This window comes from Medicago truncatula, chromosome 7 (assembly GCF_003473485.1).
Source record: "Medicago truncatula cultivar Jemalong A17 chromosome 7, MtrunA17r5.0-ANR, whole genome shotgun sequence".
NCBI lineage: Eukaryota > Viridiplantae > Streptophyta > Magnoliopsida > Fabales > Fabaceae > Medicago > Medicago truncatula.
In genome coordinates, this window is record NC_053048.1 from 2,637,170 (window position 1) to 2,709,258 (window position 72,089).

Below are 72,089 nucleotides of genomic sequence, written 5' to 3' on the forward strand. Positions count from 1 at the left end.
TAACCTTGATGTTAGGGTTATTAGGAGACATGTCAACGAAGTCATTTATTGTTTCGCTCGAGTGGCTCTGTGTCATGCTAGTTTTCGTATTTATATTAAGATTCCATCTTATATCTCTCATATTATTATAAATGAAATACAATAAGTTTTTTCTTGTAAAAAAAAACCTGAACTATAGTGTTTGGTATGTTTTATTAGTTGCAAACTTCAAAGAATAACTCATCAACTAGGGCTATAGATCTTAGTATGTTTTATTAGTTGCATCATCATGATATATTAAAATTCTTAATTCTTTAGAAAAAAAGATGACAAAAATAATAGCAAAGACTTGAACCAAGGTAGTGTTTGGCTCGACTTAATTTTAACTTCTCTTCTACTTTAAGGAAGAAGTTGGGCCAAACACATTTCATAAGAAGCTCTTAATAAAAAAAGTGACTTAATAATAAAGAAGAAAAAACTGAAAAAGTAGAAGTCAATAAATTGAACTTTATGCTAGCTTATTCGCTGACCATTTTGCACGCTTATGTTTCGAATCCTGCCAGCCTCATTCGTTTTTCTTTTTTATTTGTTAATTTGTTAATGAAACAAGTAAAACTTGCTAATTATTACAACTTAGTTTTTTTTTTACCTTTTAACACGTTGAATTTTGCTAACTTTAATTTTATAATGGTAGACAATATCATTGTAAAAAAAATTCTAACCGAAGACTTGTGGTACTTCATGACATCTCAAACGATAAAAAATTTCATTTAAAAATATAACTAGCAAGATGTTTTTTTTTTTATAAATCATAAAAAAAATTATACACTTTCAAAAGAAAAAAAATAATAAATTTTTTTATTTTATTTATGATAATTTGTAATAAATATCAAAGCTCTTTTAAAAATATTTTACCAACTTGTACCAAAAAAAAAATAAAAAAATTTACCAATCAGATTTTAACTTAAAATACTAATTAAGTTGAAAAAAACAACAAATATCAAACAACTTTAACTTCAACTTCAAAGTTTTAATTTTCAACTTTATTCTAAAAGTGACTTTTAGACCTAAAAAAAGTAGGGTCAAACGCACTCCAAGACTATGAGTTATAGAAAAGCACACACTTGACCGTTATACTAATTCATCACATCTAATTATATTTTCAAATTGAATATATATAGTATAAAATTTGGGCTTGAATATAAGAAGAAAAAAAAAATAGTTTTGCGCTGGGCTAGTGTAACAATAGTCACTCCTAATGACATTTATCAAACGAGTCGTTTTTATTAAAATGAGCTTATAAGACATAAGATATAAGTTATAAACTCAAAATTAGGTCTTACCAAACAAACCTCAATACTCCATCCTTTTTAAAATAAGTGTTGTTTAAGATTTTTCACACAAATTAAAAAGTGTAATAATATGTTGTTAAAATATATTATACTTTTACAAAACCAACCTTATTTACTATTGGTGTGCTCTGACCATCACCAATGAAAATTGAGTACTCCTCGATCTCTAATTATAAATATTCAACATTCCAACTATGTTGCACCTTAGAATGCCAATCATTTATAACACACATTCAATAATAATACTATAAAAAGCAAAAAATAAATACAAATGAAATTGGAGCCAAATCTAACCCATTAGAATCAAGAAAAAAAAAACTAAAATTAGGAAGACCTAACTCATCTACAAAAACGAAAATGGGGGTGGGGGGTCGCATGGTTAATTTATCTTAAGAGCCTTACCTCCATGTTTTATTTTAGAAGACTTTTGTCGTAATCGGAAAGGTCTTGTTTCACATGTTTGTTATTTTTGTTCTTGTTTCCCATGTTTGTTATTTTTTTGTTTTAATAATAAATTATTATTAAAAACATAGTGATTAGTTGCATAGGATGGGATGGTCTTTTGGTGCCAACGTAGATGACATAATTTTTTTTCATTGATGCTATGTGATCAACATCAAGTATTATTATTATTTTTTTATTTCGTCGTGTAAGTGCGGTGTTGTATGGTTCGTCGTTTTATGCGATGTTGTTTAATTTTGTGTTTTGTTGCAGTGTTTGTTTGGTTCATATTAAAATATCAACTTTAGTCATTGATTCAATCTATGATTAGACGCCAACGTTGCAGATCCAAAAGCATAAGCATTCTGATGATTTAGATTTTATCAATATTATTTTGACTTAATTGTAGTTTTGGCCCCCTAAGTATCACAATCTTGCGATTTTGGTCCCCTATAAAAAACAATAACAAATCAGCCACCTAAGTTTACCCCCTTTTGCACTTTTGGCCCCCTGGACCAATTTTGACTAGGTCAATGCATACGTGGCGCCCAAATCACCTTATTTATTAGGTTTAATTGCAGTTTTGGTCCCTAAGTATCACAATCTTACGATTTCGGCCCCCTAATAAAATAGAAAGTCACATGTGGCACCTCACTTTAAGTGATGTGGGTGTCACGTATGCATTTACTTGATCAAAATTGGTCCCAAGGGTCAAAAGTGCAAAATTGGGTAAACTTAGGGGGGCTGATTTGTTATTATCTTTTTATAGGGGACAAATCGCAAGAGTGTGATACTTAGGGGGGTAAAACTACAATTAAGCCTATTATTTTTAAGTATTTTGCCGTTGTATGCTACTAACATAGGTGTTGTGAGTTTGTTCGCAGATTCACTCTTTACGTTTTTAACGATGTTGATATTGCATCTGATGTATTCTATCAATTTAAATGAATGAATATCTTTTAATTTTTTGTCAAAAAAAAAAATCTTTGCCTTTGAAATTTGAATATTAGCTATGATACATTTAGATAAAAGTGCGATCATCAATGAATTAGTGGTTAAAAATCAGCTCTAAAAGCCAAACATATGTTTTGTTATTTAAACCAACCAAACTTTTAAGGCGATAAAAAATAGAGGAGCAAAATTTATTTATTTATTTTAAATGCAAACACAAAAAGATTAAAGAGGTCCCCTTAAAAGATTAAAGAGGGAGTATTTTCAAACCTTTCAATTTTCTTCTCCTTAAAAAAGTTTTGTTTATTCAAAAAGGTAATCTTGGTGAGAAAAACCCTAAAAAACATGAATGACAGTATCACTTTTAGATGTTGGGTACCAAGATTCAATGTAGGTTGCTGACTTGGCTTGGACGCTAAATTCGGTCCTTGGTTTTCAAAAGTTCTGACACTTACAAAAGTGTGGCAAAAGATTTTACTTATAGTCAAATTGTGAAGACCAGTTACAGTATATGAGACCCGATTGGAAATACAAATTGGAATGAGATATTATGAGGGTATATTTGAAATCGTTGAAAATCACGATGAACTATCGTAATTTTACATTATAGTTTCGGTAAAATTGCGGTAGATCATACTAATTATGACATCATTATGATACTAAACATATATTGATTTGATTGTTAGCAATTGATCAAAGCTCACGAGAACGAATAACACAATTAATTGAACGTATGTGACAACTTTACATAATCACATAATAATAAAAATAAAAATAAAAAATTAGTGATTAGGCTACCTTATAGACATTAGGGGTGTTCAAAACCGAACATACCCAATAAAAAAACCGCAAATCAAACAAATCTAAATTGAAACCGCAAAAGTGAAATTTATGAAAAGAGACAGTTAAATAAGAACAAATTATCAATATTGTCCTTAATATTGATAAACAACATTTAATGTTGCATTGAACTTTGAAAGTGACAGTTAAATAAGAACAAATTTTTTCTCCAAAAGTGACACTTAAAAAGGAACAGAGGAGTAATATTTTTTTTATCTTATGATAAACCGCACAAACCAAACCAATCCAAACCGCATTGATTTGGTTTAGTTTGAATAACTTTTTAAAAATCAATTGAATCAAACCAAACCGCATGGTTTTTTATCTCACGGTTTGGATGACTTTTATGCTCAAAATTAAACCAAACCGCACTGCGAATACCCCTAGTAGACACCATAGAGTTAACCCTCAAAGGTTAATGTATAAAGGCAGATCTGAATTTTTTTCTTTCATCCACCAAAAAGAAACAAGTTTAATTCTATCAAACAATTTATGTAACGTTATTGTCTAAAACAACTTGAGTTTGGTTATTTTCAAATAACCCAAACTAAAACTAACCAAATAACATGCATGGTGTTCCTTAATCTTCTTATGAAGCAACACAACAAACTAAAATGGAGAGTAAAATCATACAACTGAAAGGGAGTCATTGAAGAAACATCCATCCATTGTAAAATAAGAATCCAAATGCTTCCAAAATGATTACACCTCAACTAATTTATCCCACATAAGTTTGTTAACTTTTTTTAGATTATTACTTTCGGTGACCATGTTAGTTTAAATTTAAATTCACGGACAACTTGGCAATAGTAAGAAAAAAGACAAATGCTTGTTGTCGTTGATAAAAGACAAATGAATCTAACACTGTTGACAATGAAAAAAACGGGTGAAGATAACTATATCGAATGAAGTTTGTGCCCACATGGCAAAGGATTTCATGTGGACGTTAAAAGTTTATAGAAATGGTTAGACATTTCAAATGTACATGTTGGCGATAATATGTACACTTACCTAAAGTGGAAAATAAACGTTTTTCTTGTTAAGTTTTAATCCATCTGTCCCTAATTATAAGTAATTTTTTTAGAAGATAAAAATTGTCCTTAAATATAAGCTCTTATACATAATACTAAATGCATTTATTTTATTTTTCTTAAACATACCTCTAATTAATACTATTAATTTTTCTTGAAATATGAAAAGACAAATTTAATATACATACAAATAAAGGACAACTTAGTAATATTCACATACAACGGAGACTTATATATAGGAACAGAGGGAGTAATTTATTGGTCATGCTAACTAACGTCTCTGAGACACTAGTTAAGCTAACAATAAAAGTAAATTTTGTATTGAAAAGAACATTTTGTATACATCTAAAAGTTTGACTACACAAATTCTAAAATATCTTTATTATATCGGATTTCTTAACTAATATATCAGAGATACTTGTTAATTTTTTCCTTAATTAATAAATATTGTCAATGTGCTTGAAGTGTATCCTTTTAATGGAGGTTTAGCTTTTCTCCTTTGGTGTTTTCTCTCTTTGCTGTTCGAGCTTTCGTCGTTTGCCTAGGTGGCTTTAAGTTGGTTATTTTGGCGTTCGAGATTATATCTCATTAGGAGTTCTTTGACATCTTTGTTGTTGTTTTTTGTGCTCTCAATGGATTCTGTCCTCTGCGGACAGACTTTCATATTGCCCTATATTTGACATCTTTATAGCATATCTTATATTTTGAGATACTTTTTATTTAATATAATAAAAATAGATGGGTGATAAGAATACTATTTTTGTATGAGAATGATAAGAATGATTTGAAGCCTTTAAATTAAATTAAAATAAACAGGTCGAGATTAAAACATTACACATAAAATCTCACGTGATGACTTGCTTTCTTGTTTCCATCTTTTCCAAGATGAGTGAGATTATATGGAATCACATCATAGATTTGTAAGTTTTTGTTTGAAATATATGTCCTTCCTTATCTTTTGGGTGGTATTGGCTAAGTTGTTTATGATTCTTCTACATGTGTTCCTTGTTCACAAAAGAATTCAAATTCAACATGTGATGTTGAATTATATTTTTGAGATTCCTATTTCCCGCTATTCTTTTCATCAAATGTTACATCTTTGCTTGCAGCTATTCTTATATGCACCTGATGCAGGGGCGATTGCTTTCATGTGAGAGGGGTAGCTATGGCTACCCCAAAGAGAAAAAAATTGTTGAATGAGTTGGTATATTTTTATATTAAGCTACCCCTAATAATATATATTTGGCTACTCCAAATTTGATTTTAGATGGATTTATTTATTTTTCTTTTTGATTTTACTTACTTTTCAATTGAACTTCGAATTACTTGAGCCGATCTTCTAAGAATCGAAGGGTGAACATAAAAAATATACATATTCTTTGATTGATAATGAAAATATGACGACAACAACAATAATCTATAACTTTCTCCAACAAAAAAAATTCTATCACTATTAGCCCAAACATAATTTATTAACCCTTTATTATAACAAACCCATTATTAACACTTTGAATTTTTTTCTTTACAGCTAAACAAAGTAATTAGTAAATTATAGCTTTAAGTGCATTTTATGTACGTAATAGTCATTGAGAATTTATTTTTTCTTATTGGTTAAATTTACTAGTTTAAAATATATATATATATATATATATATATATATATATATATATATATGTGGTCACTTCATGAAAATATTGTTAGCTTCGCCGCTGAATTTCAAATGACACCTAAAAGCTAAGAATTTCAAATTTCTTCATTGTTGTTATTTTTTATATTTTGCATTTTGGTCCTCAAATTTTCCAAAAATTTCAAATTGAACCCAATAAATTTCCAAAAAATTGCAAATTGGTCCCTAATTTTTTCAAAAATTATAATTTGACTCCTCAAATTTTTAAAATTTACATTTTGACCCCTAATTTCAATTTTCAAATTTGACCCAAAAAAATTAAAATTTATAAAAGTTGTCCAAAAATGATGACAATGAATTTTTTTATTACTTCATCCAAACAAAAGAATTGAGAAATGAAAGTAATTTAATTGAATCATTTAAATTGCCTAGAATTCTAAATTCTTTAAAATTTCTCAATTACCTCATCCAAACACTCTCTAATATGTTTGACATAATGAGTCTTTTTTTATAAACAAGTTCGAGAACATTTGTCAACTTGTTTGTAGAATTTCTATTTACGACATAGCAAGCAGTTTTTGCTGCTTCTCCCCAAAAACTTTGTGGCAGATTCTTTTCTTTAAGCATCCACCTAGTTATATTCATGATAGGTATATTCCTCCTCTTATCCAAACCATTGTGTTGAGGTGTGTAAGGTGTTGTGACTTCATGTATGATATCATTTTTTGTGCAAAATCTTTTTTAAAAAAACATTAGTGATATACTCACCTTCTCCATTTGGCTGAATCAAACTCTTAACAGCGTCGTCGTTGTTCGTGAGCATCATCCGACTGAACGTCAATCTCCCGACTGAGTCTTTAGGAAGAGGGGAAAGATCGGAGTCATTCACCCACTATCAGAACCAATCTGTACCAATATCTGGGACTGTCAGCTGGTCATGCCAAATCTTCCTCCTGTGCGAGGAATGGTTCAGCTAATGCTCCTTCCGAAACAGAAATACAAAAATATAAACAAACAACAAGCCGTTAAAAATATAAACATTTGAATAACTAAAAAAGACATAGCAATTAATCGTAAAAAAACAAAAGTTAAAATATACATTAAATATTTTAACATAACAATTAAATCGTAAAATTGAAATAAACAATTTACTATGACAATTAAATCGTTAAAAAAAATAAAAATAAAAATATAAACATATCAATTAAAATAAACATATGTATTGAACCATAAAAAAGACTAAAATCAAACAATTAAAAATAACAATTGCATTGTTAAAAATAAAAATACAGTAATTACATAAAATTAAAAAAGTTTACTTACTTTAGCGTTGCTCCAAAACCTTCCAGGCCACGGGTCTACCGAAATTCGGTAGAAGCGACATGTCGGTTGGGCCTATGTGAAAACTCTCTGGTTCGGCCTCCAGCTAAGCCTCATACTCCTAGTGTTGAGGCTGCTCATAATGTTGTGTGGGATCCACTATCTGGGACGGACCCGTCTGGGACAACTTCTCCTCCCCATCCCCACTCCTACCGCCATGTCTCCTTCTAACAGAGGGCATCTAGCCTGCCTATCGGCATGTGCACTCACGTTCATGGTCTCCTGCCTCCCCTCATGCCTCAGCTTGCTTGGTCTCTCAAACATATCTGCACAACATAATTCTAAAATCAATTATTTTTTTCATAGGGACATTGTGTCATTTCTAACTAATCAACATCAACAATTCACATTGCACTCAAACCCTCACATTGTGTCATTTCAATCTCTAAACTATCACATTGCACTCAAACTCACGATAATCAACATTAACGATCCAATTTCTAACTAATTTCATCATTAACATGCAAAATTCGAACAATTTTTCATTGAGACATTTTTTCAAACACCTAGAATTCAACATAAAATTTGGCAATTTCTAACTCTGAACTACCACATTTGATTCAAACTTATTCTAATCAACATCTAAACGAAAATTTCTAACTTATTTCATCATTAATAATAAAAAAAATCAAACATGCAAATCAACCCTAAAAACTAAAATTTCACAATTTAAAAATCTAACATTTAAACAAAAAAAAACAAAAAAAAAAAACAATGATCAAAAACACTTATTTGATGTTGGGCTAGAAGTTGAACTTGATTTGCATGAGTTTGTGAGAATTCGAATTTCGAAGAATTGTGTTCGATTTTGGAAATGAATGGTCGTTGTTTTGAACTTACGTTTTATAATAGAACGCATCGTGATTTAACTTACATTGGTGCTAACGAACGTGACTTAAGTTATGTAGGTGTTATTTTAGGCCGTTTGAGGTGGAAATGAGCAAATTTGAATTGGAAAAAAAAAAAACAATTTTCCATGACATTTGTTAATTTTGATCCTGGTTAGAGTACAACAACAACGTGAGGGAAGGTAAATGGTTCTTACATTTTGTAAGTGCTAACTCATCACATGCTATTTCCCTTATTTACACAACATGCTACGTGGCATGTCTTTAGAATTCAATGTTGTTTTTTTCTATTAAACATCATTACGTGCAGCTTATACAAATTGGACGAACCCTCAAGGAGCTTGACGGGGCCTCTTCCCTTTGATTTCCTGGCTCTGCTACATTATCTATTGTCTCCAAATTTAAGATGTTTGCTAACAACCGTTTTGTATGAATAGTCGAATAGTATAAATTACGACATAAAATAAAAGAGAAATGATATTTATACAACTACTTCGTGACAATTTTTTGACAACTTTATATCTCATACTCACATTATTCTTTTATTTTCTCTCTCCATTGTTTTTAACCAATGAAAAGAGAGAGAAGAAGTTGTCACATAAATTGTCTCAACTAGTTGTTCAAATATCACTACCCAAAGTAAAATAAGAGAAATAATATTTGTATAATCATTTTATGACAATTTTTATAGAGTTCTTTGTTAGGACTTAAACTCATGAGGAGAGTTCAACCCCAAATACTAGTTCATTAGGTGGGAGAGTCTCATGACTTAAATACCACATTAAACAATTTTATTTACCCGTAGTGGAACTCCTGACATTGTCACACCCTTTAAGAATCAACGTCCATGACGACTTTCAATCTATCGACACCGACTTGATGGTAGCCCTATCTTTTTCTGCGGCTTCACCCACCTATCAGTATTTAGTGTCGTGACCCAACTCTCAATGAAAGCAACAATTGTCAGAATTCTTCTAATTACCCATTTAGGTACCAAAATTGCAACAATTATCAAAATCCATAATTGTAATTATAATCGATAATTATAATTTTATGTAATCATAAAAACTAAAATATAAAATTAAATAAGAATATGAAATAAAAAGTGGTGGGGTAGAGTGTTGAATGTTTAAAAAAAAGGCTTAATTGGACTTTTGGTCCCTCAAGTAATTTCTTGTTTTCATTTTGCTCCCATTCTAAAACCAACGTTTTGGTCCCTTTGGTTTTGCTCCGTTAGTCAAAAAGGTCCTTAACCGTTAACTTTAACCCCAAATGTCTATAATGGACCAACCTTAAAAGTGGTCCACCATAGATCCTATTAATTTTCTTAATTTAAACCGTTTGAATTTTTTTATTAAAAGATGCATGTCTATGGTGAACCAACAACAACTAATCAAAATTATATATTTTTTGCGGTAAAAAATTCATATTTAATTCATGTTTTCTTAAAAAAAATTGGAAGGGATTTTTACAATATTCTACACATTTTCCTACAATTTCATTTAAAAGTACAAATACTGCACATGGTTTCACTTAAAAATAGAGACCAAAAATGATGATTGAAAATTTTATATGAATTAAAAGTCGAAGGCAATTTGTAGAGAAACTAAAGCGAAAATTTAATATATTTATAAGGACTAAAAACATTTAACTCAAAATAATAATATTTTAACTTTCAAGATGATGAATGCATGACTTTTAAGACAAATACTTTTCTATTAAATTTATTAACACATTAGTTCACATGTTAGCATTTGTAAGAAAGAAATTATAATGTTTAATTAAAAGTTAAATTCTTTTAGCTAATTTTAAATAAGTTTATTAAATTTATAAAAATGTTAACTTAATTAAACCAAACCAACTTGTTCTTTATTAGTTTAATATTAACTAGGTTTCATGAGAAAAGATTGTAATAAAAAATAAAACAATTAATTTTTACTGATTCAAATTCAGTGTAGAGACTTAGAAGTGTGTTCATTTTTAGACTCTAAGTTCTAGATCTCAAGTTTGAATTCTCCAAAATAAAATAATTTTTTTTGAAGGAACTAATAATTTCTTTATTATGTTAGTCCATACAAATATTTCCTTTATTGGATATATCAAATTAATAAAAATTAAAATGAATCCCTTCAACGTGAACAAAAAAATTAATTGTTTTTGGGTAACAATGGTCCGTCAGACAGAGACCATGAGTTATAACATAAGTTTCTCTTAGGAAACGATAAGTGATTTAGGTTATATACTTAATTTCTATTTTATGTAACATGAGTCAAGATGGCCGAGTTGGTCTAAGGCGCCAGTTTCAGGTACTGGTCCGAAAGGGCATGGGTTCGAATCCCATTCTTGACAAAAAAATTTTTTTTTTTTTTCATTTTTTAATTGATTTGTTAAATTGAGCTTTCTAATTTTGAAATCACCGCAACTACATCTTCGTAAAAAAGTAACAATAACTAATATGACATTTTCTTCTAAATATTCTTCATGCTATTTTATTTCTTATTGCTAAATTGTTTTTTTTTTATTTTCTCCAAATTTTATTTTTTCTAAATTACTTTAAGTCTTATTTGAGATCAACTACTATAAGAAATTTATTGGGCAAGTTATATTATGTATTGAGAGGAAATTATTATAGTTACTGGATTAAAACTTAGATTAATTAATCTGCAGTCCATAAAAATACAAATATAAAATAAAAAGTTTACGCTGATAAGGGGTGTATGCACTTTGTTGATAATGGGGCAATTGAACAAGCTAAAATATTTTCTTTTGGACATATTTAAATAAACTTTTTTAAATGCATGTAAAAAATTATAAAAGATAAAAAAGAGAATAAGGTGGTTCTATATTTATTTCACTAGCCTCAAGTTATCTTCAATATGAGTTATTTTATTAAGTGTTTGAAAAACAACTTAAGTAGTCTGAGCTAAGGGTAGAAGCAATTTAAGGATCAAAATTTTTTAACAAACTAAAAAAAACATTATTTCCAAAAAACAAAACATCTTCAATAGTTTTATAGTAGGTTTACTGAGGTGAACATTGAGATAGATTTGATTTTGTTTGTGATAAGTGCAATAATTGGAAGATGTTGTTCTGCAATGAGTTTTATGAAGGATAAAATGCACAATTGTATAAGAGATGAATGACACTGATGGAATCATTATTTGGCTATGTTAGAGATATTTTTGATAGCATTAATAATGAAAATATGGTACATTTCCTTCACAAAAAAAAATGAAAATATGGTACATTTTCAATAGGACTATAGGTATTTTATGTTTTTTTTTTCCGAGAGAATATGTATTTTTTAAAACAATTCTTCACGAGAATATGTATTTTATAAAGCAATTCTTTATATTTATAGAAAAATATTTATATTATGGAAGACGGATCTCATGCAAGGTTAGAGAGAACAATCAACTTTGTTATAGATTTATAGTAAAATTTACCTATAACTTACCAATTACTTGACGAGGAATGTTAGCAACACATGTTTTAACACATATTCAAACACACTCTCGTTGAATGGTCAAAATTCACATGGATCCATCAAATCATGTGGATCCCATATAAATTTGATGAGTCTCGTGAATTTTAATTAATCAAAGCGAATGTGTTAAAAAATATGTGTTAAAATTTACTAGCATTTCTCATTACTTGACTCTATTATGAACAAATAGTTCAACCATGTTTTAACATAAGAACAACACTAGTTTAGACCGCCTACTATGCGTGAATATTGTATCGGATCTCAAATATAAAAATTTGGAGACACTGTCTTTTTTTTCTTTGGTGATCGAGGTTTGAACTTTAAACTTTTATGCATTATTCATAACAACTGAATTAAGTCCACAACGACGGAGACATTGTCTTGAAGAAGAGGAAGAGGATGCATTGCATTGAATATGGTTATCAATCAATATATACAAATAAAATACAGATTTATTATTAAAAATTGGAACTACTAACGAGTAAGGCACTTTTAAAAAATCAAATATAGTGATAATGTGTTAAGTTGTGTAGTAAACTCTTTAAAAATTTAAAAAACAATCTTTTCAACATAATTTTTTTTCCTAGTATAAAGGATGTCCTCCAAGGCTCTGACACGTGGTATACTCTATCAATTGGATCCTATTCTTCCTTTTTTTTTTCTCCTTCTCTCTTCTAACTTTATATTAATCTTACTCTATTATATTTTTGTTTTTTTTAATGAAGAGAGGATAAGATTAAGAGAGAGAGATAGAGTCAGGAGAGAAAAGAGAAGGAGAAGATTCATTCACTACCATTCAAGAATCAATGCTTTGAGCCAATTTCTCAGATTAATTTTTAGCATTAGGCAAATTTTTTTGGAGCAACTCTACAAGGAACCAAGCCAGACATGTAACCTTGTTGAGTGCAGATTTATGATAACGCTTAAACTAACACCTCTACAAATAGTAACAAAATTTGGTAGGGCACGTTCAATTCTCCTAATTTTCAAACTAAGCAAATAGGTATGTGTTATTTGAAAAATATAGTCAAATTATCTTGCTACCAAATAAAGCATTTGATACATCAGAAAGTGCTAGAGATGGGTGTTAGATAATTTATCAAACAAGTGATTTTCCACATGGCTCTAGCCACTGGTTGTACAAATGAAATTGCGTGGAGAAGGTGTTTGGGACAGAGGTGGTGGTTTTTAGGGGGAAAGGTCAACAGATGGTGATGATGCCGCCGCGTCTCATTCATATTGAGCAAAATAGAAAGAAAAAAAACATGCAGACCTTCACGATCTAAATGGTTAAAACCACTTATGCACCATGGGGGATATGTAAAGCTTGTCCACCCTAGACTGAGCCCTCCACAAACTCGAAGATTCTGTCGTAATATGGTTGGTATGATAGTTTATCTTCATCTAACCATAAATACTTATCTAAAGAGTGAAACTAGCAAAAGAGTAATAACAGATGAGCATTTCAACCAATCATATCTCACTAAATAGCAAAAGAGTAAATAACAGAAACAATTTCAGTAGAGGTTATCCATTTAAAATGTGCACTGGAACAACAGAATCTAATACTCAATGTATAACAAAATCTAGAGTACAAGAAAAACATAAAACTCCATAAAATCAATTGCAAAGTAAGTTCCACATTCATAATTAACATCATTGAAAGTCAAAACTCTTGAGCACAAATCTAAACAAAAGAAATTTTCAACTTTATGCATCCATTGATAAAATCAGCTTAACTCTTAGCTGCTTGCTTTTCTTTTGTTTTCTGGATCTTCAAAACTTTCTTAACTATTTTTTGCTCTTCAACAAGGAAAGCACGGATAATCCTGCACAAAGATTGAATAACATTAAAGTTTACTACCATATTCAAAATTTTGAAATTAAATCTGAAATTATGTTGTGAGCAACATACCTTTCCCTAACAGCTCCTCCGGATAAAACACCTCCATAAGCCCTGTTAACAGTGCGGCGGTTCCTAGGCAATCTGGACCTCTTGTATTCAGTAGGTCTCAAGTGTGGAATCTGCAGGTCAAGTCCAGATCAGAACAGAACAAACATGATCAGAAAACACAGTGATCAACTTGCAACTAAAGAGTAAAGAGTGATCAACTTGCAACTAAAGGGTAAAGAGTGCATGTAGTGACCATCAAGGAGAAAAAGCAATGAAATCTTTGAATGAAAATTAAAAGTAGTAAGTAGGAAAGATTCAAGATTTATGTGGTGTAACACGGAGATAAATTCATTGTATGTTCCTTCCACAATGTTTTTGAATTACATCATTGAAATTATACAATGGACAAAGCTAAAATGCCGTGCGATAGGTACTGCTCTAGTTGTTTGTAACTAAATAAGAAAAACTGTCTCCAATAATTTTGAAAGGGTATCTTTTATTAAATAATACTACAATTTTGTGAGAGACAATAAGAACAGTGTCAATCTAAATAGAATTGCATCTAAGTTTTGTCATTGTAGAAGTAATGATTCTGTGTCAAAGGTCGTAGTTGGAAACGATTATTATATCTATCATGTTTCAAACATAGGCTAACAAATCTTCAATAACAATGTACTTAAAACTCCTTTGCCTAAAAGAACAGATCAACTAGACTAATTCACTTCACAAGCACAGCTGAATTAGTGAATTAAGTTATTAAAGACTTCAAATAAACTGAATCATTACAGAATTAAAGCAGAAAACAAACAATCTAGTCTTTAATAGGCCCATAAACAACACAAACTTCAATCAGAAAAAGCATAAAGGACGGTAAAAGCTAACTATCACTCTCACAGCATTCCCTCAGTGAACCCAAAAAAACACATAGTAATTGATTTTAGGATAAGCTCGAAAATTAACATTAATCACAATACAAGACACGCCTACAATAAACCCAACATTAAACAAAATGGATAAAGCTAACTCTCACTCCCACAACATTTCCATAAAGAACCCACTAAACAAATAATTGATTTTATAATAAGCTCGCCATAGCATTAACATCAACATTAATAATTGCAAAACACTCAACAATCCTAATCTTTTCAATTTTCAATTCTATATTTCACCTATTTTACCTTACACAGACAAATTCACACAGACCATTAGTGAATAATACAAGTCCTATCATAAATACTCACATACCAATCTACATTTTTTCACAACATTCAAATACAAAGAAAATATAACAATAGGAATCAACACAATGAATCACAGATCCTATGTATAACATAATTATTAATCTCTAAAAAAAATATAAAAAATAACATCATATAGATTCATACCCCTTGGATCCTCTTTCCAGTAACAGGACACTTAGGTCCACTAGCTCTCTTCTTAGTTGTCTGATAAACCAACTTTCCACCTAAAACAACACAAACCCATTTTCACAAATTAATCAAAAAACACTTCAACAACAAAAAATCCAATTTTTAAGAAAAAATAAAAAAACATCATTACATAGATCAGAACAAGAAAAAACAGAAGAATTAGACAAAGAAAACATTACCAGGTGTCTTAACAACACGATGCTGGTTGGATTTGGTGGCATAGCTGTGCCTCCTACGGTATGTGAGTCTCTGAACCATGGTGATTGTTGTGATGAAACCCTAGAAAAATGAAAGAGGGGCGTGTAATATTGTGTTTGAGGCTATAAATATGGTGGCGTTTCTTAAAACCCTAGATTTATTGGGCCTTTTCTTTTGGTTCTGTCCTATGAGTTTCGGGTCAAGCCCAAACTATAAGCCTCGTTTGGAAAAATTGCTTTTTCCACTTCAAACAAAGTTAAGAAAACAAGTTTAACCCTAAATTCCATCGATAATTAAGGTTAAAATCCAATGACATGGGGTTAAACTTATCATTCATAGTGATTCTTAGCTTTGTTTGTAGTGGGAAAATCAATTTTCCTCGTTTGGTTGTTTAACTCATGGGTTAGTGTGTGACTTTCATTTAATAGATAATAAATATATTGTTAAAAAAAAATAGATAATAAATATAATTATTAATTTTTTTTCAAAAGAGATTATAGTTTTTTTTAAAGAAAATTTCTTTGTCAAATTTCCTTCACTCAATTTTTTTTTTTTTTTGTTTCTAATGAAACCTACCAACATTAAATATTGAAAAGTGAAGAATTGTGAGTTCAAATTGTATTATTACATAGGTAACCAAAAAAATCGTATTGTTACATATAGAATTTTTCTGCACCATTTTTATCATTTGAGTTGTACTTATGGAAGTCTTCCATCAATTTTTTTTAATTATTTAGTTTGAGTCATATTTGAGATTCATATATTGTGAAAGACCACAATCAATTAAACGACGAGAAAGAAAACATATGAGTTAGTGCAGTGACTCACAAATGTAATTGTATTAGATCCAATAATGTACATATCAATCAATACAACTCTAATGAATTTTACTTGCAATCAATATAAACTCAAAATTGAGGGACAAAGTTCATTCCTTTGTATAATCGATTGAAGAAGAGGAAATCATTGTTGATAACTGTAAGTGATCCTTTAAGACCTATGATATTCAACCTGTTATTTGTTTAAGAGTTGAAGACAATGGACCTCGAACAACAACTTATATGAGGGGGTGGTGTACTTGCAAACACTTCAACGATGAACTATGAAAGTGTCATGAATGTGAGGTTTCAAAACTAAAAAAAAATGTGTATCTGGGTAAAGGTCATAAGTTAGTCTTTATAGTAAAAAGGATTAGGGATTAAGGACCCACAACCTAGCTTGGCAATTGTCTTCTTGGACTGTTGTAGACAAATAGTTTTAGGATTATGATTAAACAGTTATGATATGCTCACAACCCCATATCACTGTTCCACTAGGGCGTGTGTATGTTATGGTCCACTCTAGAGCTAGTCACTTGAGATGACCTAAATCGTTGATGGATTGAGTCTATATTTAGTCCTGAACAATTAGCATTTTCACTAAGATAACTTCAAAGTTCAACAATAACACAAACTTTATCTTTTAATGGAAAATATTAGTATATATAGTGTTGCCGTGTAGTGATGACAAAACCCTAAACTTCCTTATCACTCTACTTCTTAACCCCCTATCTCAAGTCTTCAACCATCATACCAACCTTATCCCTATTCATACTAACTAATTAAACATAAACTAAAGCGGATGATTCCCTTGTTTTTTGGTTGAGCTCAAGAGTCGGAGTGACATATATTTGTGACATGTGGATTCTCCCTCATAGTGTGTTATTAAACTTTTAGTAGTCGGGGTGGGAATTGGTCGTGGCCCTAGACCTCTTTACCTTATTCTCTATATTCTAAGTATTACTTGTTTGGATCCGCGACTAGACCTTTATTATCGCGTCCTGATGCAAAATTGACGTAAAAACTAAGAAGTTATAGCAAAGAGCTTCGAAGTTAACGTGATCATTTGCCACTATTCTACTTACCGTGCCGCACGACCAAACACATAGGTAGTTGGAATCAACATCAGACATCAAGTGATGCGACTCATTTCGAATCCTCGAAATGAGAATATTTCTCGATTAGGGTTACATGTATCTAGTAAGTTGCAGAAATTATTCAATTTTTTTCTTGGAAGTGGTTCTTGAGGAAAACTTTGATGTCCTCGTACATTTTTATGAGTGGGGTAGCAGGACCTTCTTCCAATGGTGCCCTCGTTAGTTAAGTTTACATGTTCTTATAGCATGTCTACATGATATCTTTTTGGATTTCTGGTTTAGGTCTTTGCTCTTTAGTTTTCTTCAGGGGTCTTTTGTTTCCGGTTTGGTTTAGAGCGTGGTTTTTGTACTAAATAACGAAGACAAAAATGAATAAATATTTCTACAACGATCACTTCAAAAATAAAAAATAAAAATCATAAAGAATTAAAACAAAAACAATAGACATGTGACAGAAGCAAAATCATATTTAAATCTCAATATTATCTGAAAATATTTGCATGGCACCACATGGAAATTGTACAACTTAGGCCAAGCAACTAGTTAGACATAGGCCAAAAATCTTGACTATTTCAATTATGACCACCTAAATGCAAAGGATCATATATACTAATCTAGCAATTAATCTAATCATTAATTAATTAGGAAAAAGTAAGAATGATGGTTCTACATGTATCCTACGGTTTACAAAATTGATCTTGTTTAGTTTACTACGACACCATGCTAGTTGATCAGTTGTTATCCTTGACATATTCAACACTCTACAAACAAGTTTCAAATCCACTTGAGAGAAAAAGTAAAGAACTGGATCTGTTTCATCTTCATGCTTTTTGAACTTCTTCAATATGCAACTTCCACTCCTTAATACCTCTCTCAATCTCTTTTCCTTCTGCAAATCCAAAAAACAACGTTTTACATAAGAAGAAGAAAAGGATAATGCTAACAAGTGTCTTCGTATTGCTCCAAAATCAACAGAGATAGATTTTGTATGGAAAAAATAATGTACTTATTATGTTATCAAATGTTTAAATTATATCAAGTATATTTTCATTTTATTGATTCTTTTTTCGATACTTCGAAGTTAGTAAGACCTTTAAAAAATACAAAATTTGCACGACAGTACACAACAGGTTTAAATATGTTTTTTTCCCTAACAAATACAATTAGGATCTTTGATCTCTAGTAGGCGCCCTAAAATATTTCACGGCTTAGACCCGCTATGCGAGCAATCCTCCAATCGGAAACAGACATCCATTTTTCATTTTTATATACGCGATTGGTCTGTCTTTTAAATAGGCAACTCCAAAAATTGAACTCGGATTTTTCTCCTTTAAGGAGAGTCAAGTTACCAACTCTCCCAACACTATTTTGGTGTCCTAAATATGTTTTTTAATCACCAAAATATGATGAATTTTCATTTCCTCCCTATTTTGATCATTTATTTATGAAATTGAAACTTTGGTTCTTCAAAATACAATTTGGATGCACAATAAGATTAGTGAAGTTAGGCACAAGAACTAAAGTTTATACATTTTCAAAAATAAGAGAACAAAAAAAACAAAAAGGTTATAAAGAACAAAATAAAAAAATTACTTATATTGAGAGAATAATTAAAACATTTTTAAGGTTAGAAAATAAGTATCATTTGAAGCTAGAATTACCTTTTGAAGATCCGTTAGAATCTCCACTAGAAGTTGTGAATCAGCAGGGTCTTGTAGCTCCACATGTTGTTCTTTAAGACATTTAATTGTCAAATTTGATGCATCTTCATCACCTCTTATGAAACGCCAAATTGTTCTAATGGATTCTTCTAATATTTCTACTAACATGTCACTTGTGATGGCATCATTGTCAACTTCTCTTTTTCTATACTTCTTTTTATCCTTGCCTTTGTCTTCTGCAACAAATAATTGAAGAATTTTAAAGCCATGAGGAACTATTTTGTCTCATATATAGAACTTCATATGGTCCCCCACATAGTTCAAAGAAAGTGGAGCCAACTTACAAAAAATTTGAATAGTGAATCACTATTTGAGTATATACTCAAATACAGACACAAACCCCGGACACGACACAGACACTAACACGCTAATAATTTGAGAAAATCACATAATTCAGTGTAATTATGTATCGTGTCAGTGTCAAACACGACATATGTCTAACATCAGGACACTGCTAATCTGAAAAGTGTCTGTGTTTCATAGATAGACTAATGCAAATGCAAACTTTCAAATTCAAATATAATTTTTAAAAAAGCTTTAAAGATCTAACCAATGGACTAACCATATTCACATTACTTTTAAAGTTCTCACCTTTTATAACAGGAACTTGAAGAAGTTTCTTCATGGCACAACGATTCCTAGCATAATTTTCAACCCTTGGACCTTGAAAAGGTTCATTCTCTATAAATCTTTGTAGAAGAACTTGGAATTGTTGAAATTCTCCAGCTACTTCATTGAACCTTCTCAATCCATATTGGTCAGATTCCCATATCTTCAAAGCCTTTTCATACTCCCAATGAAGAAATTCCCAAGAAAGACACAAGTGTCCCACATAAACCATTTCCAAGTCACTATATAATTCTCTTATGAACTTCTTCATTGGGTCAGCATCAATGTTCCTATTACGTCTAAAGAAACTATTAATGCCACGTGGAAGAATGCATGTGATTGTTGATGAAGATTTCTTGTGAATTGAAAATGATTTTAGTGGGTCCTTTGACTTCATAAGACCTATAAAAATATACAAGAAACTTAAAAAGATTAATATTATGATGACTATGATTTGAGTCTTAAAAATTAAGCATAATGTAAAAGGCCAAATAGATTATTCAAAGTTCAACATAACTTTCCAAGAGAAAGGAAAATAGCTTTCCAAACTTGTCTTGCATGGTAAGGATTGTTTATATACATTAAAACAAAATTGGGTGGAGCATTATAATCAGTGCTAGATCACAATGAGAAAGTGAGCTAGCTTTTTGCAAGTATATATTTTGTTAATTGGTGTTTAATGTTGGTGCACACATGTTTGAAATAATATAATTTCTTTAGACTAAAATATCATCACTTAATTCTCCCTAATACTTGTCAATTACTATTACAAATTTCTGAGTTTTCTCTCAACTTAGTATATTGTTATATAAAATAATTATGGACTGATGTAGTAGTCCTATGAAGCACGGATACTTCTTGGATTAGCCGTGTCACCGACACATATAGTTCCACTTAATTATGTGATTTTCTCAAATTATTAACGGTGCCGGCGTGTCAGTATCTGTGTCGTGTCCAGTGTCTGTATCTGTGTTTTATAGTGTAGTACTAATTAGATATTGGAGTTTTAAAATATGAATAGTCTTGAAATAAAAGAAAACATGTGAAGATCAATAAATATATGCAACCAAAAGAGTAGTGTTCCTACTTATTATAGTTAACATACAAGAAAAGACTTATATGGCTATCTTTAGGAAAAATGCAAGCTATCAAGTAATGGGGATTGGCATTAATGAGTGCAAAGAGTAGAGCCAAGCATGTGAAATAAAAAAGTTGTTCAATTCCTTAATGTCCAACCTCCATTCCTACCACTTTTTGTTGCAATAACAAAATATATAAGAAATCAATTAAATGAATATTTGAAGGTGAATAAAACTTGCCATAAACAAAACGAATAATAGAAAAGAGTAAAAAGAAAGAGAAAAAGTGTGTCATAAAATTTACTTTTGTGTCACATATAATAGGGTAATTCATGCTTTTTGAATGCTCAACTAACCAGATTTAGTAGGGTCCTCACCTCTATACTTTTTAATGGTTTAGATAAAGTAGGTTTTGATGATCAAGGATGTTAAATGAAATTGTCGTGAACAAGGAAGCAAACAAGTAAAATCAATGGTTTAAGAACCGAACTAGACATCGACATGGCGAGACCTCTAGGTCATGGTTCAATGGCTTTAAAACGTTCGAACTAGGGAAAAACTGCTGTCGAACTGCTCAAATAATCGAACTGTAGACAATGTCGGTTCATAATTCAACCGGATGAAGAGTCGATTCGATTTGATTTTTCAAACATTGAATAAAACTAAAATGTAAATTGCTGAAAAAAGGTAAATAAATTTAAAGCAATGGATAAAGAAAAAACACTTACCTAAAGCATACATCTTTTGATAATTCAAGATATCAAATTTTCTCATTCTTTCTCTGTAACTTCTGTAGAATTTTGGAAGCTCATTTGTAGTACTGCTACCTTGCTGAAATTTTTCATCAATTTTCCATGGCTTCAAATCTTCCATAATCCGTGGCGACTCAGAATCCTCAAAGATAGTAGGTAAACCAGTAGCTTTAACCTTCTTCAATTCCATCTTCAGCTGTTCTATCAAATCCTGATGCTCCCAAAGTGTGTCGAACCGGTTGGACTCATCGAGATCAAAAGCTGTTAAACTCTTCGAATTTTGTTTCAGCGATTCTTCCTGTCTGATTTCTTCTTCTAATTTTCCAAGCTCATTCATTATATCTTCGTCTTCTTCGCCAAAATCATCCGGCTCATAACCAAAATCCAAACTTTCTATGCTCTCCTCATCCTTAAAGTCCAAATCTTCTACATTTTCTTCTTCATTGTTTCCCAATGTATCGAAATCTGTAGTTGTTCCAAAATCTGTGTCTGATAAAAAACCATCATCCAAAGAACTTATAGAATCTGTATCCGAGCTCGAACAAATGAAATCATCATCAGAAAGAAAATTACGCACACAAGGTTCCCTTAAATTCTTGAGTTTATCTGAAACATCTTCTTCGCGCAAATTTTCTGAGAAATTATCATCAATTTTCCCATTGACAACCTCTTGTTCCGAATTCTTGAGCTTCTCCGAAACCTCCTCTATGTGGAAGTGCAATTTTTCTGAGAAACTATCAACAACTTCGCCACCAACAACCTCTTCACAATTCTCAGATAACAAACCAGCTGAATCATCGACCACATGATTTTTCACCAACGGAACATTATCATTGGGATGAATGAAAAACTCTTTGACAGCAAAATTTGAAGCTTTTGGTTCATCCAAGAATTGACTAAAACTCTTTCCTGAGATAAACTCATACTTGTTCACACTTGAAGAAACATCACCCCTTTTGTCAAAATCACTACTTTCACTCAAATTTCCCTTCAATTCCTCACTAAAGTTACAATTCCAATTTTGATATTGAAATTTGAACACCAACTTTGATTTTTCCTCTTCTTTTTCTAGGTCAAAATTTCCACTATGATCATCAACATTTTCAGAACCAAACTCTCTCACCTTTTCATCTTCTACATAGCTACAATTAGACTCAATTTGATTACTTTCATGTGAAACAGTTTTAGAAATTTCCTCAAAACATTCATAAAATTCTTCTTCCTCAGCCTCAATTTTTGACTCAGAAAAATTTGACTCAATTTCATGATTATCAATGGAAAATTCAGCACCGCAAATTGGAACCATTGCTTCAGAAATATACAATCTGAAAACAAAAACCAAAAATTAAATTAAATTGATCAATAAAAAGTATTAATTTTACAGTGAAAATTCAAAACAGAGTTTGCATAACCTTAATGAGAAAAACCCAAAAGTCACAATCGAAAAATTCAATCTTTATATGAAAAAACCCTTCACAAAATTCATACTCACCTAAATTCAAATGGGTTTTTCTTAATTTTCACAACAAAAAAAAAAAACTATAATTTGATCATGAATGAATGAACAAGTTCATTCCTTTTGAAGCAAAACAGAGGAAACAAAAAACAGAGCAAGGTCATGCAAAACATGATTTGTAGTTTGAAAAAATTAATGTTAAAAATATAAAAGAATGAGACTTTGCAACAAGATAGACAAAGATATACGTACAAACTCACCTTTATGTTGTTTGTACTTTGTTTCACATGGTGAAATCTGATTCAGCAGAAGTTGAAGTGTTACCTAATTGGAGAAATTCAATGAGAAAAATATATATAAAAATTGTGTGAGAAGAAGAAAAGAACATGTCAGCGACTTGTGTTTGTTTGTTTTGTGTGTGATAGTACTTTGTTTGTATCAGGTGAAGGGTTTGTTGTTAATGTTGTTGTTGTTGTTGTTGTTCTGTTATGTGATTTGGTTTTATTTTATGAGAGAGATAGAGAATGACAATAAAATTGGGTAAAATTGAAAGATTACGTTTTATTCTATTCTATTTATTGTGAGAAGAAAAAAAATATCATGTCAAAATACGCGTTTTACAATAGGATTTGATTTTATTGTAAAAAAAGAAACAATAAGATTTGATTTAGCAAATATTTCTTTAGAAAAATAAAAGTGTTTCTTGTAATAAATAAATAAGTTTTTCTTTAGGAACGACTAATCCAACGTATCCAATTTCACCTTTCTATTTATGGAGTCACGTTTAAGTATAAGCTAACTAGTTCACTGAAATCGACATTAAGGTATTTAAACATGAGAATTTGAAAGGAAACACACTTCAAGACCTCGAACCAACATGATTGGACTGACACAAATGAGTTTTTAAGTATAATATTAATTCTTTTATTTCTAAATTAATAGTATTATTTTCTTCACTTTTAATCCAGCTAGATTAAAGATCAACAATGTGAATGTGAGTGGTGATGTGATGAGGTTAGTGGACTTGGACAACATGTCTTTCCTCTCATTGAATGGGCAGTGTATCTGCAAACATTTTGACGATTAAATAAGAATTTGTGGAATATTTGAGATTTTTAGGGTAGAAAAATGTGTATATGGATGAAGGTTATGGTTAGCCTTTATAGTGCTAAATTAAGGTTTTGGGTTCCTTCAAAGCTTAATATGATTGTCTTCAATGAACAACTTTGAGTATATTAGATCTAGTTAACCTCAAATTAAAAATGGATGGTCCAGATTACTCTAGGCGGTCCTAATCCATTGTATTTAGGGAAAGTACATGTGATCATCCATGTGTGAGCTAATTATTTGGGAGGACCCAATCCTTTGAGTAAATGTGCCTAATCTCGGTCTGAAACAACTTTCAGTGCTATTTATGGGGAAGTTGTGAGTTTTTCTTTTTGGTGTTTCGAAGGGACACAATTTATAGCATTTTGTTAGATACCAAGTCAATAATACACGGCGGTACATTTATAAAAGTAGGAGGATTAGTTAAAAATTTGGCAACTCTAGCTAACTGACGAGCGACCTCATTCGCTTATCTCTAACCATGATATGAAAGTTTTCATAAAATAAACTACAACGACGTTTACATTCATCCATCAAAACTCCCAATTCTGTAACGTCATTTTTGCCTTTGATGAAATGATCCATAACGTTCTTTGCATCTAGGTCAAAAGTCCACCTTCACAAGTTGTAGATCATGAACCCAATTAATATAATGTGGTAAACTATATGTCTCCCCAACATTACTATGGCATAACGGTGTAACCGGTAGAGTTCTCTCGAGCAAAAATCATCCTTCATCATCGCGAATACACATTCCTACACCGACTCTATTCAAGGAAGACGAGAAGGAAACATCGATATCACATTTTAGTCTTCCCTCTACTTGTTACTTTTCCATGTGTAGTCCTGATTTTGCCTCAGTCCCGTAATTATGGGTCAAAACCCTAGTTTATGAAGGTGAGAGTTATCTGCAATATTATCCACACATAATTTGTAGGCACTCGTTACAAATTATTGACCATTCTTATTTGTTTTTCAAATTAGCTTAACCTCGTTAATTGGTTATAATGGAGTAATTTGAGTAAGTTGAGCGACATTTGGATCGAAAACTTGATGTACAAGGTTCTGACTCCACCTATGAGATTCATGATCCATAAGGCTATACACTCTAGCTTGTTGATGTACCATTTCAAACTGCCTACACCGGAATGATGGTCCCATAAAATACCCGAGGTGCATTAGAAATTGGGATTGCACCATTGTTGTTTACAATGATCTCCTTCAATATGTCTAATTAATACGAACGTAAGCCTTACTAATATAGTGATATCCAACTCAGCTCTGTTTGGTTTGGAAGAGAAATTGGAAAGAGAGAAATAGGCAAGAGAGAGTTTGAGAAGAGAGAAAAAGATGAGAAATAGAGAAGATTTGATGTATTGTTTGGTATAAGAGAAAGAAGAGAGAAATAGAAGAGAAAGAAATGTTATTATTTTTAAAAAGACAAAAATATCCTTAATAAGACAACATTATAATTTATGATTAATTAAAAAATCAATGGCATATTAGACATTTTTGTCTTCTTCCCTCTTTCTTCTCACTTTTGAAGAGAAAACAAAAAGGTATGGGACCCACCATTTATTCTTCTCTCTTCTCAATTTCTCTTCTTACCAAACAAGAGAAATCTCCAACTTCTCTTCTCTTTCTCTCTTCTCTATCTCTCTCTCCTCTATTTCTCTCAAACTTCGTCTTAAACTTCGTATAAGGGACAACCTCAATAGCGACCATCAAATTGTCAAGGATCGCTCGATATGAAACACACACTGATTGGTTATCTAAATACATTTCTGAAAATCACAAAGTACTATAGGCCACAAATCTTTTATTGATTTATGTTCATTGCCCTTAGGAATTAGCACGATATTGGATGTGTTCTGTGATGCTGCGAACTAACAATTCGAGAGCCAAAAGCAGCATTCTTAGAACACATTAGGTTGCACACATTTAAAAAATGTTGATAAAAATCAAGATTAAAACCATCAGGTCCTCCGTATACATCATGGATGTAGGATTATTTGACATATAATAAATGAAAGTATATTAATAAAAATAATATAATTAATGCTTTAACATATTATAAATATTAAAAAAATGATATAAATAACTCGAAATAAAGAATTATTTTTATTTAAAAACACATAATATAAAATTGAAATAGTCATTAGTTAATGGAAATATTTTTTAATTTACTATATTTATAATTTATTAGTATATTTTAATTAATGTGAAGAAAGTAAAAAAAAAAAAAAAAAAAACTTCAAATAAGTATTTTATGTTTCCAAGACTTGCAAGGTAGGGAACCTAGGTGCAGGGCAAAAGTTCATACACTTTCAGACTTATTTTTAGGGTCCGTGTGAAATTAATTAGTTGGAAGGAAAATTAAACCTCGCGTGTTTCGTCGTGACTTTGGAAATGACCAAATAATAGACGTCAAATATACAACAAATTATGGAAATGAAATTTGTCTTTATTGACTATCTGTCCTACAATGTAAACACAAATTAATCAATGTAAATTGATGTAGTAGTATTTAGTATAAATTTCAAACTAAATAGATTAATTTTTAGAGAAATTCTGTGTGGTCTAACACCTCATATTTAGTTTCAACTAATGAAAATAGGACACATCATTTAAATTTAAAAAACTGTAAAATTAAAAAGTCAAATTTTTTTTTTGTCTCTCTATATCATATTCAACCATTTTTTCAAACGGTTCCATTCCCAAAATATGCAACTGAAAGTGCGTCTTCATTAAATTTAACCTCGTTGATTGGTTGAAATAATGGAGTATGAGGATAAGTTGAACAATATCTGGATCGAAAACTTGATGAACAAGGATGCTTCGGCACATAAAACTTGGTTTGTGACCAAGCTTCAATTATAGCAAAGTACTTTGAGGGAAATAACCTGCTTTGAAAAGCCCTGATACAAATGAATCAATCTGTGTTTGGAATTTCCACCGTTGAATATAACTAAGCCTCACCAAATTAAAGGTCGTGAGGTCTTTAAAACCAATACCACCATAATTTTCATGAGCATTAAGCTTCTATCAAGATAGCTAATACATTCCTTTATTCGTAGACGCTCTACGACACATCTAGTACACATTTATCATTTTTTTAGTTACATCGATCGTTGTAAATTTTGATTATATTTCAAAAGTTTTATAATATATTTGTTAGTAAAAATTTATTATCATTTTATTTATGATTAATACAATAGTTGACTTGGTCTACTTCTTTTGACCACATCATTTTAACTTGATTTTGTCTAAGGATATTTACTTTCATATTAAAGAGTAATCAACGTACATGCTTTCTATTTTGTAACCGAAAAAAACAAATTAAAACGGCAGGTTATGTTTGAGTATGGGCGGCTAATATATCTTAGGATTGCCTACTTTTTCTAATGACCTAGCTGCCTATTTTTCAACCATTGTTACGGTTCCTTTTCTTTTCAATATCAATATCACCAATTTTCTTTTATATAAAAACTCATGCACAACCTATAAAAAATCCTCTCTTCTATGAGTCTAGTACATAATATAAAAAATCCTCTCTTCTATGAGTCCAGTACATAATCTTAGGTTACATCTTCCTGAAAATATTTCTTCTTGCTAGTTATGTATCCTTGATTTTAAATCAAGAAATGTCTGTTAAATCTTGGAGGATTAGCGTATAATTACGTGGAAAATCCTTAAGGACAGTGTGATCAGCATGTTTCAGTCTACCTCATTGTTTGTTCGTTCCACATATCTTAATAGTTGATTCAGTAGCAAGTTTGATCTAGTTGTCAAAAATGTTGATAGAGTTGTGACCAGTGATCTAATTCGACAATAATCTCAAAAGAGATAAGTTTATTGATCTCTCCTTTTGTTTATAGTTTATTGATTCTTTTATTTATAAATTGATTATTATTTTTAGAGATAATTTATGCCTAATTTTACAACAATCTTAAGGATTTTCTTGTAATGAAATTTGTTTGTGGTATATTATATATGGATTATCCATTGTATTATAATATTAATACAATGATGTTTAATGAAATTTGTTTATGAGAAAAGATATATTTATGGGATTTATTTTTCATTGTAGAACTGTTGTCACTTGAAAATTATTCAAGTAGACCTGTAAAATAAATCTATATATAGAGTTTATATTTTCTCAATTTGGGGGTTTGTCGCTTAGACTTTATCTAAGTAAACCTGATGAAACATATCAAGGAAGTCAATTTGACAATATATGAAATATTGTTTAGAGTTGATGAACCATTGCATCAAAATAATGCAATGATGTTAATTGAAATTGAAATCCAATGAGAATAAATCAAATGTACAATTACTTTACTTATTGTGTGGATGTTGTCGCTTGAAGTCATTCAAGCAGATCTGTAAAATAAATCAACAAATAGATTTATATTTCTCCACATTGATAGTGATGTCGCTTACTATTAAGCAGACATGTATAAAAATAATTATAGAGATCAAAGTTTATTATAATAGACTTTGATAAATATATGAGGTTGATTGACTTAGAGACATCTTGGTCAATCTTATATGATGAAAGAAAATTGTCTTCATCATTTGTGTATAATGTAACTACTAAACAAAGCCCCTGGGATGAAATAAACTTGTGTACATCGAGGGGAATGAGACTTAAAGCCACTTGAAATTAATAAGTGATGGGAACCCAATCTTTGTGATTGGAGATCCCATGAATAAGGTTCATATGGGTAAGAACAAGTCACTTATTAGTTCTGCTAGCACAAAAAATTAGATAAATTATTTTTGTTCTTGTCCCTTTCCTATGGTGTTTGTGTGAGAATGGCTAGACACTCCATTAATGAGAGGATAAGCCTATAAAACTTTTAATGAATTTCATATCCCTTATGGGTGGTGTATGATTTGCAGCATACACTTGAAGAAATCACCTATGTGAGTGTCAAGTGGGGCCGCCTGTATGAGATCTTGACAAAATCTCTAGAGCACTCATGAAATAATCCAGGCACGCGCACGGCCTATTCGCGCACAACAGCGCCAACGACAAGAATTGTAGGGATGTGATGCGAATTGTATACCGCTAACATATGCCAAGTGATTTTGATTCATATAGCTTGCTACACCAACTTCACTATACCAATTTGATGCATCACATCTAGGATGTTAACCCAGGAAATCCTTTTTCTAATTTCTTTTAAACTTTTAACATATGTGGGAGATTGTTGTTAATTTTGATTATATTTCAAAAGTTTTATAATATATCTGTTAGTAAAAATTTATTATCATTTTATTTATGATTAATACTAATAGTTGACTTGGTCTACTTCTTTAGACCACATCATTTTAACTTGATTTTGTCTAAGGATATTTACTTTGATATTAAAGAGTAATCAACGTACATGTTTTTTTTTTTTCAAGTAGTCTAATGGCTGGAGTTCACACAGTTTAAATGTAGAGAAATGGAGTGTCAGGGGTTCGAACCCCCAACCCCGCATAAATTATACATTGTCCCTCCAACTAAGCTAAGCTCACGGAGGGCATGCTTTCTATTTTGTAAACCAAAAAAACAAATGAAAACGGCTGGTTATGTTTGAGTATGGGCGGCTAATATATCTTAGGAGTGCCTACTTTTTCTAATGATCTAACTGCTTATTTTTCAACCATTGTTACGGTTCCTTTTCTTTTCAATATCAATAACACCAATTTTCTTTTATATAAAAACTCATGCACAACCTATAAAAAAATCCCCTAAAAAACAAACCTATAAAAAAAAATCCTCTTCCATGAGTCTAGTACATAATCTTGGGTTACATCTTCCTGAAAATATTTCTTCTTGCCAGTTATGTATCTTTGATTTTAAATCAAGAAGGGTATGTTAAATCTTGGGGGATTAACGTATAATTACGCGAAAAATCCTTAAGAAAAGTGCGATCAGCACGTCTAAGACTACCTCATTGTTTGTTCGTTCCACAGATCTTGATAGTTAATTCAGTAGCAAGTTTGATCTGATTGTCAAAAGGGATAACTTTATTGATCTCTCCTTTTGTTTATAGCTTATTGATTCTTTTATTTATATATTGATTATTATTTTTAGAGATGATTTATGCCTAATTTTAAAACATCAATAATAGTAGTGGGAATGAGAAATATGTTCTTGACATATGAGTGGATTGCCTCAACCACTGATTTGATTATTGTAACACTCCTATTTCTATTTAAGCAATTAAACATGCGAATAATACATTTATTCAAGAAATAGAGGCTACGCCACATTCAAAATTCAAAAACCGATAGACATTTATATAAACCTCAACAGTTGCAGCGGAATATAAATCAGAGTGATCAAATATGTACATGCCATAAACGAATAAATCATATCCCAAAGATGAATCTCAAAAACCCAAATATACGGGCAGTCATCAACAAAACAGTAATCCAAAGGAAATATAAACAACCTAATCTAGACCGACACAACAAGCCTAGATCAGAGCCGACACAACACCGATATCGGAGAAAGCTCCTGATATCCCAAGCAAAGACTCACCGAGCACTACTCCTGCACAACGTCTACTCACCCATACAGGCAAGTAGGCGGTTAAAACCACTGGGGGTAAGTATTACATTATCATAATCCAGATAACAATCAAATCAATAATATCATGTATTTGAATAATATTAGTCATGTATAGATACTTACATTGCAACTTGATAACTCATATCAACATATATCAATCACATGAAAATTATCCAATCATAAATATTCATTCACAAACATCGATTATTGAACAATTATTCACTCATAGTTATTCATTCACAAGCATCAATCACAATCATTAACAATAATCATTCATCCCATTTCATCACCAATCACATAATTCACATAGGACTCATGTTATGATATGCACTTATTGACACATAAATGCATGTGGTACCAAATCTCAAAAAGGTCGTCACCTTTGATGATAAAACACATCACATGTAAGGGGTCACTCCTTACATAATCTCCGAAGTAAAAGAGCCGAACTCTTTTACAACAACATCGACTATGATGCATGGACATGTATAAGGACTCGATAATGCGACAACAATTCACAATCTCAACCTCAATATATAGGACAACACCCAATTATATTGATTATCTCCACAACATTGCATTACCAAGGAAAAATGTCCACACACAATTAATTCATAGTATTCATCATCACATAAACAACTTGATTAATAACAATCACAATATCATTCACACAATTTCACTTAATCATATGAACATTTCACCATACTAACTTGAAATGAAACCAACATAGACAAGTTGAAAACCATTAACCAATCTTAATCAATAATGTATACATGAAGTTAATTCGTCTTCGGATCATCACATTAACCCAAGCACAACTTAAGTTCATAGAAGAATTTCATTTTCACAATCTTACATTTCCCACCCAAAATTTCATTTTTACTTTGATTAAGATATTGACCACCCTTGCAAGCATCACCTAAGTCTATATGAGCTGTAGGTTCACTTGCAAGCCTTATTAGATTACAAAATTTGCTTTTCGACAAAGTTTGGAATTCTCAAAATTTCACAAGTTAAGACTCATTTCAAAAATTCCAAGTATATGCAAGCAATCATTGTTCCATTAGGTTTTGGAGGATTAACAGTGGTTAAACATGTTTAAGACATCATTTAAGAAAACTCGGATTGGCCCTCAAAGACCCGGAACAAAAGATCAAAGTGGCTGAAACTGGAGCAGTTCGCTTAAGCGACCACCTGGTTCGCTTAAGCGAACAAGCTCCAGTAGCAACTCACTTTGTTCGCTTTCTATTCGCTGGCTGGTCGGTCACCAGTTCGCTTAAGCGACGACATGTTCGCTTAAGTGAACGAGTTCCAGTAGACACCAGAAATCTTCGCTTACTTGCTCGCTCACAGTTCGCTTAAGCGAACTGAACCCAGAAAAGACTATGAATGTTCGCTTACCAGGTCGCTTAAGCGAACCTTCACAGGTTTGCAGAAAAGTTACGGGTTTGGAACCCTTTTCACTCAAAATCCTCCAATTATTTGATCCCCCAATCCCAAAATGTGTTTCCAGAACATGTTTATAGGTCAATATGACTAAAAAGACTCACAAAGACACAATCAAACTTGAAAACACTTGACATTTGAGCTAACTCTTCATTTTCACCAAAACACCAACACAATTCAAATTTTCATCATCAATCCATGAATATGCAAACTCAAGCAATTATTCATCAATCATAATATCAAATAACATTCATAACATCATTTGAACAAGAATCAAATCTCATATTAACAACAACTTAGGAAAAATTCACCAATTGAACACAATCTTCATAACTTATCATTTTTGCATATATGAACATGTAATTTCACCAACAATCATACAACTAACATCAATTCATGCATACAAACATAACATCACAACAAGAGCACGAATTTAGCAAGAATTGTTCATTATCCCATTTTCATACAACATGAGAAAATGCAAAATTGTACATGATTATGATAATAACTAACCCCCTTACCTTTGAAGATGATTATTCCTAACCCTTGCTTCAATTCAGCTCCTAGGTCACCCCAATTGATTCCTCAAGCTTTCCCTTCAACACTCCTGTTCTTCTCTTCACCTCTTTCTCTCTCTACCTCTCTCTCTCTCTCTAGGAAAATATTTTGTGAAGTGAATGAATGATATTTTCTATGACAACCCTAATGTTATCTCCCTTAATGGGCTCAACTCAAAATTCCAATGGGCCTAACTCATTCTAACATAATTCTAAAAAGTTTCTATACGCTCAACGGTAATTACTAACAATGGTAAAATATAACCAACGGTCGCTAACGGTAAAAACTAATTACTACACTGATAACTTAGTAAAATAAGGGTTCTCACTAAATATTAAAATAATTCTCACCAAAATTACCATTTTACTCTTACCCCCTGTAACACCCCGTTACCCAAAAGTAATTCAATAACAAATATATATCAGAGTATTTCACCAAACGGGTATGCTACATTGCAATTTCAAAAATTCTTAAATAGAAAATGAAACTATTTAATTAAACCACTTGATAAAATATGAAAACATAGCAGCGGAATAGTTTTCAATCCAACAACAGCCTACGGCATTAAAGGCCTTAGCATAAGTCAACAATATTGTTCAAGAGACAATAAAAGGCTCCACACCACAATTCCAAAAATTTGATACATGGAAGGAAATAAACAATAAAATAAATAATAGTTCTCATCCCACGTATCAGAGCCCTAGACACGACATTGAGCCACCACCAACTACTCAAGATCACCTGCAAGTTACCCATAGGAAGGGCAACATTTTCAAGCAGAAGGGGTGAGATTCACAACAATAAATATAGATATTAAATCTTCAATTGAATCTAACACTCTATAACATCAAATACACCATCTTGCAAATATACATAATTAATTCACAAGCAACAACAACACCCTCATAACCCACTTAACAAGTATGTATACAATGTACATATTCACCAACAACCTTATCTAATCAAGTAACAACCACAATCAACAACTAAGACTCATGCAAATGACATGACAACACTGCTAAGACAACACCTTAGACTTCTCAATGGATGCAAATATGCATGTGGTACCAAACAGGACCGAAGCCCTCACCGCTTTTGAATGGTTAAAGCATTCATCAGGACCGAAGCCCTCACCGCTGTTGAGCAACTAGTACTCCAGGACCGAAGCCCTCACCGCTGTTTTATGCATATGCAATGGACCTACTTGTGTATATCTATATACAACTGACCATGCAATGCAACTCATTATGACTCCACTTTAATAATTATGTATGATTCAATGATTAGCATACATTTCAACCATCATCAGTAATCATCAATCCAGTAAATCAATCAACCAAAGTAATGCATAATTATATGTAACCATGCTCAAAAACAACAACATCAACCACTACTATTCAAGCTAGCAAACAACACTCAGGAACTGTGCAGCTCGCCTCGCGAGCACAACTGCTCGCCATGGCGAGTTCACAAAAACACTAGCTCGCCATGGCGAGTTCAAGGCGAACTCGAGGCGAGTGAACATCAGGTGCTCTCGGGAAAAATGTCATTTTCTCACTCAAATCCAAATTCTAAGTTCCCTATGCATCTTTTTAACCTAAAACTTTCACCATTCCTCATTAATATCATCTAGGTACTTTAAACCATCCCCAAAACGTCTTATAACAACTTTTCAAAAATCAAGTTTTGATATGGGTTACTCGCCATGGCGAGTTGGACTGCTCGCGAGGCGAGCTATGAAGTTGCTCACTCGCCATGGCGAGCACAGCTACTCGCGAGGCGAGCGATGAACTTCTGTACGGGCAGAAAACTGGTTTTACCCAAAAATCCCATTTTTCTTCCAATCACTCCCCAAATCAGTTTACAGATACATAATTAAGTGTTCTATGCAACCAGAAACCAATTCTAACATCAAAAACAGACTTACAACATCAAAATCCTCATTCTATCATAAAATCCCAAATTCCCAATTCCTCACCAAAACCTGTTAAATACAAAATCAGAATTTAATAACTACATTCTTGAAGTAAACCTCACCCTTACCTTAGAAATTGCAGAAAATGTACAGCAGAAATGATTCTTGGCTCTAACTTGCTCTTCTCTCCCTCTTCTCCTAAAGGTTGGTTTTTCACGGGTTTTATTTGTTTATATAATGTAATACACTATCTTTATTATCGTACTAATGACTTATTGTTATGAAGACTTATACATATTTCTATAATATTGTCGGTTTCTACAATCTATATGACCCGTGCGGCGCACGGGTCGGCGTTCTAGTGTACAATGTAAACAAGCCTTTCAAAACCTTAAACCTAGATTTTGAGCGGAAAATCTGGCTTCTAATCTCATTTAATGCAGAATTTGAATTTCAAATCTCCCACTAAATGTTTACAACTATGACCTAATCACACTGATTACTAAGTACATTAAATGTTGATATTCAAATTCAAATTTTCTTCCAAACCTCTTCCACTAACCCAAGGCATACCAGAACTTTCATCTTCCACCTACATTAAATAATAATTGCGTAATTCCAATGCACCATACATCTTCTCATATATCATGTCCTCTCCCTATATATATACTACTCTACTGAGCCTCCTTTGTCCTACCCGCAACTCTTATCTCACGTTCATCAAGAAATGACTCACAACAATGTCTACCCTTTGCTCTAATACCATTGTTTGACAGGTAAATGTTGATTCTCCATGGGAAAAAAATAAACATACTCTGTAGCTAATTTTTTGTTGTGTTTACGTGGCAGCACCTTTGGATCCCAATCATGTAGCTAAAAAAAATTGAATTTCACTTCTCTCATTGATGCACTATTTCTTCTCTCTGCCTTCTCTCCCTCGCCGCCTTCTCTGTTTTCGCCGTCGAGTCATTCCGACATATGTGAAAATATTGCTCTTTTGGGTTTTTTTGTTTAAAAAAGGTTGTTGTTGTTGTTTTTTGGAGAAGAGTGTGAGGCAAAGAAAACAAGTATGGAGGTGAGGGAGGGTGAGGACGACAGTGACGGTGGTGATGACGAATGCGTTGCTTTTGTTCTACCCGCAGCTCACACAACAAGCGTTTTGTTTTGGCATCTTTTATTTAGATCCTTGCCTGTCAATGTTTTGTGGATGTATTGGATGTTTTGTGGTGTAATGGATCATTTGTTGCTATCTATGGTTTACGATGGATAATTCCAATCTTATTTTATCTAATATGTTCTGATTAATGATAGATATTTTTAGCAAGTGTACTAAATATTAGTAAAAATATCGTTCCCACGAGGACTGTGTTAATCTCAATTTAGCAATAAAATAAATATTTAGGATGTATAAATTTTCTTTTAAATTGCCACTAGGCAGTTGATTGGTTTGATTGCAATAAAAGTAAATAACAGAAAATAAAGATAGTTTTGGAAAAATAAGGAGAGAGATGAGATCAGGTCTTTCGAATCATCGATGTTCTCCTAATTGGTATACTGCACCTATTCGTATTAATGATTTTCTAATTCTACGATAGTTAACAAAATAGCCCTAATCAATCCCTTGAGTTAGGACCCTCTTCTCAAACTACAGTCCCTAATTCCTTAGGTGGTTTAATAATCTTTGAAGGTTTTAAGAACGTTAACCTAATATCACTAACAAACGATTATCCATTCCTAGACTAACCATGTTTATTAGAACAATTCAATTATGTCTAAGTCGAAAGCTAGGGTCAGTAGTCTTTCGTTCTCACTAAATCATGTTTATATTTGATCAGGATATAAAAAACATTAAGAACAATTGAATTGAATAAAAACTAAATTGTCATTGATAATAAATAAAGTTTCACAGGATCAATTAGGGTTACAAGGATTCATCCCAGACCTAATCTCTAGAAGACTAACCACACATAATAAAAGAATTAAGCAACAAAGTTAAAAGAAGTTACAGAGAGATGTTACACTCATAGGAATTTCTTCAATATGTGATGCTACTTTTTTCTAAGGTGTGTACGTAATGCTCCAAAAGCTTGGCTTTTCTCCAAATTGTGATTCCGCCGTAATGCTCCAAAAGCGTGAATAATATTTTGTTGTGCAGCTTGCCCTTATATATCACACAAGTGACCTAGTTGCTTTTTCAATTAACGACACTTGAATTCTCTTGATCAAACATAAGCCCATAAATTCTTAAATCCATTGCTTCTTGACACCTCCTGTTTTGCTCTTTTTGATCATATTTTCTCTTGCCACATGTCCCTAAAATCGTGTCACGAAATAGCCATCGTGATACGTTTTAGCCAATGTCGAGTGAACTCATCCTATGCTTCAAATCGTGATACGTTTTCAACAATCGTGACACGAATTTGCTTTCCTCAGAATCTTCTATTTTTCTTGTTTTCTTTGCTGTTTAAACTTGCTTGTGAACTCAAAATATCATGAAAATGACACTTAAAATAGTGAATGACTGACTGTCATCAATTAATATTGAGTTAATAAGTTGATAATATACATGTCAATTTTCTACTAAAGAAGTTGAAAGGGCTCAGACCCTTATGGAAATTTAGAAAAATATACCCTATTGTGGCATACTAAAATGTTATGGTTCTGCTTTGGTGATAATATTCTTTTTTGGAGGATTAATGCAAATGTTTTGGCAAGTTGAAAGTTGAAGAATACACTTATATTATTTATATAGCATAGTGTTGTTGCCATAATTAAATTACTAGCCTATTCAGTAATAACAACCTAGAATATTAACTCTTATATTGTGTGTGTGATCATATGAAGACCTTAGTGTAATGACATGGATTGTAATCAGCAATAAACATGTTAGATTAAAATTCCTTAATATGTTGTGCTTCTACGAAATGAGTCGGATGGTGGCTGTTCGTTTTGCGTGCAAGGATGTCTTTATCTTAAATGACTCTGTATCTTATGCTTCTAAACTCCATCTCCAAGGTGTATTAATCAAAGCACAAGATTGTTGTTTCCTATACCATCCCATGCGATTCGTAGATATACAATGCCGCACGGGTGCATAGTCTAGTATTATAGAAGATTTATGACATAGAAAACCTAATTTATTTGACTGAAGCTACTCCCTACATCGTCAAACTGTTCTTCATAACCCCTGCTACATTTTCTATCAAACGTTCATTGCCACAAATTACAGTACTATAAGCCACAAATCTTTCATTCATTTCTGTTCATTGCCCTTAGGAATTCGCGCAATATTGGATGGGTTTAGTGATGTTTTGAACTGACAATTCGAAAGCCAAAAGCAGCATTCTTGGAACACATTAGGCTGCACACACCTAAAAAATGTTGATAAAATCTAGATTAAACCCATCAGGTCCTTGGTATACATCATGGCTGTAGGATTATTTGACGTATAATGAATGAAAATTTATTAATAAAAAATATAATTAATGCTTTAATATATGGGTTAAATATGTTTTTTGTCTCTATAAATATACCAACTTTTCGTTTTAGTTCCTCAAAAATTTTCCTTCAACTTTTAGTCCCTCTAAAATTTTCCATATTCACTTTTGGTCTCTTCTTTAAAGTAAACTCATATGTAGAATTCATATTTTTGAATAAAAATTTTCAGAAAAATTCATAATATTATAAGAATCTCTCCCAAAAATATTTAGAATTTTTTAACAAAACATGAATTTAATATGATTTTTTATGGATAAAAATTCATATTAAATTTATGTTTTGTTCAAAAATTCTAAATTTTTTTGGTAAAGAGTTTTACAATATTCTACACATTTCTGCACAATTTCGTTAAAAAAAATAATATTAAAATTAACTTAAAAATAGGGACCAAAAGTAGTGATTGAAAATTTTAAAGGGACTAAAAGTTGAAGGAAAATTTTAGAAGGACTAAAACAAAAAGTTAATATATTTATAGGGACCAAAAACATATTTAACCCTTAATATATTATAAGTATTAAAAAATGATATAAATAACAAGAAATAAAGAATGATTTTAAATAAAAACACATAATATCAAATTGAAAGAATGGTCATTAGTTAATGGAAATATTTTTTGAATTTATTATACTTAAAATTTATAATTTATTAGTATATTTTAATAGGGTTTTCTATCATATTCAAATTTACACATGTTAAGAAGTTTAAAATAGAAATTTTGTATTGGATTTTATATATTTAATATTAAGAATAAAACATTTAAATAAATAATTGTTGTTTCCCAATAAAAAAGTTATTGATATTAATTATTTTTAACATATGCAATGTTGCACATGTTAGACAAACTCTAATTTAATTAATGTGAAGAACCTATTTTTATGTTTCCAAGATGAGTAATGTTATATGGCACAACATATTTGTCGCACCATATGCACGAAGCATCAACTACTTGCCTTTTCCATCCTAATTAATGTCCTTCTTAGATATCTCATTCACTTATATTTTGTTGGAACCAAAGAAAAAAAATGATATTCCATAATATTAATGTCACACATGTTTTTTTAAGGGAATTAATGTCAATATGTTATATTTTGTATTATACATATTATTTTACAGGATATCTCAAGCTTAAAGGTTGACGAACTAATAGGTTCTCTGCAAAACTTTGAAATAACTGTCAACAACAAAACTGACAAAAAGGGCAAGGGCATTGCTTTTGCCTCTAGTATTGATTCTGATGAGGCACAAGGAAATCATGAGGATGATGAAGATATGTCAGAGTCCCTAGCTCTGCTTGGAAGACAGTTCAAAAAATTCTTCAATAAATTTGACAGAAGATCTAGATCGAATGGTCAGAACATCAGATCCAATATTGATAATCAACCAAGTAAAGACAAGATGGCAAGAGCTGATGAGAAGAATCCTCAATACAGGGGTGTTTAATGTCATGAATGTGAAGGATATCGTCATATCAAAACATAATTTGCTACTTTTCTGAAAAGGCAAAATAAGAGTTTGACTGTCTCATGGTCAGATGGAGATGACTCAGAAGATGGAGCTATAACCGAGTCTACTAAACATGCCACTGCAATGACTGGTAAAATTATGTCCGATATAGAGTCATATGATGAAGAGTTGAGTTATGAGGAATTGGCTGTCTCTTACAATGATCTTATTGTAAAAAATACTGACACGAGTCAGATGCTTGAGAAACAAAAAGACACCATCAGCAAGCTGTAGGTTGAAAGGAATGAGAATCTTGCTAGAATCCCAGAACTCAATGATGAGGTGAACCAACTGAATTCACAACTAGATCATATAAAGAAGGATGATTAGAGAGGGAGGGGGGAATCAAGAAGAGAGATGGAGGAGGAAATTCTGTTTTAGAGTGAGATAGAAGTGATGAAAATGAATGTAGAGAGCTTTGGGACTTTGAGCGGGACTTTATATAGTCTCAGGTGTAAATTACTCATTTGCTTTCTTGAGATTAAAAGTCGAAGAAATTTTTATAAAAATTAAAATAAAAAATTGATATATTTATAAAGACTAAAATATATATTTAACCTTAAAATAATGTGATTAAGCTGCGTCAAACACGTAATGCTGGGAAGAATATTATGCTAAGATAATCCCTCGATCTCATAGAAAATTCTTAGGGGTCAGTTACAATGGAGACATGCAAGTAAGGTGCCATTTGCGAGCTTTTATTTATGCATATATACTTCATTTTTTAACAAAATAAATTCTGCATACTTCATTCTTTCAAAGGAACTAGAGTCCGTGTATTTTGGCACACACATAGAGAAGTTGTGCTCATGATATTTGTTGTAGTTAAGTAAGATTAATGTATTTTTTTCCTTTGGTAAAAGACATTGTATTTCTATTTCAACCACATTGACTTATGCTTCTTCAAAAAAAACCACATTGACTTATGTTGTTTTCCTTATTTGCAAGGTTGTCCCTATAAAATTGGATGATGGACTCTCATTATAAAAATAGGTTTCTAATCAAATAAAAACTAAATTATACGAAAAATAAATAATTGGTGTGATTCTTTGAAATAACCTTTTAATTTGATAGATTAAGTGATTATACAAATTGAATGGTTTGATAGCATCAAATTCTTGTAAAAAAAGGAACTAGAGTCTAGAGGATAGATGTAAGTTGGATTGGTGGTGGTTACCGGTGTGTGTGACAGCGTGCGGCTGAGAGATGGAAGTCGGGAGGGAACGCATGAGAGGTTGAGAAGACGAAAGAAGTATTGTTGCTATTGGAAAGAAAGAAGAAACAAAACATGTTTTTTTTTTTTTTTTTTTCCTTTGGGGGACGGGGGTGGAGGGTGGGTATTGGCTATAAATTATTTATTGAGCCCCGTCACTTTTAGAGGCCCAACTCTATTAACTTGTTTGCACCCCCTTAAGAACAAGTCTGCTTATTTGGAAAATCTTTTATCACAAAAACTATTGGTTTAAAACTCCAGTCAATACACAATGATTCTAATCGTCATTTTTAGAGGACGACTATGATTGTTTTATTCACAAGTGTTATTGTTTAGAAATATGGATGGAAACCCACTTGGGTTGGTCTGATGGTATTGGCTTGGGACTTGGGAGTGTGCTCCTCCTCGAGATCTCAAGTTCGATTCTCTCCGGTGCCGATTTAGGTGGGCTAATTTAGCTTCTTCAAAAAAAAAAATATGGATGGATGTTACATTGCGCCTAAAACACATTTAATGACAATTGAACCATGTTACATTTGGTATTTTGAATTATTAAAAAAATTAAATCTGATCAAGATCAAATAGTCACCGATGTCGCGATTGCGTGGATGCCTTGATGTAGTATTTTTGCATCAAACAATAGTAAGTATTTATATCGTCTCCTCAGGGACTAGTGCGATATCGCGGACCATTCGACACCAAATATCATTTCAAGTTAAACGATAGTTGATTGTTTGTTTTAGTAACTGAATTGCAAATGATAAAATTGAGATTAATAGGGCGTAAAACTTGTTAGGATTAGAGTTCCTTGATCGAGCGTCGCACGTAACCTAATGATCATACATGGATTCTAGCTTTTCTTTGATATTATCACGTATCCCTCGACAACACCATTCGTGTCCAAACAATATTGTGAAATCAATTGTATCATTCAATGGTCGATGTCTCAAACTATTGAATGATTCAAGAGTCGATCTTATCGTTCAATCGATGATTTCTCAATCTATTAAATGATAAGAAAGCTTTAGGTTTGGATACTCAAGGTGATTATCAAAACATCGATTCCATGTCTAGAAACTATGTTTTGATAGATGGTTATTCTAAACCTAGATTCAAAAGTATTTCTCAATCACAATTAAATCAAAGATAAAGATTAAAGCGCAAGAATAACCTCAATATCAATTCAAATGCTAGAACCATATATTTATAGATCAAACGATTACATGTTAAACTATGATCAAGTACCTCTAATCCCAACAAAGGAGATTTAGCTACTCATTGTCATGGAAGCCTTGCAAGAATGAATTGAAGAAGCAAGATTCATTACAACTTGTGATGTCTCAACAAAGGATGAAGAATCCACTCTCTATCACTCTCACTCTATAAAGCACAAGCCCTATCTCTCTCTCTCTAAGAATATTACAAGTGAAAACACAGATAGAAACTAAGTGAAAAACTATGTAAAAACTCTATATCCCTCTGAAATGGTTGAGTGGGCTATTTATAGAATTCTGAGTCTGCCTTCACTCGCCTCGCGAGCTGCTTCATTCGCCATGGCGAGTTGAAGTTTCTTCCCCATTGGGTTTGTGCCACGTCAGCATTTAGAGGCTAAACCGCCCTTACTCGCCTCGCGAGTCCTTCCATTCGCCATGGCGAGTAAGCTCGCCTTCTACTAGCCATTGCGAGTTGGTGGCGTGTGATCTTTGTTGCATTCTGGAATTGCTCGCCTTTGCTGCTTGCCATGGCGAGTTGGAGGCGAGTGATCTCCTTTTTCTGCCTTTTTGTACTTTTCTCGATTTTCTTCTCTTTGCTTGATGTCTTGAGTTCGAATCCTGCACAAATGGGTGAAGTAAGATAGATAAAGCGTAAAAGGGCAATAATCACTTATTTCTCGGCTTTTCCCTTAATAACTTGCAAAACAAGTAACAAAAGTGCCTAAAATATATCACTTAAATTACAACTTTCTAGCACTTATCATGCCTATTTCCCATGACCGTAGGGATTCCAATACCGCATCGTTGGCCGATGTTATGCAAATTTGTATTAGAAAAACACGAAAAATTTATGACATACATATATAATTATATGCTTAAAAGTAACATATAATTATTTTTTCAATTGAATTGTGATAAATTTATACACTTAGTATAGTAACATTTTTTTTTATATTAAAGTATGATATTTATTCATTCAAATTGGTAGATTATATCCAAAAGAACATAAATTATGCATCGCTGAAATTGAAAATGACGAATCTGTTAATAAACTCACAACATCCAACCTAATAGCATAAAACTGCATAATTTCTATAAAAGTGGCAAAGTTAAAGTGACCAGAATACTTATATCTCTGGATTTGTAGCATTGATGTCCAAATCATAGTTGAATTTGTAATGTGTCAACGCTAATTCGTCAATCTAAACTGAACAAAAACCACAACAAGTCGGGGAAACCAAACTAACTACATTGCACAAGACGGGAAAATTAAACTGCGCCGCACTCAAATAACAAGATTGCAAAAAATATTTTATGTGAATAACAATTATTTATATAAAATGGGAGAAAAACTATGCATATGGGTGAGTCAGAGCCAAAAATATTATCCAAAACCATCTTGTGGATGAAGAACAAAAGAGGTTAGAGAGAAATTGAAGTTTCTCTCACTAACATATAGTAAACATTTATTTTTTGACATAATCGCACTCACAATTAAAATTAATGCACTTCGCTCTTAGAGGATATATACACACTCGTTTTGGACAATCAGCTGGAGTATTGCAGGGGATAGGAGCTGCAACGTCAAATAAAAACAATCAATGATATAAAAGGTGATCAAATATATATTGAGTATTTATATCTTAAAGAAGTAAATTTAAAAATATTGTGAAAAATGACTTACTGCAGTTGATTATAACAAGAAATAGTGAAAGAAATATGATTAGAACATAAACAAACATGTAAATTTGAGCCATATTTTTCTTCCTTCAACCTTAATAAATTGAAAATTGTTTGAGATAAAATTAATATGGTTAGCTTATTTCATTTAAATAGTTTTTAAAATTTGGAGTTGCAAGAAACTATTAAAAATATTGACTTATTGTTCAATGCCTCTAAGTGCATCCATGTGTCAAATATATCTCTTTAGCTCACTTAATTGATCATTTAACTTTAGTAAAGACCACACATTAAAATCTTGATGATCAATTCATTAATTTTTTTATTAAAACTTCATCATATTTTTTTCCTTTTGTTTTAGCCTTTCATGATATATAAGGGAAAATTTTGAAAAGAAAAATGATAGCGATGAATAAATTGGAATTTTTTTTTTTACTACTAATTAGTTTTATAATAAAAATTAAAGATTTAGTTGCAATTTTAGTCCTCTTATTTTCACAATTTTGTGAATTTGATCCCCCTTCTCAAAATCCGACAATTTTGGTGTCTCCTTCATATTTTTTAACTGAAAAATTAGTGATGTGATGTTTTAAATAACATGATATATGATTTGATATGAAAAGATCAACATCAATGAAATTACAAGAAATTTTTTTAAAAAAACTTCATTTAAAACACATCATATCGCTATATTTTATACCAAATATTTAATGGAGGAATCAATGGTTAGCTAACTTCATTTAAATAGTTTTTGAATTGTACAAAAAAAATTGTTTTTAAGAGTTTGGAGTTGCTTTACAAAGAAAAAACAAACAGTTTGTAGTTGCTAAAAATATTGAGTTGTTAAATGTCTCTAACGTACATCAATATGTTGAATGATCTCTTTAAGTCATTGAATGGATGACTTAACTTTAATGAAGATCTAACATAAAAAAAAAATTATGATCATCAAATTCTACTGTTTTTTAATTCTAGTTTCATTCTATTTTTTTTTCTTAATTCTTCTTTTAGCCTTTCACGATATATAAGGAAAATATTCCAAAGAAAAGTAATAGCGACGAAAGATAAAAAATAAATTAGTTGTAGAAATAATTCAATGAAGAAGTGATAACACATTTATTTATCAATTAAAACTATTATATGATAGTCTATAAGACCTAGCCCAATTGGAAATGTTAATATTGATAGGTTGAACTTCTTCATATATGTTTGAATTTGAGACCTCCAGTTGTATGTGTTTGTCATTTCGTCTCAAAGTTAAAAAATTATATCATCTAAAAAAAACTTCCTCTAGTTGTATTTATAAGCCTATTTTATTTCAAATTCATTAAATAACTGATGTATCTATTTTAGTTCAATTATTTAACGAATTTCAAAAAGCAGAAGTCGTTTATAAATGTGAACGGTGAGTGTATACCATAAGACGTTTTTGTTGTTGATAAAATTATAGGATGAAAGTTGACACATATTTTAATATGAAAATTGTATGAGGTGAATGAATGGTGCGTTATCTTGCTTAATAAAATAATGGGAATAATCCTGACCAAATAAAATAATAATAATGGGAATAATTACATACGAATGTAGTATAGGTTTGTGTGTTTGGCACATATGAAAAAAGTTAGGCATGGATTTTATAAAAGGTAAATTTTTCTCGACTCCCATTTATTATTAAGGGTTAAATGGAGTCCTTGTATGTATTACGAAGGGTCACATAACCCATCCTTGTGAGCTTAACTCAGTTGGTATGAACAATACATAAAATATGTAATGTCTGAGATTCAAATCCCGGTCACCACAAAAAAAAAAGGTCACATAACCCAATAAATTGTATTCTACTCCCTCCGTCTTATATTAAAGACCTAGTTTACTCCGACACCTGTACCAATGCATATGTTTTTATCTTTAATATCTTCAATTCTCTATTAAAAAAAATGAAAAGTTAATATTTTAAAATATTCATCGAGACGAATCCAACAACATCTTACATAATATTTTTTTATCTTTGTGAATTAATAGAAAAATATGGTTAAAATATGTTAAATTAATAAAGTATATTGTTAAAGAGATCGTCTGTCTATTGAGGGACAGAGGTAGTATAAGGTAGCATTGATGTAATAGTGGTGGCATCAAGAGTGCACTTTTGATGTATTTTTTGGTTGGGTAAAATATCCCTTGTATTTTATCCTTTACTTAGGTGGAATACTTCTTGTACTTGGTTACATGTTTTCTTGTACTCTTATTTTCTAATTAGCAATTAATTACATCTCCATCTCATAAAAATGTTTAAAATTAATCAACTCAATTTTACCCGATTTCATTGATATTACCACGTGTTAAATCTTTCAAAGTCAGTCAAAATTTTGATTTCACTAAAATGCAATTTTACCGTCGATTAATACTAAATTCATACCTAAAAACGTAAAATCAGATAATTTGATGAGGTGTCACTCAATTTTGACAACATTTGACGTTTTCTTATAGGTAGGGTTGACGAGTGTTGGGGAACACACTAGTGATACTGAGCCTGGCCGATGAGAGATCTCTAGATGAGATTATGGGAATATTCTAAGGGAGAAATAAGGGTAAAACTTGATTGTTGGGACCTAAAATGTTAACTTTATGTACATTTTTGTGTCACTAAAGTGGACTTTCTTGTACGTGGAGCGAGAACATTTAAACAATTCCTTATATAATGTTTAGAGTAGTGGTACTAGTGTGTCAAGGTTGTTTCATGTCGGGATTGCATTAAGAGTGGCCTTTTGAAGAATTAGGTTTAAACATATTTACCATGCACCATATAAGTGAGTCATACTTGAATTCGTATAAATGGATCAAATGTGCAAATGAATAGGGAGGTTAGGTGGCTCAGCTTTTAAGTTAACGGTTAAGGAGTTTAAATGTCCAAGTTTCAAGTCCTGGCAAAGAGAGAATAACACTAACATACCAATTAGCCACTTGATAATATCCCTTAGATGTTTACCATGCGTTAATTGTCTATGCATGCTACTACTTTCCTCATATGTTAAACTATTATGGATATCTATGCCAAACACGAACTAGAATTTTGTCATATTTAAAATATTTTGTACTGAGCGTGGATTAGATATGGATACATGTGATTTCTTTCTGTCCAATGAGTATCCACATAAGTGTTGACTCCCTAATAAAGTCCAACAATGGTAACATATCTCGGTTTAACTTTGTTGGGAAGCATAATTGATTCCCAGTGATGGACCCCGGTTGTCGAGAGTCTCATACTTGGAGAAGAGATTTTAATGTTTCAAGTGTGAGTTAAAGTTTCACATTGAATGCAAAAGTAAATGTCGAAAACATATAAGTGTTTTGACTCAAACCTAATGCCTTAAGGTTTGGTGAAGATGTGGTGTCAAATTCATCTATGTGAATTCTCTTAGTCTAATATGATCATTAAACTTAACGTAAGATCCCGCGAATGAATATCCCAACATTATGATGAATTTTTTATTTTTATTTTTTAGTTTTTGGATGTAACTTGTTCAATTTTTTTAATTTTAAAATTTAGTTTTTTGACGTCACTCTTTTTTATGTGAATTTTTTCATTCAAAATATTATTTTAAATTCTTTTAGTTTTGATCTCTGGTGGCAATTGACAATGAAAAATTACATATGTGTTATTCTTAGTTGACAAAAGAGAAAAAAAAAAAATAATATAAGTGGTTTGAAGGCAATTATTACAAAAACCCTGGCGTATTTAAACATGTGATTTGAAGCTTGTTTAATTTCAAACCATCTTAAACTGTATCATCATATATATACACACACTAAGTTCAAAACTGGCTTAAAAAACCTTTGAAAATCGGCTTCAAATCCTGTTTCTGCACTTAATGCAGCTTGTCATTGCCCATGAGCATTACCCAAGAAAGTCAAATAACCAACAATCGTAAACTCTAAAATATGAAACTTTACGTGTTCAATTAGACATGTAAACAATGTACTTGTTGTTTTTGTTTCAACTTGAATAGGATAATCTACAGAATGAGGCACTAAAAGGTACTTAGGCTCATATTGTACACTCATATATGTTAATTAAGTAGCACTTGTGGCACATTCTAAGAGTAGTGGACCTTCTTATGGGTGCCTACTCTTTCAACATGTCATTTATGAAATTTAACACTAATGTTTTTATTTTCAACGTATGAACAGTTTACTTGCTTTGTTTTCAATCACTGATTGCACGACCCATACCTGTTTAAACTAGTCAACATCCATGCATTATATGCATGGTCTCTATTCATGATGGTGAAGTTATCACTAATCTATTGATTTAGCCATAAATCGTACCATTTTACTAGATCATGTTTTTTGTGTTTCTTAGGGTTTGGTTGTTTGATCATTTGAGGTAGTGACGGACCCAAAAAAAAATTAGTATATATATCGACAAAATAATGTATTTCATTTTTAAAAGCATATACATACATCATAATATATTTTAAAATGACCGAATGATCATTCTTATAATTACGACCCGATGGAGTATGTTTTAATACTAATTTTTCATCTCCCAATATAATTTAGCAGTGAGCATAAATTTTAAGTTGCATTTTGTTGGGTGGATTTGGAATTTTGTACTTGCTAAGTATGTATGTGTATATAATACTCAAAAATTCAAAGAAAACCTTGCTTACAAAATGAGATAATTACTGTTTTTCATATGATCACACAACTATTTGTCACATCAACTGAAAACCCTGCCTAATCTTCTCGCTCCCCACAAGGACCCAAATATTATTCATATTTTTAATTGTGCTAAAAATATGGATAGTATACGAAACAAATACATTATGAAGTAATAAAGTCTAAGTAGAGTTTTAAGAAGGAGAACTGATGGTTGGATTTAGGCAAGTGTATTAAATTGTTTATCAAGTAATAAAATTTAAGTAGAGTATCGTATTCACATAGATTATTGTTCCAACTAGACAATTCGTGTTACTTATTTGGGAACATAAAATAGTAAATGAAAACAATAAAAGATAAATGGGGGTGGGGGGTGGTGGTGGTTAGCAATTTAGTTTATTTGCGATAGAACACATGAGTTAACCTGTTTTTTTATTGTTGTTAGCGGCGGTTAGGATTATTCGAACCCCCTTTATTCATTTGTTGGATTTAATGATTGGTCAAGCATTATTCAGTTCTTATGTCTTTTATCTAAGTGATGAGTTTGTGGGGTTTTACTACCTATCAACTATGAAGTTTCACCTACTGATCACACGGGTTTGTATGTCTGGAACCTTACTCTCTAAGAGGTCTGGTTCATTCTCCTTTAACTGTCAGTTGCAACCTTACACTGGAGTTTCTACACGGTTCAGTGATTAGGGTCGTCAATCCTGTAGGAAGATACACTTCTGTGCGTAAAGGTACGTGTAGCTAGGTTCTTACTTTCTCAGAGGTATTTCAAACAATGAAGGATATTAGGTTTCCTAAATTATTCTCAGTGTCATAACGGTACTCTTGTCTATTGAATCTTAGAAGGACATCAACATATTTTCCTTCTCGATAGTTCTACAAAGGGGCAGTCCTATCTCTTTCACCTTACCAAGGATGGAAGAAGAATAAAGTTACTATGTTGATTTAATTCTTGATGTTACTATGTTTCCCTAATTACGTGGTCCATTATTAGTTACTTCCTTATTTGGGTAGGTTTACACCAATATTAGGAATGTCACCTTCCTAAGTACTATTATCTCAGGGTGATTCGCTTCAGAGGAGACAAATATTACGCTATAGTAAAATTAAATAGGATTCATAAAATAAAATAATGAAGAACTTAAACTAAAATAATCCAACAATAAAAAATAGAGGTTCATCTTAGAACCCAACCTTAATAGGGTTTAGCTACTCATGGTAAATAAAGACATATTACAAAAGAAATAAAACATAGCCTATATACTTACAGTGAGGAGAGACCCCTTCCTTGAAGCTCCTAATGCTTTCCTTCCTCTTGAACCGCTTCGTTCTAAATGAGAAAAAAAATGAGTGAGATGTTTGTTATTTATAGGCAAGTTTTCAATTGGGTTTGATTTGAAAACTGGGCTTTTCCACTTAAAATGTGGAAAAAAGCAATTTTGATCCGCCCCCAGCATGCCCCGAGTGCATGGTTTGGCGCATAAGTGCAATTTTGCCATACCTTGGACGCATGACTCATTGCCTAGGCACATAAGTGTGTTTTCTGCGCGTCAATGCATGTTTCTTCGTCTTTTTGGGTGTTTACTTTCATATAAGTTGTCTTGGGACTTGAGAACATAATTCATTTCTTGGTAATATCTTTCGAGGCATCTTGAATCTTCATTCATATGGTCTTCCCATGATCTTCACAAATATTTAGAATGTTTTGCTTTGCCGATTTGCGTGATTTCTTCTTAAATTACATCAAACACCTAGAATTGCTTTGTTTCGCGAAAAACTAGAATTACATGACTCAAATAGAAAACATTACAAATGTCCCAAAAACTATGGGAAATTGTTATAATACTCATTTATTTTGGATTAAAACTAAATAAAAATGTTTGAAAAAAATGCTAAGAGTAACGTAAGACGGTATGTCATAAAATACATATAAAGAAAAGTGTATAAATGAATGAGAGAGAGTGATATGTAGTGTTTATAGTTAGGGGTGGCAGAAATAGCCATGCTCACGGGTAAAATCCGTCACGGATACGGGGCAGGTAGCTAAACAGGTATCCACGGGTATACGAAACGGGCATTTGACTACCCATTATTATATGAATACGGACATGGATTTGATTGTACCCATACCTGATAATAAATTAAGTAAATTACTAAAATATCCTTATATATATAAAGATATCCTTTTATTTCAGGAATTGGGAAGTCAAATGAAGTTATTGAAATTTGTAATGCATATGAAATTTAGATGTTTATTTGGATGTTTTTATGCTTTTATTTTACTTCAAGAATTTGTATGAATTTATGAAAGAATCATGAATTTTCTATGGATTATGTATGATTAATGAAATTTTGAATGGATTATGTATGGATGTTTAAAAGTTGAAGTTTTTTGGTAATTAAAAAAAAATTCTTTGTACAAAAAATAAATTAAATTCAAAAATCCACGGGTACCCGTGAATACTCGTGGATATCTCAATACCTATGGGTATCCACATAACGGGTACCTACGAGGGTACAGGGCGGACACGAGTATCATATTTATCCAACGGGGCAGAGACAGATATCATATTATTCGTACACATGGATACCAATTGACATCCATTTTTCTAGCATGTAACTCATTGCGGAGGAGTACTCATTTGTCTCAGTTTGATAATGAGAAGTAAATGAATGAGAGAGACTGATATCTTTACTAAATTATCCTTTTCATGTATTGGTGTAATCACTTCTACCATAAATATAAAGTGAAATATATTGATTATTAGTGACAAAAATAATTAAGGAAATGTTAACTTGTACCCTTGAGGCATACTCCCTCCGATCACTATTATAAGCAAAAATCTACTTTTTAGGTTCATTGAATTAATGATGTATGTGGACATTAATATAGACCACATATATCATTTATTCAAGGGTTAATGGTGCTTTACCCCCTGTAAAAAAATTTTTTTTTTGAATACCCCCCTAATAGGTCATAAAAAAACGAAAAAATTTTGCAAAAAAAAAAATAAAGTCATTTTTTTATGACCTATTAGGGGGTATTCCAAAAAAAAAAAATATTTTACAGGGGATAAATAAAAAAAAATATTTTACAGGATGGAAAACAAAAAATGACATATATTATAGAGGGGTAAAACACCATTAACCTTTTATTCAATGAATCTAAAAAGTAGTTTTTTACTTATAATAGTGACCAGAGGGAGTAAGTTAAGAAGTTAAATATAAAAGTTTTTTCTTGAAAATTACACATTCAATATATTAAAAGTTTCAAAAGTTATACTATTTTCAATATAAAATTTGTTTTTAATTTCTATTTTAAGCTCTACAATTTTTTTAGAAATGAGTTCCTAGAAGAAGTATAATAAATACGAGGATTGTTAACTTTTGCACCTAATTTAAGCCTCCAAGAATTCCTCTTTCAAGTTAGTAATTTCTTATTGGTTCCTAGTAGTAATCAACATGCATGTGGTTAGAACGAAAAAGTCCGTTAAGTAATTTCTCCAAGAATTCCTATTTCAACTTTAATTTCTTATTGGTTCCTTAGTAATCAACATGCATGTGGTTTAGAACAAAAAAAGTCATAGTTAATAAATGAACTAGCGGGCTTACAAGTTGAAAATGGCTCACGAGTCACTTACACGACAGACGTATAACGAATCAACATGTTTTTGTAAGTTTTCTTTCAGACCGAAGATCTTTACTGTCTTTAAATTTGGAAATAATTCCATCACCCTGATTTTTTCTAAGAAAAAATTAATCAAGATATGGGACATTTCGTATAGCTTTGAATTAACATGTTTTTGTAAATTTTCTTTCATACCGAAGATCTTTCATACCTTTAAATTTGAGTATCATTCCATCACCCAAAAAAATTTCTTAATAAAAATTAATTAAGATATAATTTATGTTCTATATTGGGATATCATTCTATCTGAATTATATTTTATAGGGTGGTGGAAAAATATCCAAGTTTAAGGTAGTAAAGATCATCATATCATTTATATTCCATCTCTTCAAGGACATTAATTGAGTTTGAACTTGAGATCTTTTTCAGAATTAGACTAAATCTTTGGAGTTATTTTAAACTTTAATGTTGCATAAAAGACTATTCTATTTGTATTTTTTAAAACACTACTAAAAAACAAAAATTAGTGAGGAAAATTTTGTGAGGGAAAACATGAAATCCCTCTCAAATTCCGTCACTAAATTTTGCGACAAAAGAATTTGTGAGATTTTATATTTTCTGTCACTAATTTCCCTCCCTAATTTTGCTTTTCCTAGTGGTGAAATAAACTCGTTGTGTACATTATTAATTTCTAATTAAACCATGCTCATAATCGGAATGAGTCTTGTTAACTTGTACCCTAAGGGCACAGGGCACAAGATAAGAAACTAAATAAAGAAATTTAACATTGGGAATTGTGCATTCATAACCTTAAAAGCTTAAGAGCTTATCTTTTCAATACAATATTGATTGTTTAATTCTATTTTAAGATCCTTATTTTATGCCTTAAGGGTACAAGTTAACATTTTCCTAACTTTTATTATTAATCTCGTCGACAAAACGGACGGGCAGCAGGGTTTGGTGTCCAAACCAATTGGTCAGATGATGACTATTTCACTTGTTACATCAGTATTCGCCGTCTATCCGAAAAAAATGGTATGTTATGTATTATAATTTTTTTTTGTTTAGAATAAACCATTAGTTTAATTCCCGAACTATTATTATAATCTCTTCAATTTGTCCATATAAATATACTAAGTAGTCTATGAATTATTACAAATCTATTAAGTTAGTCCCTCAATTCAATTAAAAATAAGAGAGAGAATGATGGCTCATGGGTTATCTACTTATCTTGATGGATTAATAATAGTTTAGGTACTAACTAGTAATAGGATTTTTCTATCATGCGTCAACTTATACGTGTTAAGAAGTTTAAAATAGCAAATTTGTTTTGTGTACTTGCTAAAAGTACAATAATCGTATTAGGGTTTGTATTGTATTGGTCATGCCTTGAGAAGGCTCTCAAGGGTTGGTATTTATAGCTCTCTATGGGTCTGATTTGTGGTTACTTAGGCAGTAAATAACAGGGGTATCTAAGTATTTGGGCGGCTTTCTAGAGGTTCCTAGAAGCAGATTGAGTCGACGCCCTGGGGAGGGCGCGCCTTGGGCCTCATAGCCCTTATGGAGGACGATGAGGCCTCTAAAAGAGTCTAAAAGTCCTTCTGGAGGTCTTTTAGATTCGTAAGAGTATATTGTCGGTCCATTTTGGAAGCTCAAATAAGAAGTTCAAAATTAGTATTGGAGTATATAATTTTTAAATAAAAAGTTGTTATTTTTAGCTACCATATCATGTGTAATATTGTACATGTCAGACAAACTCATTAGTATATATTTTTATAGTCCGAAGATTAATTAAAAAAGAGGGTGATAACTCTAAGACCAAATTGATGGAGATTTTTTTTTTTTAAAGCAGAAGTTATTCTATATTTCATTATCAAAATGAAAATATTTTTTTTAGAACCAGTTATGAAAAATTAGTTTTATGGAAAAGCTACTCGGAACAACTACTCATTTGAAACATATTTAATTTTATTTACAAGTTGTAATCTCTGAAATTTTTTGTTATAAAGTGATAATTTTATTTAAGGGAAGTGCTAACGAGTGCTCTTAGAGCATCTCTTATGGAATTCCTTAAAGGTTTTTTACTTAACAAAGATCACTTCTTGTTAAGCATCCCCTTTTGTATCCTTAACAAAGTGCCCTCAGGGCATCAAAACCCAAAATTTAAACACGTTTATTTTATTTGATAATCCTATTTTTTTTCTCTTAAATAAAAAATACTCCATCCGTTTCCCACTTATTATCTCTTTAGCATTTTTTCTTTTTTTCAAAATAATTGACACTTTACAATACCAATGCAGCATTTATTATTTTTTTTCACTATTATACCCTTATTTATTGAATTTCATCCTACTTAACTACTCCACTAACTACAATTAATAAGGGTGTTGTAGTAAATGACTAATTTTACCGTTGAAATCAACACAATTAATCATTTCCTTAATAATCGTGCACAAACATTAAACGACTAATATTTTATTTCACAAAAATCAGTAACAATGCGATATTACTAGTATATTTTCTCTTAAAGAAAAATACCATTCTTAAATTATACTAGTATATTTTTCTTTAACAAAATATGGGATATTAGAATTCTACTACAATAATGCAAATAGATCAGCTATCCCTTTCTAGAATGAAGCAAGGGTGTCAGTTTTAGTCACTGTCTAATTAACAAAATATAAATGCAATTAATTGATTTTATAGACAAGTTAAAGTATCTAGAAAGGGCTTGTTCATTGGTGATCACCAGGTAGGCAAATAGAAAGACATAATGGTGATAGCTTAATTACTAGCTTTCTTGCAAAAGTCAGCTATATCACAAATTTACAATTAATGACATGTTTGTGTTAATTTATAGAAACTTTAAAAGCTGAAATAAAATTGAGCTTTCCCAGTGTAATAGAGCTACACATTCAATGCTCTACGCGGTTTTGAGTGGTACACAACATAACTATAGTAAATAATTTAGCTTTTTCCTTCCTTCAGTTAATGCTCTTTGCTGTCAAATTTTGACTCTTTATTTTTTCTCTACTTTTTTAAGTCAGTTTCCTAGCTTATCTTTAAAAAAAAATAAAAAAATAAAAAATCCTAGCTTATGCTAAATACACCCTATTTTCTTAGCTATATATTTACACCATGGAAAGGTTAGGCTTGGACACTTGCCTTTTGAAACCTATCAAATCAAGAGGTTTTAGAGAGAACTAAAAATTAAAGATAAGTGATCATACACCGAGAGAGGAAGAGGAAGAAAAAGGTCTATAGAATAGAAATTAGTGGCAACATATACAAGTGTTACTAAAAGTAAAAGAGAAACAAAGAAACATGGGAAGACCACCTTGTTGTGACAAAGAAGGTGTTAAAAAAGGACCATGGACTCCTGAAGAAGATATCATACTTGTTACTTATATACAAGAACATGGTCCTGGAAATTGGAGGGCTGTTCCAACCAAGACAGGTTAATAATAGTTCATAACTTTAAGAATTGCAATATTTTTTCATTAAAATTATATTTATTGGCTTTTTTCTTTGTTCTATAGTATATCATAGATCATTAATAGGAGAAGTTGTGGATCATTAAACTTGGTTTTATTTTTATTACTTAACTGGATCTGAATTTAAGTGATTTATTTTTTCTTATTATTTTTATTTTATATACATTGAAGTGATTAATTTATTTTATTTTTGTTGTTTAATCTTTCAGGGTTGTCAAGATGCAGCAAAAGTTGCAGACTTAGATGGACTAATTACCTAAGGCCAGGAATCAAACGGGGTAACTTCACTGAACAAGAGGAGAAGATGATTATCCATCTTCAAGATCTTTTAGGAAATAGGTAAACCTTTTCTTCATAATTTGCTACTACAAAAATATAAATTAGCAACAATTTTTTTTATTTTAAGGCAGCAACAAAACTTTAAGAAGTGATAAGTAAACTATGTTTCTAATTCTGCCATCTTAATTACAAAGAAATTAGCATTTGATTTCATTTTTTCAGTTTCTAATTTTTGTAAAATTAAATTTATGACAAAAGTTTGAATAATGGATATGTGAAACAAACCTGTTTTTAATTCAATAAAAAAAAATAGTTATGAAAGAAAAAGTGTTGGATTTTTTTTCCTATTTTTAATTTGTGTCCCTATTTCTATATTTTTTGTATATTAGACTTATCCTAAAAGGATTTGCTAATACCCTAAAAAATTGGATTTTCTAATATGTTTGTTTTAGAATTTAATTTAACTTTCTTGATAGAAAATAATATAATTAGGTGCAAAAATTAGAGACTTACATTTTTTTAGTAGTTTTTTTTTTTTGTAGCTTCTTTATGATTCACATGTCTAACTGGATATCACATTTATGATGTAACAGATGGGCTGCAATAGCATCATACCTTCCACAAAGAACAGATAATGACATAAAAAACTATTGGAATACTCATTTGAAAAAGAAGCTAAAGAAATCACAAACAGGTAATAATGCTGAATGCATTAATTTTGAAGAAGAAAAATTTTCAGCATCTCAAAGAATTCCAAGAGGTCAATGGGAAAGAAGACTTCAAACAGATATTCAAATGGCCAAAAAAGCACTTAATGAAGCACTTTCACCACAAAAATTATCTCCTAACTTTTCTACTTCAAACCCTACAAATAGTAACTCATTTTCTTCCACTAAAGAACCAGGTCAATCGTTTTGCTATGCTTCAAGTGCAGATAACATAGCGCGTTTATTAAAGGGTTGGATGAAAAATCCGATTAAATCATCGGTAAGTACTAATTCAGTTGTGACACAAAATTCCTTCAACAACTTTGATTCTGCTTCTAGTAGTGGAACAAAGGGTGAAATATTGTCTGAAACATTTGAATCTTTGTTTGGTTTTGAGCCTTTAGAGTCTTTGGAGTCATCGAATTCTGAATTTTCTCATCAGTCTTTGTCACCAGACGCAACGATTTTACAAGATGAAAGTAAGCCTGATGTTGGTTCAGAAACAATGCCCTTTTCTTTGCTTGAGAAATGGCTTCTTGATGAAGCAAGTTGTCCTGAAAAAGTATTAGGTTGTGGTGGTGATCATGCTCAAGTTTTCTAAACTGGTTTAGGTTTTAATCTGCATTTTCGGTTTAGATAAAGCTATGAATCTTTATATTGCGCGGTGCAATACTAGCAAAGCTGAAATGTGGTTGTGATGATGTTGTTGCTTGGATGGTGAAGTAGTACTCCCTCCCGTAGTCGCGGTTACGCTGCTAACCTTTACGTTGCAGTAAGATACAAACAAATGTGGTATAAATTATGGTTGTGATGCTTGTGCAGAGACCTTTAAAATCGTTGCAATTGTGGAACACAATTTAAAGTTATGGTTCAAGTTCTGAAATATATGTGGAACTTTCTGATATTTTTCTTTTATATGATTTCTATAGGAAAGGTCTTCTCATCAATCTTTGATGTATTTCCTTGGTACTAAAGAGAAACAAGTTTTCAATCTTTTGGTGGTAGATGTGTATATTTTACTATTAACATGATTATTATTATACACTTTTACATACCATAATGGAAAACTTGCTTGACTTGTGTAATGCTTCAACAATGTGATCTTCCTTTATGAATTTATTGTTTCATTCTTTTTCCAACTAAATTTATTGATGATTCCCTAGCAACCACACTTGGAAGCTTTTCATTATTATCTTTTTCTCACACTTTCTTTTAAGGGTTACAAGAAATAGAAAATTAAGGAAAAACAGCTCAAAAGAAGAGAAAAACCAAGGGCTTTTCCAAGAGTTTACTTGAATTAATCCTATGACAAAAGCATTCTTCCATATTCGATTAAAAGAAGGAAAAAAAAATGAAGCTGTACTTGGTAAAATAAAAACAAGTGGTATCATTTTAAAAATAAAGTGACCTAGTTTGGCTATGCGCACTATTTGCATAATATACTTTGTTTATATTTTTATTTTTTTTTACTAGCGTGGATCAGGTTAGTGATGTGGGTGACTCACACTTTAGGAGAAGATTGTTGGAAAATTAAGTGTGAGTGATTATGTCTCACATCGACTAGAAAATGAGGAAATGTTGGATATATAAGAGAATGGACCCATATACCTAAAGCCTAAAGGTTTTGGATGAGCTGTGGTGTCTTAGTCTCTAAGTGGTCCTGGATGTTTAGCCTATTGCCGTTCCCGACGCTCCCTGGACTCCTCAACAAGTGGTATCAGAACCCTGGTTAGGCTCGATGGAGGAGTGGGAGTGGGATCATCGTGTGGATTAGGCTAGTGATATGGGTGACTCACTTATGAGGGAGATTATTAAAAATCAAGTGTGAGTAATTATGTCCCACATTGGTTAGAAATGGAGGAAATATTGGATATATAAGAGAGGGGACACATATACCTGATGCCTTAAGGTTTTGAGTGAGATGTTGTAACACCCAAGGCTGACGAGGGCGGGGAGTGGTCGCCGGTGCACAAGGCACGACAATGAACGGCTCCTAACAGCTTCTAGAGGAACCGAAACACACCGGAATGAGAGGGTTCCTGAGGCCATGTAGGTATGGGATGTAACACCCCGTTTCCCAAAATTACTTAAATAGTAATAATACAAAATAATCAGAGTAATCATAACGAGCATGCTACATTTCTTCATTTTAAAAATTGCTAAATAGAGGATATAAAAAATCTATTTAGTCAAACATCGTTCATAAAATTATCATTAAACTCGCAGCGGATTATTTTCATCATCATTCAGTCTACAATAATTATTCTTGGCATAAAGGCCATTTCAACATAAAAGTCAACCACCAAATAACTACATCAGTTATAATTCAAAATCGATACATAGGAAAGAATTCTAATAATAAAGCCCCATCCCATGTATCAGAGCCCTAGACTTTGTGAGCCACCACCTACTACTCAGGATCACCTGCAAGTTACCCATAGGAAGGGCAACATTTTCAAGCAGAAGGGGTGAGATTCTCCAACAATAATAATAATATATAATAACATAATGAATCTAACACCCTATCATCATAATCATTCAACAATCATAATACAACATTTATTATCAACTTCATCATTCAACTACAATGTCAACAGTAACAATGACTCATGCGACTACTCGACTTCACTTCTAAGACTCATGCAAGACATGACAACTCTTCTAAGACTCCTCAACAAATGCAATTATGCATGTGGTACCATATCAGAGTCGAAGCTCTCATCGTTATAGAATGGTTAAAGCATTCTTTATCAGGACATGAGTCCTCATCGTTAACATCGTTTTGAACAACATCGTGTTCCATCGTTTTGAACGACAAAGCGTTCCAGAACCGAAGTCCTCATCGTTTTTATGCTTATGCAACTGACTCCACTTGTGTATATCTGCATACAACTCAACAACAAATGCATATGTACTCATACGACTCAGCACCTTTTCAATGCAACATGTTCATCTAATTGATTCAGGCATTCCAACATTCAAATTCATAAAATTAACCAACTAATTATCATCATGATTTTAAGTAGGACTTTAAGTCTATACAAAGGTTATACAAGCTGTAAGGAACATCTAGAATACTCAAAAGGATCCCTTAGTGTGTGAAGCAAGATTCAGAAAAAGACTAACTAACACTCAGTTCGCTTAAGCGACGGCTAGCTCGCTTAAGCGACCAACTTACAGTAGGTCTGGGTTCAGTTCGCTTACGGGTCGCTCACGGTTCGCTTGGGCGAACTTTGGACAGAATCAAACTTAATTTTCGCTTACCAGTTCGCTCACTGTTCGCTTAAGCGAACGGGTAAAATCACAATCTGGGTAGTTCACATGAATGTTCGCTTAAGCGACGGATGCTTCGCTTAAGCGACCAATCGTCTGGGCAGGGTAAAAGCTACGATTTTCAGACTTCTCCTCACTCCAAAAACCCAATTTTAATTCCCAATTCACCCAAAACGTTTTCCTGAAATGTTTACAAGTCCTATATACAACCAGTTATCAAAGGAACAACAATTCAACATCAACAACAACAATTCATTCAAATCAACATTCATTCAGAACTTTCAAAACTTCATCCATTATATTCTACCTTCATCCAATTATGATCAACATCAACAATACAGAGTAGGAAATCATATTAATCATCAAATATAACATTATAAACCTAAATCTTACACATTTTCTTCAAAATTGCCATTAACCCTAATTTCCCAATTTTTACCATAAAAACAGTTAAATTGCTTAATTTTCAGAAATCATATATTATCATTATTGAAGGATGATCCCACCCTTACCTTAGAATTGCAAAGATAAAGTGCAGCAAACCAATTTCTAAGCTCTTCTCTCTTGGTCTTCTCCTTTGCCTAGCTTTTTCTTCTCCCACTTGTTTTCACGTTAAAACAGTGTCTCACTTTTTCTTTCCTTTTCTTTCCTAAAGTGTAACTCCTCTTATTACATTAAACCTCCCCTAAATTCTATTAATTTCTAATTAATCCCTAACCTCCTAAATAACTCTATTATTCATTTTATTCGATTTATATTAAATTAAATCATATAAATAAAATAACACATCAAATAAGTCACACATAATTTCATAAAATGCATAAAAGACTCTAAATAACTCTAAAAATAAATAAATAACGACTAGGGCGTTACATGGGACTACATGGTTGAAGGAAGGCTTATAAGAGTTGTTTGGTACTACCTATATCAACAAGATGCATCTTCTTTTCGGTAGCTCATTCCATAAGAACTCCACAGTTAAGCGTGCTTGACTTGGAGCAATTTTGGGATGGGTGACCTACCGGGAAATTTCCCGGTAAGCATGCGAGTGAGGCCATGTAGGTATGGGACTACATGGTTGAAGGAAGGCTTATAAGAGTTGTTTGGTACTACCTATATCAACAAGTTGCATCTTCTTTTCGGTAGCTCATTCCATAAGAACTCCACAGTTAAGCGTGCTTGACTTGGAGCAATTTCGGGATGGGTGACCTACCGGGAAATTTCCCGGTAAGCATGCAAGTGAGGACAAAACACGCTGAAAAGACTCGTGTTAGTTTGTAGGTCAGTCGACAATGCTTAAAGTCGTCTGGGATGTTACAGATGTGGTGTCTATGTCTCTTAAGAGTCCTGGACGTTTAATCCATTGCCGCTCCCTGAACTCCCCAACAAGAGTCATCTTGACCACTATCATCATCTACACTATCTTCCATTTCTTGGTTTTGTTCTGCAAATTTCTAGATTAATATTACGTTTTCAAGATATTTTCATAGTTAGTTCCATGTGGACCTGACATTCTTTTCGGATAAAAGACTCGCACTTCAAATGTGTATGGGAACTAGCTCTCTTTGCATAATCAGAACTCCCTAGATTGTTAGGCTAGGTTTATGTAGTCGTATTAGGGCTGAAAATGAATCGAATCAACTCGATAATAGTTTGGAACTTAGTTCGACATTTAACTTGTTGAACTTGGTTCACGAACTTAATGAGCTAAAACTTGAGCTGAAAATTTAGTTCGTTAAATAAATGAGCTAAACTTAAACTATATGTAATTCGACTCGATTGGTTCATGAGTAGATTCGATAATATATATATTAGTTTAGTAAAAATTAATAAAATACAAGCTTAAATATTAAAAGACGAAACATGTAATTTATTACAATCTTCCTCTTATATTTATGTACTTGTTTTTAGTGGAATTATTTATTTATTTGATCAAAGAGAAAAGGTGGAATTATTTCTAATTTAATTAACAATTAGCAATAATTATAATTATAATATAAGAGAGAGATAATATACCCCAAAAAAATAAAACAGAACGAAAGAAAGAAAGAAAGAAAAAGAAAAAAAAAAGCTACAATTGTTTTAGTTATAAGTACTACTTTCCATAGTAGTCTAAAGACAAACATGGTTTATAGTTTTATTTTAATTAATTTTTTGTATTTTTTTAAATAAATTAAAAGGAATATTGACAAAAACAAAAAAAAAACTTTTAAATTATGTTACTCGAGCAACGAGTTGAACGTAACGAGTCAAACTAAGTTACTCGTGAATTTTAAACGAATCAAACTCGAGTTAAATAAAAGATTCGTATGGAACTCGAGTCAAATTTCGAGTTGAACCAGTTTTTATTGAGTCAAGCTCATATGAGTTCGACTCGACTCATTTCTAACCCTAAATCGTACTAAGGAATGTATATGTGCCTAAGTTGTCACTATAATCTGAACTCCCTGGGTGCTCAAAGCTAGGGCTACATAATTATACTTAAGTAATGTGTATATGTGCCTAATTAATTTTTTTTTCCTAAAAAAAAAAAGCTTGAGTAAACAATCGGATGACCGTTGTTGGTGGTTTAAATTATTTGATTTCTATGACGGCTTTTAGGCACATGTTTAGTTAATAATTAATATAAATAGTACGAATTTAAATCAAATAACTAAGGCAAATTGCAAATTTAGTTGGGGTTAGCAGTCAATTGAAATGGGATTATCTCATGAACATTCGTGGACGCAAAAAAAAAAAAAAAAACTTTAAGCACAAGTTATTAAACGAATGGAAGCATAAATAGAGTAATTGTATTCAAACAAACCAATGTATTGCATAATTTAAGAAGTTCCAAAGAAGTTCCAATACTTAAGGTAATCAAAGAGATATTATCTTGACATAGAGAAAAGATTAAATAACATGGAAAGTAAAATAATCAGGATTATCTCATGATGTTGTCCTAATTCTCTTCACTGAAACGTCTGTAGTGACTATAATCCCAATAAAGCACTTTGATATCCTTGTGCGATACGATTATACTTATTATACTTATAAAGTAAAGTGCAAAATGTAAAGAGATACGGGAAGAAGAAAGACACATACAATTATCCTAGTTCACTCCACAATCTATAGCTACTTCAGTCCTTTCACACTTAAAGGATTTTTCACTATAATATACCTGATTAAATATTTCCCTAGGACTCATAGACCTAGAATTCTTTTTCCTCAAACTAGAGGAAAACTTACAATAAAAATTGTTCGACCACACCACAACATTTTGTATTTTTCTATACTTTGATTTTTCTAGACAAGGCTTGTGTTTTCTTCAACATAAAAAATTCCTTCATTTATAAGATTTGGAATAAGTCTAATGCAGAGAGAATCCTTGTCTTGAATGTTTGACCATTGCTTGCAATCTTTGCCTTAATTATAATTTATTATTCTTGAATTTACCTTCGTATTTGATTCACTTCAATATCTATAGAATTTTGAGCAAGTCATTGTTCTCCATACCGGAAGAGATTTGTTTCACTTGAAGAAGAAAAGGGATGCTTTTGTATAGACAATTAGCTGATCCAAAATTTCAACCACATAGCATTGGCTTGGATTGAGCACATAGATGTTGACATTAATAAAAAAATCCTTCTTAATGCATAAGTACTACTTTCAAAACTTTCTTGGTCCACAAGGTAACGCACAAAAGGACAAAAAAAGGTAGTTTTCTAATGGATAATTCTTTGTTTGCTCACCAAGTGTGAAGCTCTATATATGGCTACATCATTCAAATGAGAACAACGAATCTCTCCACATCATATTTATAACAAAAATACTTTTGTGTCAAGAATCGATTGCATCTGAATAAGATCAGAAACATAAAAGATCAGGTTACTTGAAAAAGATAACATCTTCTGAACTTGAGATTCACTTCTCAAACATTGGACAACAATAAAAAATACACTCTAGCCTCCTTTATATGAAAATTTCATAGTTGAAAACTACATTTTCCTTCCTCTTGAACTGATTCGTTATGAATGAGAAGAGTTGTATATATTGGTTGATTTCCAAGTGGGTTTAGGTTGAAAAATTGGCTTTTTTCCTCAAACCCGCAGCAGAAAAAAAAAAAAAAAAACAAAAAGTTGTTTTTAACCTGAAGGTGCACGCCCCTCGTGTGTGGGATGGCGAACCTCACTCTCTAGTGTAATTTTTTAATGCTCGTGGTGCGCATCGGCAAACCTGGGGTGCGCCAGCAGCTTAGGGCAACACGTTTTCTCCTTTCTCTTAGTTTTTCTAAGTGTTTTCTTTCTTAAAATTTTTCTTGAGACTTGGAAAAGAATTTCTCCTATTTGTAATGTGTTCACATGCCTCTTGAATAATCATCCACTTTCTTCCCTAATCCTTTTGAGATGCTTTACTTTGTCGATTTGCATGATTTTGCATTGAATTACATCAAAACACCTAAGAACTGCTTGGTTTTAAAAAAACTAGAATTACATGGCTTGAAATGAAAACATTAGAAGTTATCTTTAAACCCAACATTTGTGAAACAAAACAAACATCTTCTAGAAAAACTCTATTAATTGGATCATGAAGAAGGAACGTTTATATTATTTTCTTAGATGAATTGCTAGCTGAATCATGTTCCTTATCTCTTGAAAAAAATAAGTGGATTTGGCATAAAAAGGATGGTCCTGTCAGAATGGATACTATTTCCAAGCTTTCAAAATTTGATCTAGTTAAGGTAATCCTAAGATTAGGTTTGTTAAGAACAAGATTTATTAATCATGTGTTGGAAATAAAAATGTAAAAGGTTGTTTTCAAAAGAGAAATGATATTTGTACAACCACTTTGTGACAACTTTCTCTCTCATACTCACATTGTATTCTTATTCTCTCTCTTCCTTTTTCTCTCTCCATTATTTTTTACCAATGAAAATAGAGAAAAGGAAGGTTGTCAAATAGGTTGTACCAAATGGTTGTTCAAATATCATTGCTCTTTTCAAAACAAAGGTTATGTGTCAACAAAAAGACCTTTAGAACTATTTCACATTGATCTCTTTAGACCTATCAAAATGGGACCTTTAGAACTATTTCACATTGAAGTCTAGAAGGAAAGAAATATGGTTTTGTCATTGTAGATAACTTTTTCAGATGGGTTCTTTTCTTAAAAAAAAAAAGGATGAATCTTTTGAAGCTTTTCAAAAAAATTGTAAAAAAGTTCAGAATGAGAAAGATAAAGATGCAAAGATCATCTCATTAAGAAGTGATCATAGAGGAGAATTAAAAAATGATTCATTCAAGACATTTTTTGATTAGAATGGCATCTCTCATAATTTTCCCTATCCAAAAACTCCTCAATAAAATTGAGTTGTTTAAAGAAAAAATAGAACATTGCGATGAATGACTGGAACTCTTTTGAATAAGGCCAATGTTAAAAAATACTTTTGGGTTGAGGTCATCATTGCTTTTGTGAAGTTTTGCTTAGTGTCACATAAAACTTTAAAGATAAGTTTTATTAGCACACAAGAAAATAATGTTCTTATTTGTTAATTAGAGTGGCATTATCGTACATTTGTTTTCAAATTGATGATAATACTTATATTATATCTAAAGTTATGATTAATGAAATGAATTAATTGTTTTTTCTGTTAAAAAAAGAGGGGTGGGAAGAGTTATCAATTAAAGATACATCATTTTACATCTTTTTTCGAAGATATTTTGAATTATGTCACTTGAATTTACAAAATTAAAGTCTTACCAATAAGTTGACTAATCAAGCTCAAGTACACCCACTTATAACAAAACTCAAACAAAAACTTATACTCCTATATTACACTCTCTTTTTTTTTTTTTAAACATTTGATTCGCTATTTCAATTTTTTTAGTAGTAAAAATACTATAACCTAAAAATAAAATTATAAAGAGGAGAAAACTCTAAAATTTTAGATAGTATATCAATTTCTAACTTATCTCCATGTAGTACTAAGCATGTAGTGGATATTTGTATTAAATATATTTATAATTACTATTGTTTTTATAATATTATCCTTTAAGAGTGAGAGTTGATTTCTGTTTTCAACATGTTACTTATTGCTAATTAAAGAAAAAGATGTATAATAAATAAAGGTATATATGAAAAGAATTAATTAATGTAGTTGGAAATTGCAAAGATGTCTAAAAAAGGATAAAAAATTCTCAAAAGATCTTATAATTAAGGACGGATGCAGTATTATTATTTTAAAAGAAAAAGTCAAGTTACGTGTATGACATTGCAAGATGTAAAACAAAGCAATATATATTATTTCACATGCTCTACTAAATGCAGAATGGGTTGGGTTCTGAAGGGTGGCACATGATTCTGTCTTTATGAGCTATTGATCATTAACTTTGATTGCAAATAAACACTAGGTTTGGTAATGCTTTTCTCTTTATTCTCTTTCACTTTATATTTTAGTAGAGTCGGTGTATATTCTAATCTTTTCTTTTTATTAAAAGTATATTCTAAAATACTAGTATTATATTGTACAAAATACAAAAGTTATGTTTTGGAAATACCAATTTCAAAATGTGTTCCAATATATCTCCAATGCTGAAATATATGTATGTGCTTAGGTCATTAAATTAGTGGGGGCCAAATAATTTGATGTCCTATTCAGCTAATAAAACGTCAACTCATTGTACCAAAAACAGAAGAGAGTGGATCCACCAAGTCTTGCAAATAGGCATGACAATGGGGTGGGGTGGGGTGGGATGAGGACGGGTTTAACCTTCCCCATCTCCTACTCTTATATACTTATCCGTTACCATATTCATATCCAACGGAGATGAAAAATTAAATCTCATCCCCGTCCTTAATGAGTTTGGGTATTTCCGCCCCATCCACGCAGTGAATCATTTTTTTTTTTAATAAAAAAAGAGTTTTTCAAGCTTCAATGGTAATATTGTAATGCATTATCCAAGAATTTGCGCTTATTTTAACATCTTCATATCAGATAATTTGGTTGCTCCTTTAACCATCAATGAGAGTTCTTATATCATGATAGTTATCAAACCAAATAACATGATACATCATTATCAACCCCCTCAACAAAAATAAGAACACCACCTTTCTACATTCGGGTAGGGTTTGGGTATGGGTTCGTGGATCCCGTTACCCGTCTAGTACCCGTATTATGAAATCGGAAAAAACTCAAACTCATACCCAAACCCAATCAAATCAGGGTTGGTTTGGACGGATACACATGAGCATGGATTTTGTTGCCATACCTACTTGCAAAAGATGGTAAACTATAATGATCAATTATCAGTAAGAAAATGTATACACATTTAATATCTGATACACCTCAAATAAAATTTTATATCGAAGAATACTGATGAAGTAGGAAAAAAAGTCACTTCCAAGCCACAGAGTTGCACTAGTTAAAATTTTACATTACATAAGCAAATTGACATTGATTTATTGATGTTAAATCATAATAAGGAATCTGATTTGATTTTTGTTTTGTTTTAACCCTCTCATTTCTAAAATAAACCTTGATAATATAGAGATCGGTCCATTTAAGATAAATAAGTTTTGGTCAAGGATTGTTTCCAAACAATCTATCTTAAAAAAAAAAAAAAAATCATTAATCACTTGAATATAGTCACTTGGTTGTAACTCATTTCATTTAATTTTCTTTGTAATTCTTGCAAGTGAAGAATTTGAGACTCAAAAATATGATCAACTCGGCCACTTATGACTTTTAATTAACCTAATATTGTATAAAATTTCCAGCATATCCATTCAATAAAGAAGATTTATGTTTGTGTACAATTGAGTATAAAGTAAAGGTCTCGTTTACTATCTAAATTTTTTTTTTTACAAATTCTAAAAAAAAAAAAATTGATTTTCAAATTTTAAAATATATTAAATTGTTAACAATGAATAATTACAATAGATAGAAAATGGAAGAGAAGCTGGAAAGAATCCATTTATTCGAGAGATAAGAGCATCCATAATGGTGGGTGCTTCACCTATTTAGCACCGAAATTAATATCCACCCTCATTGTGGAGACAAAATATTTGGTGCTTATAGAGAAGGGTGATTATATAAGCACCTTCTCTCTCGTTAATTTTCGTGGGCAACATGTAATAAATTGTACACATATCAATAAACTTTGATGAAATACAATGACATTGAGTTATTAGTAAGATCTATTTTCTGAGGTACTGGGTTTGAGAGATTGGATGCTTGTTAAGTAATATCATTGAAAATTAAAAAAATAGAGGATGTGTACTTGCATGGTCCACTTAAGCACCTAAAATGGAGTACTCTATTGTTGTAGATGATCTATCATAACGAAAATTTCAAGAATAACTTTTTACACTAAATATAATTTTCTTAATTACATCAATACCCTCCCTTGTTTTCACGCAGGAACAAAGTTACGTTGTTATAAGCATGTCGTGGTCCTTTCCGGATAAAATCTCTCGCGAGGAATAGCAATACTCATATTTTTTGTTTTGGTAAAAAAAAAATGTTCCTGAGAGTGAAATGAATGTGCTAAACTATGTAATTACAAAAACAAAAACAAAAATCCATATTTATATATATAAAAAAAAAATGTATATATATATATACACTCGTGGGCACCTCAAAATTTGTAGATTACCTGCTTAGAGGAAATCCGCGCGAATATCAAACAAGCACGGATATCATATATACAACAGAGCGGGCACCAAAATTGTAGTATATGTGCACCATGTATACCTCTTTACATCCCTGGTTTAGAAGAGTTGAATTTTGGAGGTTTATCAGAGCCATGCATGCTTCATGGCTCATGGTTTTCGGACATCCGATGCAGCCTAAAACGCTGGGAGAAAATCATATTGGATTAAGAGCAACTACACAATTGAGTTTCGGCAAATCTCTTCATACAAAAATATACAAGACATTAGGTTTATGAGTTTTTTTACTTATTATTTGTTGCAACATCTACTTTTTTATATCCAATGTGGGGCTTCTAACTCACACTTGACACGTTAATATTCTCTCTCTAGTGTGGAACTCTTTGCAACCTTGATCCAACACTAGGAACAACTTCCATTCCCCCATCAAGTCGAATTAGGCTCCTATACACTTGCTTGGACTAAAACACTAGGTGAATCATCACATTGAACTAAAATCAATTATACAATAACAATAAATTTATTAGACTTCTCACTCATCCTTTAAATATGAGACTTTTAACTTATATTGAACTAAGACTTCATAAATATTTTATAAGTTATCCATCGAAAAGATCCTCACGCTCGAAACAACACTTAAAACACATGCTCATGCAGATTATGAACCAACTCCTTACCAATTGAATACACATTTGCAAGCGTCTCGCAAACATTATTTATGCATCATTGATTAAATTAATTACGTTTGTCAAAATAATGAAAAATTGTGACCTCAATTGTGATGATTGATATCGTAATCTTAAACTATGCATGTATCTACATTCAAGTGTATCTTCTGTTGCTATATCTCTTATCCTATACATTCTTGTAGAGAAATACAAGTCGGCAAGGTTCATACAAGTATTCTGTATGCTATCATCAATGCCCGGTCTATGATGCAATCAACATTACTCAATGATTGAACATATTTTAGTTTGGTGTGTGTGGGGATTTTCTTTGATGATGTAGCAGGAAAATGTTGAAAGGAGTGAAAATAGGTGGACAAGTGTTGGCTTGATGACCAATAACCTTGAAGAAAATAAGATATAGACGATCGAACATTTATGATTGCCCTAGTGTTTCAATTGATTGGTTGTTTAATAATTGATATCATCTATACTATATAAAGAAAATATGGGGTTTTTAGAAGATTTTGGACTGTCCTTTTTATTATTTCAATTATACTTTTAAATAAATGTTCTTATATAATGTTATATTGTTGGTATTACTAAGGGCTGTCTTTTTTGCTGTCTTTTTTGTTATTTCAACTAGCCAAAAGACGGGCACTCACGTGCTCATCTTTCCGCTCTTTTTACTGCGCTAACGTTTGAAAATTATTAACAGTGTTTTTTTATGAAATTTTGATTTGGATTAAAACTAAAAATATAAATGTTCGTTGCTTTCAAGTTATGACTAATTAACCAAACTAATCATGATTATTTATTTCAATGGCACCAACAATATTACAAAAAATTATAATCTAAATTCTTTTTTTTAATGACACCAACAACGATCTTTATTATTGAAAAAATTGTTTAAGCATATAATTGGGATAATGAAAAAGTAAGTATAAATATACTCATCTAGTTTGTTACACTTACACTTTTTAAATGATGAAGGGAAAAAATCAGACATATATATATTCATATCTTGTTTGTTACTTTTTTTTTAAAATATTTAATATTATTCTTATCTATTTGTTACATGTATTATTTGTATTAAAAATCGGGGACACTTTTGGAAAGATAAAAAGTCGGCTCAAATGAGCTGAAAGAGATTATTTTCTTTATATATAGTAGTATAGAATATAGTATGGATTATACCCTTAAACAAATTTTTTTATATAACGTTATATTGTTGGTGTTACTAAAAAAGATAAGAATTTTTATTATATTTATTACATTATTGTTGTCGTTGAAAAAAATAAATATAATTTGTTGAGTTTGTTACATTTGAAAGTCACAACTATTTATACTTATAATTTTAATCTATGTCAAAAAAATTATATAAAATATCATTATAATTTACAAATTTTTATTTATAAAATATCGTTGGTAATCCATTTTTTTTTAGGTTGTTTTGCAATATGATGTTTGACTAAGGCCTGTCCAAGTCATGAACTATAAGATGATTTTTTTTTTTCCAACCTAATCTATTCACATTCTAAGTTAAAGTATAAAAAGATATCAATCCGACTGAGTTGCTACAATTTCCTATAACTTTTAAGTAGAAAACTTGTTTGTAAAAAAATAAAATAAATCATTTGTCACAACAATACAAAAAGGATAAAGATTTGGGAAAAGAATTAAAAAGATTTGAAAATTCTTAAAGGTAAAAATGTAGTTTAGACAAACAATTGATTATTACAGAGCTTTGCTACGATCTACAGAGCTATATTTTTCTATGTTTTCCTGACAACCTGGTGGTCACTAGAATGTATTTCACTCAGCCTTCATGTTAAGCACATGAAGACGTCATTTCAGTACGGTCGCATAATATTAACACATAACATTGTAAGGTTAGATCATCAACATTTATTACTGAAGTAGTACCTGCTAAGCCTTTTGCTTATGACAAGAGTCCTAATTAGATTACAGCGCTTCTAGGCTCTTCCAAGATGTATCACTTGTGCAAAACAATCTCTCTTGTTCCCATCATCTTTCAGTACATAGCGACGTAACTCATATCAAACAAACATTTTCCATTCTCATACCCTTTTCGATCTCTGGGAACTATAATATTAAAAATAATTCTTTTAAACGGGCTGAACTGAATCTTTTTATACGGTTTGAGCCCTTTTTAAGCGGGGTGAACCGACTTGGTTAATAGCTTTTTAAGTAGGGTGACCCCGACTTATTAAAGGATTTTAAGTCGGATGAAAGATAGACTTAAAATCAAATAGTTATTAAGCCGGCCACCTATAAGTCGGATATGAACCGACTTAAAAAGTCATTTTCACCCCATTTAAAAAGTATTTTCTGTATTTGTATATGCAAAGAATATCATAACCTCGTCATATCTAAACCAGAGGAAGGGGTTTAGCTCATGATGAGCTTAACCACAAAGATGGAGGTGAAGTGCAACATAAGTTAAAACATGAAAAACTAAATTAATAGCTAAAATATAGCTAGTAACAGATTACAGTCTAAGAAGGAAATAGGTGAGCTTGAAGCATCACCCAAGTAATCCTGACTCTAAATCACTAAGAACTAGCACTCATGCTCATCTATGAAGAAGATGAGATTAAGTGAGAACTCTAGTACTGCTAACCCTAGATGAGATTGGTTGTTCTTTAATAGTACAAGGTCAACCACTACAAGTTGTACCCTTTGATCATTTTATCCATGAGCTATCCTTATCTTATATCATGAGCGTCAGACATATTCTTTTATTCCTTGTACTACCAATCATTGGTGTCATCCCATAGAACTTACTCACTAAGCACTGATAAGAAGGGCTCCATGAGTTCATACAATTGTACGTCTGATAAGTGATCAAAAGTAACATATTTTATGCGTTAACCTAGGCATTTTAGTGACTTGTTTTGCAACTTATCTAAGAAAAAGCTACTAATTGAGTGTATTTTTACCATTTATGTTTTACATGCCTGATTCTACCTAATTTATGCAGGAAATGACAAGCAAGGACTAAGAAATAGCTCATGTG

General features: G+C 31.5%; 3 protein-coding genes and 1 non-coding gene across 5 annotated transcripts; 2 read left to right on the forward strand and 2 right to left on the reverse strand.

The window, feature by feature from the left end:
• Positions 1 to 10,717: 10,717 nt before the first annotated feature.
• Positions 10,718 to 10,798, forward strand: TRNAL-CAG (transfer RNA leucine (anticodon CAG)). Its single transcript has one exon. It is a non-coding gene; the product is annotated as a tRNA-Leu (tRNA).
• A 2,637-nt stretch (positions 10,799 to 13,435) lies between these two features.
• On the reverse strand, positions 13,436 to 15,598 carry LOC11429919 (60S ribosomal protein L34). The gene is made up of 4 exons (XM_003621133.3): positions 15,440 to 15,598; positions 15,216 to 15,295; positions 13,852 to 13,961; positions 13,436 to 13,765 (listed from the first exon to the last, which is right to left on the reverse strand). Exons 1-4 carry the CDS (start codon positions 15,516 to 15,518, stop codon positions 13,672 to 13,674), a joined length of 363 nt encoding a protein of 120 aa, XP_003621181.1. The 5' UTR covers positions 15,519 to 15,598; the 3' UTR covers positions 13,436 to 13,671.
• A 2,224-nt stretch (positions 15,599 to 17,822) lies between these two features.
• Positions 17,823 to 23,470, reverse strand: LOC11418405 (uncharacterized). 2 transcript variants are annotated; one of them, XM_003621134.4, is made up of 5 exons: positions 23,251 to 23,470; positions 21,511 to 22,859; positions 19,686 to 20,105; positions 19,035 to 19,270; positions 17,823 to 18,262 (listed from the first exon to the last, which is right to left on the reverse strand). In XM_003621134.4, exons 2-5 carry the CDS (start codon positions 22,838 to 22,840, stop codon positions 18,011 to 18,013), a joined length of 2,238 nt encoding a protein of 745 aa, XP_003621182.2. In that variant the 5' UTR covers positions 22,841 to 22,859; positions 23,251 to 23,470; the 3' UTR covers positions 17,823 to 18,010. The 2 variants fall into 2 exon arrangements, with proteins under 2 accessions (XP_003621182.2, XP_024625130.1); XM_024769362.2 differs by lacking the exon at positions 23,251 to 23,470 and adding an exon at positions 23,027 to 23,181.
• A 31,611-nt stretch (positions 23,471 to 55,081) lies between these two features.
• On the forward strand, positions 55,082 to 57,604 carry LOC11408513 (myb-related protein 306). Its single transcript, XM_003621138.4, has 3 exons — positions 55,082 to 55,442; positions 55,689 to 55,818; positions 56,352 to 57,604. Exons 1-3 carry the CDS (start codon positions 55,310 to 55,312, stop codon positions 57,064 to 57,066), a joined length of 978 nt encoding a protein of 325 aa, XP_003621186.2. The 5' UTR covers positions 55,082 to 55,309; the 3' UTR covers positions 57,067 to 57,604.
• The last annotated feature ends 14,485 nt before the right edge of the window (positions 57,605 to 72,089 follow it).

Coding starts and splice junctions, on each gene's coding strand:
- LOC11429919 (XM_003621133.3), bottom strand. CDS start 15,518: ATGGTTCAGAGACTCACATACCGTAGGAGGCACAGCTATGCCACCAAA. Junction 13,962..15,215: donor CTGGAAAGAGGATCCAAGGG/GTATGAATCTAT, acceptor CTTGACCTGCAG/ATTCCACACTTGAGACCTAC. Junction 13,766..13,851: donor GGAGGAGCTGTTAGGGAAAG/GTATGTTGCTCA, acceptor ATCTTTGTGCAG/GATTATCCGTGCTTTCCTTG.
- LOC11418405 (XM_003621134.4), bottom strand. CDS start 22,840: ATGGTTCCAATTTGCGGTGCTGAATTTTCCATTGATAATCATGAAATT. Junction 20,106..21,510: donor TCAAAAGATGTATGCTTTAG/GTAAGTGTTTTT, acceptor ATATTTTTATAG/GTCTTATGAAGTCAAAGGAC. Junction 19,271..19,685: donor TCAAGTTCCTGTTATAAAAG/GTGAGAACTTTA, acceptor TATTTGTTGCAG/AAGACAAAGGCAAGGATAAA.
- LOC11408513 (XM_003621138.4), top strand. CDS start 55,310: ATGGGAAGACCACCTTGTTGTGACAAAGAAGGTGTTAAAAAAGGACCA. Junction 55,443..55,688: donor GGCTGTTCCAACCAAGACAG/GTTAATAATAGT, acceptor TTAATCTTTCAG/GGTTGTCAAGATGCAGCAAA. Junction 55,819..56,351: donor CAAGATCTTTTAGGAAATAG/GTAAACCTTTTC, acceptor ATGATGTAACAG/ATGGGCTGCAATAGCATCAT.